The sequence below is a fragment of the Chelon labrosus genome (genome assembly GCF_963514085.1).
Source record: "Chelon labrosus genome assembly, chromosome: 18".
In the NCBI taxonomy this organism is placed as follows: Eukaryota; Metazoa; Chordata; class Actinopteri; order Mugiliformes; family Mugilidae; genus Chelon; species Chelon labrosus.
Window position 1 is genome coordinate 4,148,770 of NC_140351.1, and position 71,779 is coordinate 4,220,548.

The window sequence follows — 71,779 nt, forward strand, 5'->3', positions numbered from 1 at the left end:
TAAAGTTCTTCCACACAGCAGACATGTTTATTCTTCTTCTTCTCTGACTTCTGGCAGCTTTGAGGCTAGCCAACTTCCATTAAAACAGAAGAAGAAGAAGACTTACAGGAGCACAGTTTTGGTTTATGGCAAAGCTAAAATAGATAACTACAAAAGATGAGGGTTGGCTGAAGCCTGGCTCATTTAGAAAATAAGTATATATAGTATAATATAGCACAGATATGGTAATTTAAAAAAAACAAAACAATAACAGCTGGGTTAGTTTCAAAACCAGGATTTAGTTTAAAACTGATTCAATTTTACTACAGTTACAATAACAAACGGTCAGAGTTTCAAAGTCCGAGCTAGAATGGTGATCCGTGACCCGTCCATCCACCCCGACCTCCTCACTATACAGATTTTGTGGCCCTGTTCATTTCATACCATTGCTATGCTAACCACAGGGAGATAACACGTAAATAGCTGTTTGTACAAGTTATGTATGGGGTTGTTTATTAAGGGAGGACAGTTATCAGAGGATAACATGTGCAGCTGATGTTGTTTTACACTGTCTAGTGCTGCAGATGCTGCTTTAGCCGGTGTACACACTACTAGATGCTTTGCTTATATAAACAGTTGGTCCAGTCCCATTTGTAAATCACTAGACAACACATCCAGCCACTTCTGCTGCTGCTAAAACCTCCATCATGACAAGACGAGAAGCTAAAAATACCGTATCGAGCTCTACCGGACCAAAGCAATCTGCTGGAGAGGAGATGATGTCTGTCCACAGCTTAACTCCATCACACCATAAAAACTACATCAGCTTTTAAGTTCAGGTGGGAGGCTTAATCATCGCTTTGATCCAACTCCGCCACCTGGGATCATCCATTATTGTCCAAAAAGGATACGGAAGCTAATCACCACCACCACCACAAGCCAACAAAGCACATTGGCGGATACTGCCGCGGCGGAGACAATGAAAAGTGGGTTTTCATTTCCAGGATGTTGTTGCTAGTTTTTGCAGGCGAAAGCCAATAAGTACGTAAAGGTCAACTTGATAAGTAGACCATCAGTCATATTACACGTGAGGAGGGGAGAATGCTGCGAAGGCAACCTTTGAGGCAAACAACCTGAAATAACTTAAGATTTCCTCACGTATAAAGTTTAACGTTGATCCCCGTGAGTACATCTGATATAAAAACCTGATCCGCACGTGGAAAACAGCCCCAAACCCGGCACAGGGAACCAATTCCTGGTCGTGGACAAGTAATTTCTAAAGGTAGTCGCGTGTTGTCGCCTTCCCTCTGGGTTCACTGACCTCACATCTTCAAGGTTAGGTGGAGAAGGGAGGGAGGGGGGTGATCGTTGCTAATTAGCTTCCTTATGCACTTCCAAGATTTGAGAGAAAACACAGAAGTAGCCTTCCTAATTACCTACAGGTTATTTGTCTTGGCAGGTTCCTAGCAGCTGACTACCTGCCAAACAAGAAGGAAAAGGGGAAAAATATATATATATATAACACTCAGACAGGGAACAGTGTTTGTATAAAACGTGTGATGTTGCTCCACAAAACGTGCAAAATTTACTTTCAATTCACCGCCGGCTGCGACAAATCCACTGACCTGCTCTGCGAGGACGTGTGTTTGCACAGGCCGCTGCAAATTATGGTGATGTGAAGTTTATTTAAGGATAAACAAGGGAAACCGGACTCGTAGAGTTTCTCGTAGACGTTCCGCCGGCTCGTGCAAACTGGAGAAGAGGTCTGCAAGTCCAGGTGCTCTTGTTTCTGGTGTTTTTTCGGTTTGGCGCCTATCAAACACCATGTGGAAAACTACACTTTAAAGCTGCTTTGCTCCCCCTCATAGATATAGTATAGGCAGGGGTTGACTCCTGGGATTAAAGGAGTCATGAGCAGCTTTAAATAAATTCGGCTTGCAGGAAAGTCACAACTTCACCTGAGAATATTCTGAATTTTAACATTTTTTTTTTAACATTGAGTGCCCATCCCTGACTCCCTCGACAAAAATCTAAATTTCCAGCCAGTAAACTCTGCAGTAAACGTGAAATATACGCCGAAATAAAGACAAAAATATATTAATTCTCGCAAAACCTTAAATCACACTTTGCACATTACGCACGAGTATGGAAACCATGACTTGTTAGATATCTCAACGCAGTTTGGTTTTGCATTTTCTCCCCCGCGTACAGGGTGAAGCGTCCTCCTGTCTGCTGTGGGTGTTGGGTGTCATTCGCAGTGTAACACAATATGTATCTGGCGCCTGCGTTCAGAGATAATAAAATACGTCTATTGTGTCCTTGGCCCCTGAATCTCTAGTTTCAAAAATCGACTAAAAACTCGGTTTAACTTTTATTTTATTTCTGGCTCGGTGGAGACTGGAAGCTGCTGCTGCTGCTGCTGCTGATGTGGATGGTGCCTCCAGGTATGAACGGTGTCCACCTGTCGGGAGCGTGGGCTCACCTGGAGCAACACCGTGACAGCCGACATGATATTATTACATTTAATTTAAACTTTAAACTAATTACTTAACGCTGGAAAGTGAAATAAAACACTCTACCTTGTTTGGTTGCCAGATATCGCGTTGTTTAAGCTTTTCCCTATAAACTCCTGCTCAGTCTGCCGCTTTTCCAGCAACATAAACAAACATTAGTTGATAAAATAAAAATGTTTTGAGCTCCGCGTTTGTTGAAAAAGAACATGCTCCTCAATTTCCATACGCAAACATTCAGTCAAATTCACTTACCGACGCTGTCCGGGTGGAAACGACTCGTTCCTGAAGTCTACGACACCTCCACCAAACACAAACTCCTGTTTTATCCCGTGGACGCACACAAGGACGCACACACACAAACACACGCGGGCGGCTGCTGTAAACTACTGTCAATTAAACTGCACCTACAATGGCAGGTTCCGGTCAGGTTTTCAAAATAAAAGGAAAGTAAAAGCTTGAAGAAGCACATTAGAGAACACTTTAAACCTTTTTAACACGTTACTGTGAATGGTTTTGTGGCTTCAGCTGACATATTTATAAAACCAAGTTTGTGGCATCCATTGATAAAGATTAAAAGCTAAGATTCAACTGAAACTTATTGTTTATTACTTTAACTTTACACAAATAACTGAGGCCCTGTTCAGACCTTGCATGAACATCCTTCTTGGGAAATGCCATCACAAGTGGCCAGGTTTAGGTTCATGCCCCATCGACCGTGCTGCTTTTGTCCTCCTCAAGTCAGTCCATAGATAGTAGACCACATTTAGATAGATAGACAGATAGATAGATAGATAGATGGATGGATAGATAGATAAACAAATAAATTCAGCCAGGTCAGATAAGATAATACAAAGGTTAACGTGTGTCTCCGGCCTGCTCTTCAGATCTGACATCAATTTTCCTGTATGCAAATAAACCCTGGCGTCATTTAGGGTGCAGTAGAAAAGTTTACCAGCTGCTGTCTCTAATGGATCTCTACCGCTGTTTCAGAACCAAGAACAGAGCTGTTTTGTGTGCACATCGTGACTTTGGCTTCACATGTTACCTGCACAAAGCATAAAAGGTTATAACTCCAACCCTGGAAGCTTCCACGTGCACCATAATCTCTGGAAATAAAAACTGAATTAGTGATTAGACAGTGTTAATTTCTTCCGCTGTGTTTTAGCAGAAGATAAATCTGCAGATCCTGGTCTGTGATGTCTCATCTGCTCTAAGTCAGTATTTTCCTTCACATTTTCACAACTTTGAGACATCTTATGTTACTCCTAAAGACAAAAAAATATAATTTAATATAGCATGTGAGTACGACTCCCAGTCAATTGCTGTACAACTGCTAAAATAGTTCCACCTTCGCGAATAACAGACTTTTATTTTGAAGGTGGCCTCTCGCTCATGCTGATCTCGGTATTCTGGTTGAAATCTGCGGTCTGGCTTGACTCTCCTGTTTCCTGTTGAAGGAACTGAGTCCAGCCTGTGCAGCTACACTGTTGTTCGCATGTGGTCAAACAAACCTCAGGATGTTTCTGCTGAACCTCGTCTACATTCGTCTAGCGTTTCAGTTTGAACGTGTTGTCACCGGTGTCCTTCCCTTCCTCCTCATTTATCAGTTATGCATCCTCTAAACTGACAGTCATCTCTCTATGGACAGACACACATTCAGACTGTTTTCCCTGCAGTGACTTATGGGGTCAACCTCAGTGCAGTGGACAATCAATTCCCAGTCTAACTCTAATGGCGGAGTCAACCGACCGCATATTCATCCGTCCATTAAGCAGCAGCCCAGATAAACACTGAGTTCCACCACGGCCCGAGCCGCTCCCATCTCCGAGGCTCTGCCCAATAACAGGATTGTAAAATGCAAAATGCAAGAGGTGAACAGGGCGGGCCTATCGCCATCAAAAGAGAGGATACATTATTTAGAGGCCTTGGAGTTTTTTCTATCAGATGCGAGCCCTGTCTGACTCTGCTCTTTGTTCACTTTGCCTCCTTTGAATGAGTCTCAGAAGGTTTGGAGGCACGTCGCTAAGGGAAACGAGCTAATGGCAAACAAATGATCCCTGGGCCCCGGTCAGAATAGCCGATGAGTCTGGAGTGAACATGAAACTCACCGGCAGCCATATGGAAAACACAAGAGGAGGCGTTAACAGGGAGCAGTTGCATGATGATATTCTAAGTTATTCTGCATTGTGGTTGCAAATGTATTCTCAATTGTGCATTAACCATGAGAGATAAAGGGTTCTTTGTTTGTAGAAGTGGTTCCTCATGCACAATGCTTGCGACCAAATACCTTTCACAGAGCTGATGGTTATGCTGCGTTCCATAAATGCCAGTAGCTACGATATGAAGGCTGTAAATCAGAGTCACAGAAGGCAAACAGGCGGACCACGGACTGCCCTGTGACCTTCTGATGATTTCGTACTGTTCTCAAACAGAGCGGCAACACATATATCAGCGAACCGGTCTACCCTCTCAGAAAATACGTCTCATATTTTTGTCTCATTAGATGCCTATAGAGTCGTAAATTTGCACCGTATCAGCCCAAGATACCGGTCCCTGATCGGTCACAGATTGTTGCGCGATGTGACGAGAACCAGCGTCAGGAAACAATACCCAACTCAAACAATGATGTGAATGATATTGGCCGTCTTGTGTTATGAAACGAAATGAGGAACTGGTAGAGGAGGACTCAAACGCACAAGCCAAGACATAGGTGGTGGATTGAAAGTCTTTACTGGACAAAACAGGCAAAGACAAAGTCCAACAAAATAGCGAAGTAGACATGAAACAGGCTGGTATGTTTCTGACACGGAGGACAAAGATACAACGGGGACAATGAGGCACGGGCGATACACCAAGGGAGGGGGCTAACAATCAGGGGCAGCAACCACAAAGGGGACAGGAAGTGAAGACAGTAGAGTTTAGTAACCTTCAACGTAAAAAAAACAAGAGGTTTACCGTGTTAACCATGGCCAGGTGCTGCAAAGCTGGATGGACCTGTCTGTAGGTCCAGTGTCCTTTATCCAGGTATTCCTCCCACCGTCCAAAGACATGCTGGTTAGGTTCATTGGTGATTCTAAATTGGCCGTAGGTCTCTAGATAGACTGGCCTCCTGTCCAGGGTGTACCCCACCTCTCGCCCCAATGACAGCTGGGATCCAGCCCCCCTTCGACCCTCCAGAGGACAAGCAGTTAGAGAAGATGAATGAGAGAATGAATGAAGTGTGTATCTGTAGACTGCAAAGAGCTACAGGAAGCAGAAACAACAAACACTGTCTTCACAAAACAAAAACAGGACGTCAGTCTATCTAGAGACCTACGACCAGTTTAGAATCACCACTGAACCTAACCAGCATGTCTTTGGACGGTGGGAGGAAGCTGCAGTACCTGTAGAGAACCCACGCAGACACAGGGAGAACATGTAAACTCCACACAGAAAGGACCCAATCATGATGGATTAGAACCCAGAACCTTCTTGCTAACCACCACACCACTGTGCCGCCCCATTGAGGGACAAATTATTGGGAATTTCAACAGAGAATAAGTTGTTCTGCTTTGTGGAAATGCTTCAGTGAAATCATATTCGGCATAAAAATCCATTTGTGATACTCATTTCACTCCGGTCCGGTCCTTTCATCCTGGGACGTCTTTATCCCAGCTGCAGGTTTACAGTAGGCGCTGAATCAGTTCTTATAAAACATCATCACAGAAAGTCAAAGAAGATTCCATTAACTTTTCTTTCATCCATGACATTTGTATATGCACCATATTAGATTCTTGGAGTAAGATGAAGGACAGTTTCAATAATTTCCCTTTCTTAACGCTGGAGAAAAGCGTATCATCAGATCCATATTGCTGCTCTGACTCTAGCCCCTGCTCTCTAAGTGGGACCAGGTTCTTCAGCTCTCCGGGGGCTGGTTTGATAGCGACTCCATTTGGCACCGAGTCCATGAGAAACATCTGTGTCTCCAACAGGTCTTTGAGGTTGTGATGTTGCGCACATGAGTTTGGCATCTGCCAAACAAGCGAGGAAGGCGACCACGAGGTTCTCAGTCCTAAACGGAGACAGACTGAGTGAAAGCCATCTGAGAGACATCGCCATCATGTGCAGTCGTGTCAAAGCTAAGAGTTTAGTTGCCACTGCAGACAAACCATTTTTATTACATCCAGGAATTGGATGTATGGTCCACAAACGGATACACAGAACAATGATTCCTTCTATTCTTAGAGCCCCCAACCAGCGGCAGAGTTAAAAATATGTTTTTCCTGAGGGTGTCTCTAGAGGAAATACCACCAGGTCATAAAGTCAGACCTCGCAGCATGAATGTTCAACAGGATACACGAAGATGTACCAATACTGTCAGGAGGTTACACAGAATGATGCATCGTTTCGTCTTGTACAAGAGGAAAAGGAAGTGTCCAAAGAATGAGGAGTTCATCTTCTGTGGAGCGCATACACCCATCAGCCACAACATTAAGACCACTGACAGGAGAAGTGAATAACATTTAAACCATCTTGTGACAGTTCAGTGTTCTGCTGGGAAACTTTTGGACCTGGCATTCATTGGTGTGGATGTTACTTAGACATGTAGCACCCACCTAGACCAGACCAGGCACCCCCACCCCATAGCAATGACACTCCTTGATGGCAGCAGCCATCCTAAACAAGATGCAGCCACAAAACGCTTTAGGAACAACTAAAAAAAAACATGAAGCAGCACAACAGCACAAGGTGTTGACCTGGCCTCCAAATTCACTAGATCCCAAACTGATCAAGTATCTGTGGGATGATCCACAGAGGCCCCTCCGCTCAAAGACCTCCTCCACTAGCAACATTCTGTTGCCAGACACCACAGGACACCCTCAGAAGGCCCATGTCCATTCTCTGATGAGTCTCAACACACAATATTAGGAAGGTGGTCACAATGTTATGCCTGATCGGTGTACATATGGACTTGCTAATAAACCAATAAATTTAACTAAAACTCATCAGAGTAGAACTGTATTAAAATAATCTTTATAGTTCGTTTCAACGGTTGTACAAACAACCGCCCAGTCTGTTCTGTTCCCACCCTTGCACATCATTCAGTGATATGTAATGTCTTTGTTGCACATACTGAAACATCAGTAGGCTTTAGAGGAATATAGGCGCGCTGGGTTTGCGTGGGTCCGTCTCATTGCTGCATGCCAAATGAGGGTGCATTCTTGGGGCATTTAACTGTGCCGCTCTGCCCCCCCACGTCAGCTAGTATAAGCCCCGGTAATGAGGTCAGACTAGCAGCGTACTCTGGCAGCTCCGGATACACTAACAAGATCTCTTTTGTTTTATCTCTGCACAGATTGGACTGGACTCTTGATGCCATTCACTTTATGACCAAGCATTTTTTTTCCCCATGGGTTTTAATTTCACTCTGCGTTATCGACCGCGAGCTGCAGCTTTTAGTTTCTGTTGCTGGGAGAGATACGCCGTGCGTGCCAGCAAGCGCTCATAACTGTAATCTGAGAGAAACTGATACGAGAGAATAAAAGTTAATGATGGGCTACAGTGGCATGAGGTCAGGAAATAACCTGCGTGGAAATAAAACTAAGAACCTGCCTGCTAGAAAAAACTGCAGACTTCTTATCAATGTGACACTTAAAAGTTAGAGAATCCTCCCCCGCTGCTATCTACATGTTGTGGTTTAATTATAGTGGAGGATATCTAAATAGGATGTAGATCAAGGCCAGAGAGGTGCAGTAATGAGTGTAATTCTAGAAGCTTTCAAACATCAACTGAGTACCAAGATTTGAACTTCAGCTCAGTTTTCTTTGTTTTAAAAGAATAAAGTTCTATTTTCAGAGCGTCACATCCCACGGCAGTCGTATAACTTTCTCTCACTCTGGCCTACAACGACCCTGAGAGAATAACCTTTGGATGTTTGCAGCGTAGTGTGACCCTGAAGCTACGCTACGCAACAGATGAACTTTGCCTTAGTTTGACGTTAGTCTTAAACTTCAACCAGTTTTCTTTAAATACTCTGATCATCTACAGCCACAGTTTTCAAACTGAGCTCTGATAGCGTCACAATTTCATGAATGAAAAGTCTGGAACGTCTGGGAAATGTAAATGTTCAGATGACTTATCTGTGTGCAATAAAATGACTGGATCTAGAGGTTTTATTTAAATACAGGTCCAGACTTGGCAGGAACTGTCGCGAGAAGCTGAAGTTAAAGACAATTTTGGATCTCGATGCTTTACACTGGATTAAGAGGTCGGTGTTTATGTGTAGTTTAGTTTTAATTAAGTTGTAAGAGCCAATATTTCATGGAATTCTAATATTATGAGGACATTTTGTTGTTGCCTGTTCCTCTTTCGGCTGAGTGGTAAAGTGGTAAACCTGTTAAAATGTTTTTTTTTTTTTTACATACATACATATTGGTTTTTGATGTTCAATACCAACAGCAACCACTAGATGTCAGCTCTTCAATTAGTTTAGCAGCTTTGGATGTAAAGACAGCTTTACTTTACTGTCATGTAAATTACATTTTGAGTGCAGCAAATCCAGAACACTTACCTGGCAGGGGAGTTATTAAAGAAGGTGGTTTGCTCAGGGTGAAACTCAGCCATAAAACCGCTCAGTGCAATGACTGAGACCTGTGAACTTGAGTAGTAGTTAGAATAGATAGATAGATAGATAGATAGATAGATAGATAGATGACTTAATTAAAGGATAATTACCGTTTTTTTACAACCTGGACCTTATTTCTGGCATAAAATACGCATATAATCACCCATATAACCATATAACTGGTGTCATTTGGAGTCATGTATATCCATACAGTGGGAGTGACTGGGGCGCCAAAACAACAGGATAATAACAGGTAACTCTGGACTCAACGGGGAATAGCACTAGTGTATCATAACAAAATATTGGTGAAATGAACGAGTTTCGCTGCGTTTCGGTGACCCAGTCACTCCCACTATATGGATATACGCAGATCTAAATATCCTCCGAACGACTCCAAATGACACCAAAGTTATATGGATGAGTAAACAATTGTATTTTATGCCAGAAATAAGGTCCAGGTTGTAAAAAACAGTAGTTCCCCTTTAATCCCTTTGGAAGGTTCCCGCAGGGAAACTGACAAGAAAGGCAGCTTTGGGACGGTAAGGTCATGACTATGTCCATGGCTGAGGTGCTTGAGCAAGCATCTTACCCCTTAACAGACGGTTTAGACTTCTGCGTTAAATTGACAGCCTCTTACACTGTGATTGCAAGAGCCTGGTCCGCTTGGTAATAGCATGTTTTTGCTTTAGCATTTCAGACTGCTTCTCCATCTCCACAATTTTCAAATAGATTGTTTTGGATCAATACAGATGGAACACTTCGAGGAAAGGTCGGAGATACAAACATTTGTACGAATCATCTTCTGCGAAATTTCGGCAAAAGTTTCAGCAAAGAATGTCTAATAAGGGGAGAAGTTCCACTCTCAGTGAACTTCCGGCTTCTGAACTGTTCGTTACAATGGGACTTAATAGAGAGTGGCGAGGCTCTCCATAGACGGGCTCTGGTTTCAGTCTCTATTGTTGAAAGTGAAGCCGGAAGTAGAAACAAAAATTAACCTGACTGGCAAAAAAGACACAGCGCCGACTAGTGTTTGGGTGGAGTTGTTACAGATCGAGCCAGACTGACGAGTGCACAAGTATAAATGGCTCACACCGGCGTAGGCTATGTACGTAGGTTACAGCGTCTACGTCCTGCAGTACTATAAAAAAGCCTTAAGTACCCAGGTAGAAGCCCACAGCTCCAGGTGTTTATACTGCTGTGTGGATGAACAGGGGCTCCGAGGTGTGCAATAAATTGTGCAAACAATATCAAACCTTTTAGGGGAAAAAATGACCTGAATGTAAGACGGTGAAGCAAGCCCTCCAGACTTCCACAGAACATGGCTTCATGCTGATTACACTGTATTCACAGGCACTAATCTACAAAAATGTCACTGACAGCTAGCCAAACGCTGTGGTTGGAGAAACAGTTTCTGGATAATACAAAAATAGTGATATCACTGTAGAAATGTTGGAGTTTAAGCAACCACGTGATTCATAAGAAAGCAGGTATACAAGTAAACATACATTTTTAGCACTTCATGCATGTTTTTCTCAGACTGTCGTCCTCCTTTACTGCAGCAGAAATGAAAAGCAGGCGTGAAAACTGTGAGTTCTGTCCCAACTGTGTGTCAGAGCGTGTTTTTCTTTCCAGGTCGTGTTTCCCTAAGGTTACCGAGACCTGGGATGAGGCAATGAGACGTCCACATCTGTAACGGATTATTGAGACGTAACAACAAATTACATGGGACGGTTTGGACGCTAGCCAGAGAGCACGATGCAGCGTGGAGTCATTTTAAAAAACGAGGTCGTGGTTCATGGATAATCACAGACTTCAGAGGAGGGATTGTGGCACAAAACTTGTTCATTGCTTTTCTTTTTTCTTTTACAGTTAATACAGTTTGAAAAGTGTATTAGTCATATCCACAATGAAGCACAGTCGACAAAAAAACACAGAATTTCATTAGAAGTCTGGAAAAAGAGTGCTGCGTTTTGTCTTTATGCAACATTTTTGTGGCTAATTCGATGCAGCTGGATTTACTTTCAGTCTGATCTAATAGGATCTGGTGCATGGCATTAATTAAACGTGCCATTTCTGCATCATACACTGACTTTCAGACGTTGTAACCCTGGAGACATGCCGCGGTCTATCAGCATCTCTACAACCACGCCTTATATCCCTCCCGCTCAAAGTCACATGGAAAAATTAACAATATTTGGGAAAAAGCATGTGCCCCTGGGCCCTGAAGAAGGAATGATGACAAGCGTATAAATAATGCAGCAGCTCAGCGGGCTGCGCAGATTAAAGAGGGAACAGAAAACAATCTTCTTGTTGCTTACAAGTCAAACTAGCGTTGATTGAAGGCTTTGCACGCAAGAAACAGAGGACAACACGGGATGACGAGATGAGGGGGGAGGAAAGAGAGGAAAAAGATGGACGTCTGAGCTGACGATCAAAACAACGGGTACACGTGCATCGTCTGGTGTTTCTGTAATTATCGGGAAACCAACCTCGTGATTGCACAAAGAGTCCAAAGGGAAGCTTTGTTTTTCTCTTTTGATCCCTAAAGGTAAGTTAAATGTTTAATTTCAGGGTTTAGATTTTTATATAATCAGGTCACATGGCTCGATTGCATCCAGATTTGGTTCGAAAAACTCAAAACATCTTTGATTGACTGCGACTGAGGTCGGGTTGGGTCTGTTCCCCTCAAACACTTGCAGATTTTTGTACCAACTACCCATGGAGAATGGACAAAGGACAATCATAATCCCACCTACCCCTCAACTGCATCGGCATTAAAGGTCTGACAGACATGCTGATTTCTGATTTGATAGTACTTTGGACACGTTAAGTATTGTTTGTGTTTAACTGCCGCATCTCAAAAAGGATTCACGTTGTCGGCAGGATTCAAACCTGCGCGGGGAGACCCCAATGGATTTCTAGTCCATCGCCTTAACCACTCGGCCACGACAACTGTTGTTCATTTGTTCTGATCAGGATTTTTCTCAGCATTGGGAGCCACCATGCTCCGGGAGATGCGGGTGAACGGCACCCCTCCACCGCATTTCCAAAACTACCATAGTCATCAGGACCAACCAGAAGAGATAGCAGCTCAAGAAGGGTCTGGTTTGACCTCTCCCTCCGATTAAGCAAGGTTCTGAAGATCTAATAGACATGCATAGATATTCAGCATTGGCATGAAGAGGTCAGAAGGATCAGTGAGAGGAACAAAGGGATCAACCCAAGACTTCTCCAATTGTGTACAAGGTGCCAATATCAAACTTGCCAGTAATGTTCCTGACACCCTTCTCAAAGAGACTGATTGGTGAGCTACTACTATTTCACCTGACGACCGTGGTACTTCTGGAAATGAGCCATTCTTAATATCTTTGGACACTGAATCCTTGGTAATTTGTTGTACGACGAATGTGTATTTTGTGTTTGCTGAGCACTAATTGCTAGCTACTACAACTAGACTTTAGCACTGTATGCTAGCATTCCGAACAAAACTCAGCTGCGTTGGCCAGGAATCGAACCCGGGTCAACTGCTTGGAAGGCAGCTATGCTCACCACTATACCACCAACGCTATGTCTTATGATGGTTCTAGGGCCAAACCAGCATATTACAACGTGCTGAGACCACATGCCTTCAGTTCTGATGTTGGGCAAAGGGTCTATGCACATCCAACAGATCTTGAGAACCTTATTTAGCCCCAGGGGGAGGTGAGCTCTGTACAGACCTGGAGAAGTCTTGGGTTGATGTTGTCTGGTCCGTTGGCCTTGCTGATCTGGGTCCAGGTTGGTTTAGTTGCTGTCTCACCTGGCTGTTCACGATGACCGTGGTAGAGGAGGGGTAGCCGAGGTGTGAATCGGGATGTTAGAGGAGGTGGGGGGAGGATTGGCCTCTGTGGGTGAGTCCCTTTGTTCCTTCCACAGTAAGACACTAAACTTATTGCACTTGTTGTGAATAAAAATGATAGCTCTCTGCATAACAGAGAGACAGTCCGGCCTGTGAGGTGTCAGATGTGATAGTCAATGATCCTGCTGTCAAAGCATTGATTGACACCTTTTATTTAAATGTATAAAACTGTAAACACCTGTTGAGAAGCACAGCAGCCAACCTATTTGAAATACTGATAAAAAAGCAGCTTACGTTAGTTTCTTTCTGGATGTATTTCGTGCATGTGTTTGTGTCTCAGTTGCTCTGTTTGTCTCCTCGGCCTGTGTCTCTTTGTCTCAGCAGACAGCGGCCCACAGAAACCCAACCTCTCTGGCTCCACAGCTGCTCCGTCACTGTCAGATCTTGTCAGCGGCTCAGCGGCCGCCCAGCCTCTCGGCCACCGGCTCCGTCTGTTGCAATGCCAGATCCAGGGTGGTCCGTACCGCCGCCGCACTCATCCCGCCCTCGCCTTTCTCTTGTTGCCAGGGGGATCGTGCAGATTTAAGAGCACTACCTCATCCCCTCATCGCTGTCCTCTTCTCACCCCTGTCTGTCGCCACTCATGTCTCATGTCCGGAGAGGAGGCAGTTCATAAAGAGCTGAAGTTTTCTGGCTTTGATAAATGTCAGCCTTAAAACCGAGAAGCAGACACACAGCAACAATTCACACTGTGCAAATAACAAGTCCAAATGCGACAACTGCAAGTCCAAGCTTTAACTGCACACCTCACTTGCTTTAAATGCAATTTTGCATGTGCATTATGGTTTTTAGACTGCCCTCTGCTGTGCACATGACCAGTGGCAAGAATATGTTCTTTTGTTTCTTTCCTTCTTTTTGGTGTATATGAGCAGGTGCATAGCATACAACTCACTCATTACCCACCTGCATTGAAATAATCCATCATTGTTTTCATATTATTCCACATGTCATATATTATTAGACTAATACTGCTGCTTGCACTTCCTTGCACTTTATCGAACCCACTGCCAGTGCTCTCTATTCTGGATTCACTGAGTCAGAGGATACTGAGCAATTATTTTATCATTAATGCTAGAGTAGTTGCCTTTACATCAGAGGGAGGTGAACAAACAAATGAGGCAGGCAAGTTTTCTGATCCTTGGTCACATGTTACTGGGCGTTGACCCTTGACGCCTCTCATTGAAATACTGCAAACACTCTGTCGAATTCCTCAGTATAGCGTTCACAGCGGCTTAACAACAGCTGGATGTCTTGAGTCAGCTGCAGCTGAGACACGGATTGAGCAACAGTGAGGAGACAGAGAGCTGACTAAAAAATATCAAGCTTTTGTCAACAGGAATGCAACATTTCTGTGGTGCTCTCGGACATGTTGATCAAGCTGCTGTCTCACCTGGATGGTCATGATGACTGTGTTAGTTTTGGAAATACGATTGAGGGGTCGGTGGGATGATGATTGTCTTTTATTCTAAATAAAAAAACCTCTGCGTTGGTCGGGAAGCGAACCCGGGTCAACTGCTTGGAAGGCAGCTATGCTCACCATTATACCACCAACGCGTTGCACACAGGTCTTTTTTTGTGGCCAAACCATCAAATTACAACATGCTGAGCCCACATGCCATGGTAGTTTTGGAAAGGCAGTAGAGGGGTTCTGTTCACCTTCATCTCCCAGATCATGGTAGCTCCCACTGCTGAGAAAAATCCTGATCAGAAGCACTGAAAAACAGTTGTCGTGGCCGAGTGGTTAAGGCGATGGACTAGAAATCCATTGGGGTCTCCCCGCGCAGGTTCGAATCCTGCCGACAACGTGTGCCACTTTTGAGCTGCAGCAGTCAAAAGCATCCTCAAACAGTTGTATGAAAAAACAATACTTAACATGTCCAAAGTACTATCAAATCAGTAAATGACTACAGGCCTGACCTTCTGATCTGATGTTAGAGGAAGTGGGGGGAGGTCCTTTTGTTTCCCAATGCCAATGCCGCTCCTCCCTCACCCCACACTCCTCTCATATTGTACTACAGTAACATTTCTCTCAATGTTGTTCTTACACAACAACAACAAGTATTAAAAAAGTAATGTGCCACAGAAGCTCTGTGCAGCAAAGGTGTGAATGGGGACATTAGAGGACATGGGGGGTGAGTTTTGCCTTTGTTGGTGAGTCCCTTTGGTACTTTTCACTGATCGTTCTAACCTTTTCATGTCAGTAATATTCCTCTCTCACTCCCACATCCCTGTCAATGCTGCTGAAAGTGTTAGGAAGAGACTGATGTAGATAAGAAGATATAGGTGTAAAAGAGACAAGAGATATTGATGACTGTAGTTCCTTACTTGGGTCTCCTGATGGTATGTGGGTCTTGATAAACACTTAATCTGATAGCAGAGTAAGCTAAAGTTGAGATGCCAGGGATCGAACCCGGGGCCTCATACATGCAAAGCATGCGCTCTACCACTGAGCTACATCCCCGCGTTTGAGAGGGTTTCTGTGCGTTGTGAGGCCATTTTTCCGAGGACAAGTTTGAGCTTTCAAAGGATTGTTACTCTAGGTGTAATTTGCTGAAAAACTCCACTACGCAAAGCGTTGGTGGTATAGTGGTGAGCATAGCTGCCTTCCAAGCAGTTGACCCGGGTTCGATTCCCGGCCAACGCAGTGGAGTTTTGTTTGGAATGCTAGCATACAGTGCTAAAGTCTAGTACCAGTAGCTAGCAATTAGTGCTCAGCAAACACAGAATACACATTTCGGCCAAAGGTATTAAGAATGGCTCATTTCCAAAATGACCATGGTCATCAGGATCAGTCAGGTGAAACAGTAGCAGTTCACCAACCAATCTCTTTGAGAAGGGTGTGGGTCAGAAGCATTACTGGCATGAAACAGTCAGAATGACCAGTGAAGATCTGATAAGACATGCATAGACCCTTGGCCAAAGATCAGAAGCTCAGGTCTGTGGTCTTTCTGTGAAAGGTGATGAGAACGGCACAGTGAACACCGGTGCAAGCAAGTACACATCTTGTACACACCTTGAGCAGTCTTGTGTGGATCTTGTCTGGTCCTTTGGCCATGCTGATCTGGGCCCTTGTTGGTTTAGCTGCTGTCTTACCTGGCTCTTCATGATGACCATGGAAGTTTTGGAAATACGGAGGAGGGGTAGCCAAGGTGTGAATGGGGACCTTAGAGGAGATGGGGGGGAGGGGGGATTGGCCTCTGTGGGTGAGTCCCTTTGTTCCTCTCACTGATCCTTCTGACCTCTTCATGCCAATGCTAAATATCTATGCATCATCCTCATCTCCAAGAGCATGCTGGCTCCCACTGCTGAGAAAAATCCTGATCAGAAACAAAAAAAGAAAGTTGTCGTGGCCGAGTGGTTAAGGCGATGGACTAGAAATCCATTGGGGTCTCCCCGCGCAGGTTCGAATCCTGCCGACAACGTGTAGCTCTTTTGAGCTGCGGCAGTCAAAAGCTTTCTCAGATGGTTGTATGAAAAACAATACTTAACATGTCCAAAGTAGTATCAAATCATTATGTTACCACAGCAAACTGTGGGCAAACTGTCTGTGCATGTTTATCAGATCTTCACTAACCTTTTCACCTTTTCATGCCAGTAATGCTCCTGACTCACCCCCACAGCCCCCCCAGTCCTGTTGAAAGTGTCAGGAAGAGATTGCTTGTTGACTGTCTCACCTGACTGATCCTGATGACCATGATAGTTTTAGAAATGCAGGGGAGGGTTGGTGTTCACCTTCATCTCATCTGAGTGTACTTTTCTGACGTGAGGTCATGTTTTTTGGTTGTCCTCCCAGTCCAAATCATTTTTGCAACATCAACTCAAGTGTGGCTGTTCATGAGGACCACGGTCGTTTTGGAAATGCGGTTGAGGGGGAGGTGGAATGATGTCCTTTGTTCCAAATAAAATTCCACTGCGTTGGCCGGGAATCGAACCCGGGTCAACTGCTTGGAAGGCAGCTATGCTCACCACTATACCACCAACGCCATGCACAACAGGCATGTTGGGGCCAAACCAGCAAATAACAACGTGCTGAGACCACATGCCTGAGGTTTTGATCTTGGGCAAAGGGTCTGTGCACGTCCATCAGATCTTGAGAACCTTGTTTAGTCCCAGGGAGATGTCAAAACAGACCCCTGTTGCCAGGAGCTCTATACACACCTGGAGAAGTCTTGGGTTGATCTTATTTGGTCCTTTGGATTTGCTGATCTGGGTCGTGGTTGGTTTAGCTGCTGTCTCACCTGGCTGTTCATGATGACAGTCGTGGAGGAGGGGTAGCCAAGGTGTGAATGGGGATGTCAGAGGAGGTGGGGGGGAGGTTTGGATCTGTGAGTGAGTCCCTTTGTCCCTTTGTCAGATCCTTCTGACCTCTTCATGCCAGTGCCACTCCTATTCACCCCACATTTCTCTCATATTGTACTACAGTAACAATAAGCTAAAGTTGGAGATGCCGGGGATTGAACCCGGGGCCTCATACATGCAAAGCATGCGCTCTACCACTGAGCTACATCCCCATATTCGAGAAGGTTTTTGTGCGTTGTGAGGCCATTTTTCGGAGGACAAGTTTGAGCTTTCAAAGGATTGTTACTCCAGGTGTATATTTGCAGAAAAAACCCACTGTTCAAAGCGTTGGTGGTATAGTGGTGAGCATAGCTGCCTTCCAAGCAGTTGACCCGGGTTCGATTCCCGGCCAACGCAGTGGAGTTTTGTTTGGAATGCTAGCATACAGTGCTAAAGTCTGGTACCAGTAGCTAGCAATTAGTGCTCAACAAACACAGAATACGCATTCGTTGTATAACAAATTATCAAGCATTCAGTGTCCAAAGCTATTAAGAATGGCTCATTTCCAAAATTACCACGGTCATCAGGATCAGTCAGGTGAAACAGTAGCAGTTCACCAACCAATCTCTTTGAGAAGGGTGTGGGTCAGGAGCATTACTGGCATGAAACGGTCAAAATGATCAGTGAAGATCTGATAAGACATGCATAGACCCTTGGCCAAAGATCAAAAGCTCAAGTCTGTGGTCTTTCTGTGAAAGGTGATGAGAATGGCACAGTGAACACCGGTGCAAGCAAGTACACACCTTGTACACACCTTGAGCAGTCTTGGGTAGATCTTGTCTGGTCCTTTGGCCTTGCTGATCTGGGTCCTTGTTGGTTTAGCTGCTGTCTTACCTGGCTCTTCATGATGACCATGGAAGTTTTGGAAATACGGAGGAGGGGTAGCCAAGGTGTGAATGGGGACCTTAGAGGAGATGGGGGGGAGGGGGGATTGGCCTCTGTGGGTGAGTCCCTTTGTTCCTCTCACTGATCCTTCTGACCTCTTCATGCCAATGCTAAATATCTATGCATCATCCTCATCTCCAAGAGCATGCTGGCTCCCACTGCTGAGAAAAATCCTGATCAGAAGCAGAGAAAAACAGTTGTCGTGGCCGAGTGGTTAAGGCGATGGACTAGAAATCCATTGGGGTCTCCCCGCGCAGGTTCGAATCCTGCCGACAACGTGTACCACTTTTGAGCTGCGGCAGTCAAGAGCATCCTCAAACAGTTATATGAAAAAACAATACTTAACATGTCCAAAGTACTATCAAATCAGTAAATGACTACAGGCCTGACCTTCTGATCTGATGTTAGAGGAAGTGGGGGGAGGTCCTTTTGTTTCCCAATGCCAATGCCGCTCCTCCCTCACCCCACACTCCTCTCATATTGTACTACAGTAACATTTCTCTCAATGTTGTTCTTGCACAACAACAACAAGTATTAAAAAAGTAATGTGCCACAGAAGCTCTGTGCAGCAAAGGTGTGAATGGGGACATTAGAGGACATGGGGGGTGAGTTTTGCCTTTGTTGGTGAGTCCCTTTGGTACTTTTCACTGATCGTTCTAACCTTTTCATGTCAGTAATATTCCTCTCTCACTCCCACATCCCTGTCAATGCTGCTGAAAGTGTTAGGAAGAGACTGATGTAGATAAGAAGATATAGGTGTAAAAGAGACAAGAGATATTGATGACTGTAGTTCCTTACTTGGGTCTCCTGATGGTATGTGGGTCTTGATAAACACTTAATCTGATAGCAGAGTAAGCTAAAGTTGAGATGCCGGGGATCGAACCCGGGGCCTCATACATGCAAAGCATGCGCTCTACCACTGAGCTACATCCCCGCGTTTGAGAGGGTTTCTGTGCGTTGTGAGGCCATTTTTCCGAGGACAAGTTTGAGCTTTCAAAGGATTGTTACTCTAGGTGTAATTTGCTGAAAAACTCCACTACGCAAAGCGTTGGTGGTATAGTGGTGAGCATAGCTGCCTTCCAAGCAGTTGACCCGGGTTCGATTCCCGGCCAACGCAGTGGAGTTTTGTTTGGAATGCTAGCATACAGTGCTAAAGTCTAGTACCAGTAGCTAGCAATTAGTGCTCAGCAAACACAGAATACACATTTCGGCCAAAGGTATTAAGAATGGCTCATTTCCAAAATGACCATGGTCATCAGGATCAGTCAGGTGAAACAGTAGCAGTTCACCAACCAATCTCTTTGAGAAGGGTGTGGGTCAGAAGCATTACTGGCATGAAACAGTCAGAATGACCAGTGAAGATCTGATAAGACATGCATAGACCCTTGGCCAAAGATCAGAAGCTCAGGTCTGTGGTCTTTCTGTGAAAGGTGATGAGAACGGCACAGTGAACACCGGTGCAAGCAAGTACACACCTTGTACACACCTTGAGCAGTCTTGTGTGGATCTTGTCTGGTCCTTTGGCCATGCTGATCTGGGCCCTTGTTGGTTTAGCTGCTGTCTTACCTGGCTCTTCATGATGACCATGGAGGTTTTGGAAATACGGAGGAGGGGTAGCCAAGGTGTGAATGGGGACGTTAGAGGAGATGGGGGGAGGGGGGTTTGGCCTCTGTGGGTGAGTCCCTTTGTTCCTCTCACTGATCCTTCTGACCTCTTCATGCCAATGCTAAATATCTATGCATCATCCTCATCTCCAAGAGCATGCTGGCTCCCACTGCTGAGAAAAATCCTGATCAGAAACAAAAAAAGAAAGTTGTCGTGGCCGAGTGGTTAAGGCGATGGACTAGAAATCCATTGGGGTCTCCCCGCGCAGGTTCGAATCCTGCCGACAACGTGTAGCTCTTTTGAGCTGCGGCAGTCAAAAGCTTTCTCAGATGGTTGTATGAAAAACAATACTTAACATGTCCAAAGTAGTATCAAATCATTATGTTACCACAGCAAACTGTGGGCAAACTGTCTGTGCATGTTTATCAGATCTTCACTAACCTTTTCACCTTTTCATGCCAGTAATGCTCCTGACTCACCCCCACAGCCCCCCCAGTCCTGTTGAAAGTGTCAGGAAGAGATTGGTTGTTGACTGTCTCACCTGACTGATCCTGATGACCATGATAGTTTTAGAAATGCAGGGGAGGGTTGGTGTTCACCTTCATCTCATCTGAGTGTACTTTTCTGACGTGAGGTCATGTTTTTTAGTTGTCCTCCCAGTCCAAATCATTTTTGCAACATCAACTCAAGTGTGGCTGTTCATGAGGACCACGGTCGTTTTGGAAATGCGGTTGAGGGGGAGGTGGAATGATGTCCTTTGTTCCAAATAAAATTCCACTGCGTTGGCCGGGAATCGAACCCGGGTCAACTGCTTGGAAGGCAGCTATGCTCACCACTATACCACCAACGCCATGCACAACAGGCATGTTGGGGCCAAACCAGCAAATAACAACGTGCTGAGACCACATGCCTGAGGTTTTGATCTTGGGCAAAGGGTCTGTGCACGTCCATCAGATCTTGAGAACCTTGTTTAGTCCCAGGGAGATGTCAAAACAGACCCCTGTTGCCAGGAGCTCTATACACACCTGGAGAAGTCTTGGGTTGATCTTATTTGGTCCTTTGGATTTGCTGATCTGGGTCGTGGTTGGTTTAGCTGCTGTCTCACCTGGCTGTTCATGATGACAGTCGTGGAGGAGGGGTAGCCAAGGTGTGAATGGGGATGTCAGAGGAGGTGGGGGGGAGGTTTGGATCTGTGAGTGAGTCCCTTTGTCCCTTTGTCAGATCCTTCTGACCTCTTCATGCCAGTGCCACTCCTATTCACCCCACATTTCTCTCATATTGTACTACAGTAACAATAAGCTAAAGTTGGAGATGCCGGGGATTGAACCCGGGGCCTCATACATGCAAAGCATGCGCTCTACCACTGAGCTACATCCCCATATTCGAGAGGGTTTTTGTGCGTTGTGAGGCCATTTTTCCGAGGACAAGTTTGAGCTTTCAAAGGATTGTTACTCCAGGTGTATATTTGCAGAAAAAACCCATTGTTCAAAGCGTTGGTGGTATAGTGGTGAGCATAGCTGCCTTCCAAGCAGTTGACCCGGGTTCGATTCCCGGCCAACGCAGTGGAGTTTTGTTTGGAATGCTAGCATACAGTGCTAAAGTCTGGTACCAGTAGCTAGCAATTAGTGCTCAGCAAACACAGAATACGCATTCGTTGTATAACAAATTATCAAGCATTCAGTGTCCAAAGCTATTAAGAATGGCTCATTTCCAAAATTACCACGGTCATCAGGATCAGTCAGGTGAAACAGTAGCAGTTCACCAACCAATCTCTTTGAGAAGGGTGTGGGTCAGGAGCATTACTGGCATGAAACGGTCAAAATGATCAGTGAAGATCTGATAAGACATGCATAGACCCTTGGCCAAAGATCAAAAGCTCAAGTCTGTGGTCTTTCTGTGAAAGGTGATGAGAATGGCACAGTGAACACCGGTGCAAGCAAGTACACACCTTGTACACACCTTGAGCAGTCTTGGGTAGATCTTGTCTGGTCCTTCGGCCTTGCTGATCTGGGTCCTTGTTGGTTTAGCTGCTGTCTTACCTGGCTCTTCATGATGACCATGGAAGTTTTGGAAATACGGAGGAGGGGTAGCCAAGGTGTGAATGGGGACCTTAGAGGAGATGGGGGGGAGGGGGGATTGGCCTCTGTGGGTGAGTCCCTTTGTTCCTCTCACTGATCCTTCTGACCTCTTCATGCCAATGCTAAATATCTATGCATCATCCTCATCTCCAAGAGCATGCTGGCTCCCACTGCTGAGAAAAATCCTGATCAGAAGCAGAGAAAAACAGTTGTCGTGGCCGAGTGGTTAAGGCGATGGACTAAAAATCCATTGGGGTCTCCCCGCGCAGGTTCGAATCCTGCCGACAACGTGTACCACTTTTGAGCTGCGGCAGTCAAGAGCATCCTCAAACAGTTGTATGAAAAAACAATACTTAACATGTCCAAAGTACTATCAAATCAGTAAATGACTACAGGCCTGACCTTCTGATCTGATGTTAGAGGAAGTGGGGGGAGGTCCTTTTGTTTCCCAATGCCAATGCCGCTCCTCCCTCACCCCACACTCCTCTCATATTGTACTACAGTAACATTTCTCTCAATGTTGTTCTTGCACAACAACAACAAGTATTAAAAAAGTAATGTGCCACAGAAGCTCTGTGCAGCAAAGGTGTGAATGGGGACATTAGAGGACATGGGGGGTGAGTTTTGCCTTTGTTGGTGAGTCCCTTTGGTACTTTTCACTGATCGTTCTAACCTTTTCATGTCAGTAATATTCCTCTCTCACTCCCACATCCCTGTCAATGCTGCTGAAAGTGTTAGGAAGAGACTGATGTAGATAAGAAGATATAGGTGTAAAAGAGACAAGAGATATTGATGACTGTAGTTCCTTACTTGGGTCTCCTGATGGTATGTGGGTCTTGATAAACACTTAATCTGATAGCAGAGTAAGCTAAAGTTGAGATGCCGGGGATCGAACCCGGGGCCTCATACATGCAAAGCATGCGCTCTACCACTGAGCTACATCCCCGCGTTTGAGAGGGTTTCTGTGCGTTGTGAGGCCATTTTTCCGAGGACAAGTTTGAGCTTTCAAAGGATTGTTACTCTAGGTGTAATTTGCTGAAAAACTACACTACGCAAAGCGTTGGTGGTATAGTGGTGAGCATAGCTGCCTTCCAAGCAGTTGACCCGGGTTCGATTCCCGGCCAACGCAGTGGAGTTTTGTTTGGAATGCTAGTACCAGCAGCTAGCAATTAGTGCTCAGCAAACACAGAATACACATTTCGGCCAAAGGTATTAAGAATGGCTCATTTCCAAAATGACCATGGTCATCAGGATCAGTCAGGTGAAACAGTAGCAGTTCACCAACCAATCTCTTTGAGAAGGGTGTGGGTCAGGAGCATTACTGGCATGAAACAGTCAAAATGACCAGTGAAGATCTGATAAGACATGCATAGACCCTTGGCCAAAGATCAGAAGCTCAGGTCTGTGGTCTTTCTGTGAAAGGTGATGAGAATGGCACAGTGAACACCGGTGCAAACAAGTACACACCTTGTACACACCTTGAGCAGTCTTGTGTGGATCTTGTCTGGTCCTTTGGCCATGCTGATCTGGGTCCTTGTTGGTTTAGCTGCTGTCTTACCTGGCTCTTCATGATGACCATGGAAGTTTTGGAAATACGGAGGAGGGGTAGCCAAGGTGTGAATGGGGACGTTAGAGGAGATGGGGGGAGGGGGGTTTGGCCTCTGTGGGTGAGTCCCTTTGTTCCTCTCACTGATCCTTCTGACCTCTTCATGCCAATGCTAAATATCTATGCATCATCCTCATCTCCAAGAGCATGCTGGCTCCCACTGCTGAGAAAAATCCTGATCAGAAACAAAAAAAGAAAGTTGTCGTGGCTGAGTGGTTAAGGCGATGGACTAGAAATCCATTGGGGTCTCCCTGCGCAGGTTCGAAATCTTGCCGACAACGTGTAGCTCTTTTGAGCTGCGGCAGTCAAAAGCTTTCTCAGATGGTTGTATGAAAAACAATACTTAACATGTCCAAAGTAGTATCAAATCATTATGTTACCACAGCAAACTGTCTATGCATGTTTTTCAGATCTTCACTAATCATTTTCACCTTTTCATGCCAGTAATGCTCCTGACTCACCCCCACAGCCCTCCAGTCCTGTTGAAAGTGTTAGGAAGAGATTGGTTGGTGAGCTTCTACTGTCTCACCTGACTGATCCTGATGACCATGATAGTTTTGGAAATGCAGGGGAGGGTTGGTGTTCACCTTCATCTCATCTGAGTGTACTTTTCTGACGTGAGGTCATGTTTTTTAGTTGTCCTCCCAGTCCAAATCATTTTTGCAACATCAACTCAAGTGTGGCTGTTCATGAGGACCACGGTCGTTTTGGAAATGCGGTTGAGGGGGAGGTGGGATGATGTCCTTTGTTCCAAATAAAATTCCACTGCGTTGGCCGGGAATCGAACCCAGGTCAACTGCTTGGAAGGCAGCTATGCTCACCACTATACCACCAACGCCATGCACAACAGGCATGTTGGGGCCAAACCAGCAAATAACAACGTGCTGAGACCACATGCCTGAGGTTTTGATCTTGGGCAAAGGGTCTGTGCACGTCCATCAGATCTTGAGAACCTTGTTTAGTCCCAGGGAGATGTCAAAACAGACCCCTGTTGCCAGGAGCTCTATACACACCTGGAGAAGTCTTGGGTTGATCTTATTTGGTCCTTTGGATTTGCTGATCTGGGTCGTGGTTGGTTTAGCTGCTGTCTCACCTGGCTGTTCATGATGACAGTCATGGAGGAGGGGTAGCCAAGGTGTGAATGGGGACCTTAGAGGAGATGGGGGGGAGGGGGGATTGGCCTCTGTGGGTGAGTCCCTTTGTTCCTCTCACTGATCCTTCTGACCTCTTCATGCCAATGCTAAATATCTATGCATCATCCTCATCTCCAAGAGCATGCTGGCTCCCACTGCTGAGAAAAATCCTGATCAGAAGCAGAGAAAAACAGTTGTCGTGGCCGAGTGGTTAAGGCGATGGACTAGAAATCCATTGGGGTCTCCCCGCGCAGGTTCGAATCCTGCCGACAACGTGTACCACTTTTGAGCTGCGGCAGTCAAGAGCATCCTCAAACAGTTGTGTGAAAAAACAATACTTAACATGTCCAAAGTACTATCAAATCAGTAAATGACTACAGGCCTGACCTTCTGATCTGATGTTAGAGGAAGTGGGGGGGGTCCTTTTGTTTCCCAATGCCAATGCCGCTCCTCCCTTACCCCACACTCCTCTCATATTGTACTACAGTAACATTTCTCTCAATGTTGTTCTTGCACAACAACAACAAGTATTAAAAAAGTAATGTGCCACAGAAGCTCTGTGCAGCAAAGGTGTGAATGGGGACATTAGAGGACATGGGGGGTGAGTTTTGCCTTTGTTGGTGAGTCCCTTTGGTACTTTTCACTGATCGTTCTAACCTTTTCATGTCAGTAATATTCCTCTCTCACTCCCACATCCCTGTCAATGCTGCTGAAAGTGTTAGGAAGAGACTGATGTAGATAAGAAGATATAGGTGTAAAAGAGACAAGAGATATTGATGACTGTAGTTCCTTACTTGGGTCTCCTGATGGTATGTGGGTCTTCATAAATACTTAATCTGATAGCAGAGTAAGCTAAAGTTGGAGATGCCGGGGATTGAACCCGGGGCCTCATACATGCAAAGCATGCGCTCTACCACTGAGCTACATCCCCTGTGAGAGGCAGTGAGAATGCTACAATGAACACAAGTGAAAGCAAGTACACACCTTGACACATTCGGTGGAGGGGTCCCGTTTACCTTCATCTCATCTGAGTGTACTTTGTAGTGTGTTTTGTAGTCTGTCCTCCCACACCAAATAATTTTTGCAACATCAATTCAAGTGCAGCTGGCCATGAGGACCGTGGTAGTTTTGGAAATGCGGTTGTGGGGTATCCTCTCAAAGTAGTGTGTCACTCTGATGGTGTAAAACTCAAACCTCAGAAAGCGCACAACACACACAGTGGATCGTGGTTGCAATGTTTTCCATTCGTTATACAAAGAATACCTGGTAATTTGTTGTACAACACATGTGTATTCTGTGTTTGCTAAGCACTAGTTGCGAACCACTACGCTATTTATAGGTGTGGATGATGATTGTGACTAATCCGAACAAAATTTCTCTGCGTTGGCCGGGAATCGAACCCGGGTCAACTGCTTGGAAGGCAGCTATGCTCACCACTATACCACCAACGCTTTGTACAAGGGAACATTACAGCAGATTACACAATCCTCTCAAAGTAGTGTGTCACAGAGACAGAGGGGCCGGGTTCAATCCCTCGAATCTCCAGTTGATCTTGTGTTCACAGTTGTTTTGTGGAGTGATATGCTAATTGTAGAGATAATAGAAATGTTCCTCACAGCTGGTGAGAAAATATGCAAATGTTCTTAAACAGTTTATCTGGACTTTATATTCCTTAAGAAACTAGCACTGATCAGGCAACCAGATAGATAGATAGATAGATAGATAGATAGATAGATAGACAACTTTATTGATCCCTTTGGGAGGTCCCCGTAGCCTTAATTCTACGTCTTTCTTTCATACTAAAGACTAAAGAGCCCTGTGATAGACTGGAGACCTGTCCAGGGTGCAGTGGCGGTTCTACGCCCCGGGTGAGACCCCCTCACTTTTAGTTATGACTGGTTAAACTATGTTTGACACGAAATAGAGTTGTGAAAAAGTGGCAAATGCTCATTAGAAACTACCTACAGATATGAAAATTCGGTTGGCTAATTACAGGACCTAGCGTTTTGGAAATAAATAATAACTGAACTTGTAACAGTTTTGTTGCAAAGCACAATCTTACGGTGAAATTAGATCTGGTGTCTGTTAAGACGAATTACTGTTGTATAAGCATTGCAAGCATCATAGCAAAAAGGCTAACAAACGTATACCAACAATTAACATTTGCCCTTCATTCATGACATGGATACTGTAAACACACAGAGAGAACATAGCATACCTTTATCTTTTCTTTTTTTTCCTAAATTGGGCACCTGATGTCTTTGACCTTCTTCTGTCCATCTCTGCGTTTATTTGACACTCGACAATCAACAGATTTCCATCCCCCAACGCTGTCACTCACGACCAGAAGTCGAGACTAAACCAATTCACCTTGGTGACCACATAAACGTTTTGTATTCCCTATTTTTATTTGGCCATTTCACACAATTCATAAATAAAAAAAAACATGCAGAATTTATAGGCCTGTATTTATAATATTATGAATGAAATGTGCGTTATATGGAAGAAAGTCAAGGTGTGACTGACTTTAGCCCTTTTATACAGTGCCTCCCCCCCCCCTCGTTGGTTCAATTTGGGAGAGACCCAGAGGTGAACCGTCTCCCGCGCTCCCCTCCCCTTTCCCTTTCTCACACACAGCTTGCAGTAGTTTCCTAGTTTCCTTTTAGATCTCCTAAGTGTTTGCCATATTGTTAAAAGTTAAGACATGGGACTACAAACATTTGCTCACACGATAATTAATCTAATAAAATAAATGCAGGAAATAATTGTGGTTGTAGATTACCACAGTGCCCCCTTGTGGCTACTCGAGGAAATTATTATATAAGTTGGAATTTCCAGGGAAACCACGTCTCTGGTTTGTTTGGAACTCTTATTTTAATAAAGCAGAGGGAGTGGCGGCCTGTACAGTAATCTGGACTGTCTTTCCTCATTGCTGCCTTAGATACTATACAATTATAGTAAGGAAATGTCTATAAACAAAGAAAAGTCACGTCTTGTTTTTAATTGGAGGACATTGTGAACTACCTGTCTTGCTTTGAAAGACAAATAATTGCACGAAATGCAACAGTGTTTTTCATTAGGATTAACAGTAGGCCGATCCCTGTACAAACTGGACTAGCCGGAGGAGTCTTTGCAATAGTTTTCTCTGATCTTGTTCTGAACACAGAATAAGAAAGTCTTTTGCATGAATTTGAATTCCTAAGAGGTTTCACTTTGGATGAAATCTTGAGCTGCTTTCCTGGTATGGGTCACTTTGAAAGTTGCTGGGACAACATTGTCTCCTTGCTTTTTGTAAATAGTGGTCCAGTGTATATTATGTTAAATGAAATAATGAAAGGACACACTGCAGCACCTCTCCTTAATACTTAGGGGATCGGACCTGCTCTTATGATACACTGCCTGGCCAAAAAATTCCCGGGAAGACGATGGTTCTCCACTATCCTTCCAGTTTTTAATAATGCGTTGGACAGTTCTTAACCCAGTTTAAGTAGTTTCTATAATCTCCTTCGATGTTTTCTCTGCTTGATGCATGCCAATGATTTGACCCTTCTTAAACAGACTAACATCTTTTCCACGACCACAGGATGTGTCTTTAGACATGGTTGTTGACGAAATGAGAAGCTACTCATTGCATCAGTTGGGGTTAAATAATTTGTTGTCAGCTGAAAGATAATCACCCATGCAGTAAATATCCAATAGGAGACTCCTACCTATTTGCTTAGTTAAATGCAGGTGGAGACTTCCTTTTTTTTTGGCCAGGCAGTGTGGCTGCCACTTTTTAATTTCACTAATTTATGCAGATTGCTATGCAAAAAATACAATTCATGCATCTTTGTTGTTTTGTGCACACAGGGTCTTCGTGTACCATACTGCTTATACGCCACACTGTTTATGCCATGTGCACTTACTGCCTATTGCACTTCTGGTTAGATGCTAAACTGCATTTCATTGCTCTGTACCTGTAAATGTGTAATGAAAATAAAGTGGAATCTAATCTAATCTAATTTCAAATGTCTAATTGGGGCACTTAATCCAGCTATGTTTTCTCTAGCCTATGTGTAGTGACTATGCAGTGGAATAAGGTCTACTTGACTGTATTTTGATCTTAACATAATATATATTTACTTCTGTCTCTATATCTAATTGATGATTTGAATTTCGTTTCTAATTATTCTGTGTGTTTTTTCTGTTCTCATGTCTGTGTGTACAAGCACTTTGGTCAACTGTATTGTTTTTATATAGTGCTTTATAAAATAAAGATTGATTGACTGCTGAATAAAAACACTCAGACTCTAGATTTAAATCAAAATGTGATCCATTTTTATAAAGAGTACGTGAAAGGCTTTTGCATCTACATGACAACTTTTGGCTGCAACTATTGCTGAAATCAGAGCAGCCTGAGAGGTTGGCAGTTTAAATATGACAAAGAAACTAATTGCATGAGGTCTGTATACTGCAGAAGGCCCAGCAATGACAAGGTCAAAAAAAAACAGCACACAAAAAACCTTATACACCTCATACTGAATTCCTTCATATCTGATTTGTTCAGTGACCTTGCAGCAGCACTGTTCTCTTAAGGGTTTATATTTCTTTTATTTTTTAAGTGCTGATAGTAAGAGAGACTTAATGGTCTAAGCTGCTGTTATTACTGCGCATACGAGCGTTCAAATGCTTGTATCTATTGTCGCCAGCAGGGGGCAGCATTTCTTTGCCACATTCACTGCAAACCAGCTTTCAGATCAGTGTCTGAGGCAACCCCCCTCCACCCACCACCATCACCATTACCACAGCTATGCTCACCGCCCACTCTTGTGACGCTTTTAGAAAGAGGAAGAGTGGGCCCCGGCTGCAGATAGACAGAAACACTTCACGCATTTCCACCACTCGGGTTTCCCTGATGCAAAAACAGTAGTAGATACTGCCCATGACAAATAAACGTGAACAAATAAAAAAAAAAAAAAGTAATGCAAGCGGAGAGCTTCGCTGAATTCATGTCTCATCGGTGTGATCTGGCTGCAGGCTGGGAAATCCAGAGAAACCCACATGAAAGAAAGGCACTTTGGGTTTTTTACTGTTAAAATACAGTAGAATCTCTGGAGGGAGAAGAGCTGACAGCCAGGTAGTTTTTAATGTAGAGATTAGCTGATAAAAGAAAACCTGTGGCATTTTCAGGCCATACTGCAATACGTGGAGAACTGTAAGATAGATCATCAGAAGAGTTAAGTCAATCTGCAGCTGAACTTTTGAGGGGAGGGGCCTCTGTGGATCATTCCACAGATACTTGATCAGTTTGGGATCTAGTGAATTTGGAGGCCAGGTCAACACCTTGTGCTGTTCTTCAATGCTTTTTTGAGTTGTTCCTAAAGCATTTTTTTGTGGCTGCTGCCATCAAGGAGTGTCATTGCTATGGGGTGGGGGTGCCTGGTCTGGTCCAGGTGGGTGCTACATGTCTAAGTAACATCCACACCAATGAATGCCAGGTCCAGAAGTTTCCCAGCAGAACATTGAATCGTCACAAGATGGTTTAAATGTGATTTACTTCTCCTGTCAGTGGCTTTAATGTTGTGGCGGATCGGTGTATATTGTTGTATAGGATCCACTTTTAATTGGTCTCTAGACAGTGAAACCTACGCAACATGTTAAAAATTGCAGTTTTTAGGGAATCGTCTCCACAACTGTTAAACGGTTTGCTACTAAAATAAAGTACAAACACAAAAATATTGTTGTGTTTTACAATAATTTGATTTGCTCTCATGATAAATCCACAGCACTGTTAGCATGTAGCTCGAAACATTTAATTATGACATAAGTATGAAACTTTGCTTAAAGTAAAGTACACAGTTGTACAGCTAAATTGCACGGCGGCCCAGCGGAGGGTTTAGTCCTGTGGGTCAGCCTGACCCGGCGCCTAGCACCCATGCTTCCTGACGCTTACACAGAAATGTAACCCGCCGAGAAAGCGCGACCTCATTTTAGAAAAGGAAAGTAGAGGCAAGTCAGCAGACTGAATGTGAAACACACTGACATGGTGAAGTTTTGCATTTCATTCCCTTTTACAGGAAATCTCCCCGAATAACTATTAATTAGTATCTGAGGTAGTAGCAGTCAAACACACACACACAAAGACACCGTGGGATTTTCATTTTCTTGCATTTATTTCATAATGACTGAGACATTTTAAACTCTGGGTAATTTCTGTGCTCAGTACTAAAGAAAAAAGAAGTTGATCAGTTGCTTTCCAGCGGGCCTCATCTCACAGGATGTACGGGACACACATAAAACAACACACACACATTCCACCAAAGCTTTGCATAGCATGGTGTGGCTAATAACATTCCACAGGAATTAACAGGAGGAAGTCCTTCAAGAACTACAGATCATATGTATGTATTTACATAGCGTACATGTTGGGTGATAAAATAACTTCTATCTGACATGGGAGAAAAGAAATCAGCATACATTCATCGCTGTGAATAAAGTAAGCACAAATGCCCCACAAGGAAGTGTGGACACTTCTATACATAATGGATAATGTGTATATACTCTCATCTAACCACTGTCCCGCAGTGCTAATCCTCGTTTCAGGCCAAACCAGTTCCACTCGTACCCACTCGTCTTGACTTTGACTTCCTCTTTGAGCCGAGACATCCGCAGATGTTCCGCGAATCTCGGCTTGAATGAAAGCAAGCCACAGTTCAGCCACACGCATGGGTGGTTTCGTGGTTAGCCGTTAGCCGTACTCTGAGGTGGGGGGTCCCGTCACCAGCTTAGAGTAACCCGACAAGGCGCCGAGGTCAATGTACAGCGAGCCCTTCCTCCTGACGTGGCCAGAGTCTTCGGAGTAAAGAGAGGATTCTGCAGAGAAAAAGAGAACGTTAAATTAAGACGTGCATTTTTATCTTAACCATAAAGGAGAAGCAGAAGTTAGCATCTAGTTCCTTACCCTGCGTGGTGTCGTGGTGCTGACTCTGCTGACGTAGCATGGTGTGCGTGGCCTCCTCCAGGGCTGAATCGAGGCTCCAGCAGCGGGGCTGGTCCTCCCGGGGCGGGTTGATGGCCTCGTCCTTCAGGAGCTCAGACGCCGAGCTCCGCACAGCCGGGTTCCTCTCCAGGGCTCGCTCCAGGAAGGAGCGCATGGCCTGGCTGCAGTCCTCCGCTATGTCCTCCAGAGGCGGGGCCTGCTTGTGGATCTGTCGGGACGCAGACGAGAAGACGGGAAAATAAATGAACACGATCGTTTCTTGCAGATGATGCAAAAAAAAACAACCGGTCAGCTGGAGCTCCTCCAGCAGACACGAGCCAGGTTTTTTGAAACGTCAACGTGTGCAGCAACTTGCAAAACACGTTTGGTTGTGACAAATAAAAAAAGGAACAACAGCAGCAGAGCTAAGTTCATACGAGTGCAAAATTACTTCTCCATGACATCAGTTTCACGTGGAAGTGAGTAAGTGTCTGTAAAAGAAAGAGCAACGAACCCATGCAATGGAACGCTTTTAAAAGAAACAGAGGCGTTGACTGAATAAATGTGCCATAGGTCACGCTCCGCTAACAGCCTCCTTATCTCCTGGCGATCTAGACCGTGAAGGCTTTTCATTAAGGTCATGGAAAGGTTCTTCACTTTTTTTTTTCTTTGTAAATACGCCGCGATAAAGACACAAGATACCGTCTCCCCTGAGGCACGCAAGTGTGGTAATAACATCTGCTCCGTGTGGGATTGAAAATTTGATTTGATATTAACAGCCACGTTGAGGAAAATGGAAATGTGGGCTAAAGTGGTTGAGTTTGAAAGTGATTACGTGCCAACTCTGGCCAGAAAGCATCACTTTATAAATGCAAGAATTCATTTGGGGTCTAGTTTGTTTTCCGATCAATTTGTTTAGCTGAGTTTTATCCTCCGCCACATCCTGAAGCAAACAGCGCGCCTTGTGCTTTTGCTGCTGAATCTGTCCACCTGCTAGATCCTGACTGAGTTTGCGTGACATTCGGTGGCGTGCAGGTAGTACATAAAGTGAGTCGAGAGAAAAGAATGAGGCCAGAACTGTAAAGATTGCAGACGCTAAACTACTCAGCTGCAGAGTCAGAGCCTAACTCACTTTGCTTTTAAGTTTAATTAGTCGCAGCTGATCAGAAATATTTTCTCACAGAAGTACAAATACCATTAAATTCGCATGTACTTTGGTCGACGGTCATAAACCACGGCGCTGTTTCCAGAGAAGTCTGCACGAAAATCCAAACAAAAATTTACAAATGTCAACTTTCTGGTGTCGTTGATGCACCATGGACATTTAAATCAACTTTCCTGACAATTATTAACCATAGTCTGCACATATCCTGCCTTAACCAAAGCTCTGTACTCTATAAATATCCTGCAGCAGTATCTGTACATATGCTGCTGTCCATAGTCATTGTGTACACTGGAACAGGGTCTGATCAATTTCTGTTCCGTGCATATGCACATACTCTGCACGTTATGGCATGGTAACTTGTATATACTTTGTATTTTGTATCTTGTTCTGTTTTTTTTGCTCCTTAAAATGTCTGTACTTGCACGTTAAGCTGCTCACTTGTGCCTTAAATTGGCCCCTGGGGAAAAATAAAGGTTTCTGAATCTGAATCTGAATCTGAATCTTACTGCTTCTGCTTCCGGTTGGATGCCACCTGCGTTGAATTTAAATCTAAATCGAACCCAAGTGCTTAAACTTAAAAAAGTTGGAAGTAGGATTCAGTCTTTGGAGACCAGTTGTCTTTGCAATCCATCCACTTTTCGTAAAGTTACTTCAATATGCACCACATCTGTAGTACTCACAATGTAGAGGTACGACGGATAGGCGGTGCGTGGGTATCTCCTGACCCAGGGAGGGCTACCAGTCTGCATGTGAATGATGGTGGTGCCCAGGCTGTAGATGTCTGTCTTGGTGTCGTGCCCCCGACACAGAATCAGCTCTGGACTCATGTACATCTGATGGAAATGGAGACAAACGCAGCGTGAATGACGTATAAAGTGGGGCTGCAGGTTATAGTGGCAGAGCAATGTGTGGAAAAGGTTCCTCTTTCCTTGGTGCTGCATGCAAAGTCTGTGTATCAGTGAGCCACGACAAACAGGAAGTGTCCCTTGCAGTAAAAGGGGCTTTCTGTCTGCAACAAACAAGCTAACCTTTAGGCCCACGCTGTGTGTCTGTGTATGTGTGTGTATGTGTCAAGGTAAGGGCAGTGCAGAAGTGTGTTGGCCTTTGGGGTGGTAAGAGTAAACAGACTAATATGGTTCACCTATTTTACTCTGGAAATTCCACCCCGCTCTCCCGTGTCAATGCTAGTGTGTGCAGCCCAGCGTATTTCACAGGCCCTGCCTCTCTTTTTATTACCACTGGGTGTCTGCCCTGGGACTTTCCACAAGCCAAGCCACGAGAGGCCCCCGGCTTGCATGCACAACAAGCCATATAGACTGACAACAACAAGCTCCAAATCATGGGAAAGCGAAGGGAGATGCGCGAGGGGAGTGTGAGAAATTTCTTGGATTAATTCAGAAATTTCCTAAGTGCTGATTAAGACTGAGAGCCCTGAGCCTGAGCAAACTATTATTAGCGGACGTGAGGTCGGGGAGTGCACTGGCTGCTCTGCGCCGTCAATCAAGACGGACAAGTGCTGACATGTCTTAGGACTAATTTGTTTAAATATCTGGAGAAGTCGGGACGAGTCACGAAGACTGCAGCACCAGCAAGAGAAACGCGAGAGTGTCGGTTAGAGTAAGCAGCTGCACGAAAAAGAAAAACACCTGCATTGATTGGAGATATGCTCTCTCTTGCGAGGCTGAGCGAGCTCTCGGGTTTCTTTTCTCACCTCTGTTCCTCTCAGGTCTCTGGGAATGTACACATCTTCCGTCATCTGCACCGTGAGGCCGAAGTCCACAAGCACGGCCTTGTCTGACATCAGGACGATGTTGCTGGCTGAGGAGAGATTAAAAAAATATTCAGGGTGTCAGAGCTGCTGATGTGTAAAGTATTTGCAGCGTTCATGCTTCGCCGCGCAGGTTGGCCTTTGAGGTAATGAGTGTTTAGTCTCAAACATCCTGTGTTTCTATTGATTCGTACGGCGAAAAACAAAAACAGGCCAGTCAAGCCTTCAAATGAGTCACCGGCTTTTAGAAAAAGGCATTTCAGAGATAATTTGAGGGCAGGACTTTTGTGAAAGAGATCATCCTCGTCCTTAAAACCCCATCGAGGTATAATTAGATCATTTAATGTGAGGCAGGAAACGCTAAGCACCACAGTGGCGTGTTAGAGGCCCAGGGTGGCCGCCGCCGTAAGTCACTTGCCTCTCCGGACCCTACATTTAACCCTGACAGGGCACGAGTAGCTGCCTGGAATTTCCAGACGGCAAACAGCCTTCGGGGCCTTGAGGCTGACGGACGGCTTTAGGGAATGCTTTCATCCCTGCAGCGGGTCAACTGACGAAACCGTGAAACTGCCTCACATCAAACCTCATCTGAGCCCCTCCCACTGCAACCACGCCGCCGTTGGTGTGATCTAAGTCATTATCTGGTGGATTTGTGTCAGCCTGACCTAGCTACCTTTGAAGAATTCCTGAAAGAGCACTTGTCAGACTCATTAAAATACTCAGATTTCAGTGGTTTGTGGTTGTTTGGGCTGATTCACTTTTTTTTCCTGCTCGACATTAATTCACGAGAACTATATCCGCCCGTGGCGCGACTCTGACGCAAAAGCGGCACAGGCAGATTTCAATCACTTCCTGAACATTTGTAGTAACTGTGTGCAGCACGTCTGTCAACAACAAACTTTTTTTTTTTTTTTTGTCTCTCCTCTCTTGCGCTTACGTTTGATGTCGTGGTGGATCACGTTGTGCGAGTGCAGGTACTCCAGGCCCCGCAGGACCTGCTTGGTGACCCAGATGATCTCGAACTCCCTCATGGGCCCGCAGCTGTCCAGCTTCTCCAGGACCGAGCCGCCCTCGCCCGCCTCCATGAACAGGTGGACGCTCTGGTCCCAGAGCAGGGCGCCGTAGAGCTCGGCGATGTTCTCGTGGCGGAAGCGCGCCTGGAACTCCACGTCGGCGGCTTTAAAATGCTCCATTGGGATCTGGGACGGAGAATGTTAGATGTAAATGTGGGCACCGTCACAAATGGCTTGATCTATAAGGTTTCTCCATTGTCCTAATAACAGTGTGTACAATACACTATGTCAACATGGTGGTAACAGAGCACATAGGAAGCTACGTCTTCCTCTTTTGTCAATATTTTCCAAGTACCACAGAATCAACACACGTGCAACCCCCGCCACCTGTGTAGCAAAGAATTCAAATTGTCGCAAACATCCCAAGGAGATGTAAGACACGGTTAAATTTCCATTCTTGCATTAACCTCTTCTTCTTGTTTTGCATCAAGAGCACTGTTCCTCTTTTACTTTTTTGTAAAAAAAAAACAAAAAAAAACATAGGAAATGTCACGGAGGCCTGAGCACATTTCTGCACAAACACGAGCAGAGGAGGAGTTGCACTCTGAACAAACAGTACTCGGCAGGACAAATATTTGGCAGCGAAGGCAAGAGTTTCGAGCAGTCAAGAAGGGGCTGGATTCCAGTCAGTCGGCGCTCAGCGAGACTCACCAGTTTGCAGGCCATTCTCTTCCTGGTGGTGGTGTCCTGAGCCAAGTGGACTTTCCCAAATGAGCCTTTGGGCACGAGGCCAGAGCCGTGGTTCTTGTAGGTCAGTTTCCACTGAAACAGGAGCACGTCTATGTTGATCTGGTAGCGGCCTTTCTTAACAGCCATGGCCTTCTGCAAAGAAAGAGTTCAAGTTATTTATTTTATTTCTTTTTTGAGGTACATTTTTTTTTAAAACATTCATTCATTTTGTCCAGGAGACAGAAACAGATTCTCACTTTATTCAGGAGGACTCCCATCTCCTCGGACAGGTGCTGCAGGCCTGACGTCTGCATGCTGGACAGGAGGTTGACAAAAGACAGGAGGTCCGTCACCGTCCCATACCGGACACCGCCGGCCTTATCGGCGTAGTCCTTCTGCTCAATCCCCAAGCCCACCAGCTCCCCGGCCTCCTCATTCTCATCCATCTCCTCCTGGGAGAAACCGTCCTCCTCAAACGACAAGCCTCCTTCTTCTTCTTCTTCCTCCTCCTCTTCCTCAAGCTGATAAAGAGTCTCTGCGGCGTTGATAATGTCCTCTACATTCATGTGAGCCAACAGCAGTTCAATTCCGGTGTCATACTTGTAATCCATGTTGACGCTTGCCTGGTCCTGCTCGGTCTAAAATCAAACATCAGAAGGGTCAGGTTGTGATCTGGCTTTTTTTTTTTTTCTGCAAGTGAACAGTCATGAAAGAGTGCATCCGGACGGAGCACAGGATATAGAGTGACACTACTCTGAAGAAACGCTTTGATTCAGCTGGCTGAGCATGCTGCTGCCTGGGAGGGGCTTACGAGGTCTGTTTTCCAAGCAAAAGAAGGGAGTTTTGAGTAAAGCTGGGAAGCCCCCAGGAAAGATTCTGCTCATTTAGCAGATACAGAGCAACAATTGCTGATCAAGGTATGAGTGTAGAACAAATAAAACAAAAACTCATTTACAGTCACGTCTGGGCTGGCGTCCAGATTGTAAACACACATTGCGCATGCAAATCATTAACACATGCAATATTTACTTTTATTTTTATTCTTTTTTTTTTTTTTTTAAAAAGACAGAAGAATTTCTCTGTCCACCAAAAAACATTAAACTATAACAAAACAACAGCTTTTTATTAATAACATCTTAAAAAAAGCGAATTAAAATTAGCTATTACTAGAAAAAGTAACAATTCGTATGATATATATTAAAATATATCTGCAAAATACTTAATTTAAAAAATAGCAGATTTACAGTTTATTATAATAACCTAAAATTAGACAAAGTAATTAAAAAAAAACACACGCAGTACTTGCCGTAATTTGTGAACGGAGAAGAAGATTAAATCGCCCGTCGTGTCTCCATTGCGCGTCTGCGGTGTCCGGCGTTGACTGACTGACGAGACGCAGCGTCGGCTCCGTTTAGAGGGAAGTAAACACGGGAAGTGTGTGCGGCGTTCAGGAGCCGACGTGCGCGTAGGCGGGCGGAGTGTACTTCAATGTCAGGTGGCAGCGGTTTGTCTCCGCGTAGGTTTCGTTTTCCTTTTCCCCCTCCTGTTGCCTGGCATGAGATTTGAAAGAAGAAAAAAAAAAAAAAAGAAAGAAAAAAGAAACGAGGTCACCACCTTCCGCGAGAGTGTTGTCGGGTGTTTTCCTGTGGGGGGATATTTTGCAAAAAACAAAAAAACAAACATAAACCGTCGTTGAATACGGCAAAAGAAAACATTAAAATTAACATTGTAGCTATAACTCTAATATCTACCGAGAACACATATAAAATAAAGCCAATCATGCTAATATTTATAAATCACTGCGTATTTATTTATTTTTATTCATTTATTTATTTGCCTGTCCTTTTTGGCGCCTTTCGGTTGCCGTACATCTAAGACAGGCGCATGCGCCCTTTGGCTTCTCTCCAAACAGCAATGGCGTCCTCCTTCGCCGTGTGCAGGTTACATATGAGGGGCAGGGCCGGCCTTGTGAACTGCTTACAGAGGGTCGACACGTTTCTAAATAGAAGTATTGGGACAAGCGTCGCTGCTGCCCAAGCTGAGGCAACTCGGAAACACGAAAATGGTCAGTAGAGATGCTAAACAAGTTAGCTTACAGGCTAACCGCTGTCAGCTGAGTGGCTGTCATTCCAAACTCCATTGAGGAAACGCTGTGTTTTGGGTCGACTTGGATAAAATCCAATATAGGGAAAGTATTTCACAAAACATGATATATGTAATTAATCATTAGGGGTTTACGTAAAATTCGGCCTTTTTTTTATTTAGTTACCAGTCATAGTTTAATGCAGTCTTCTTTAAAAGCCATTCTTATGTGGTTTCAGTAAATAATATATTTTAAAACACTGTGCAACTGCATTAACTGAAGAGTAGTTTGTGAGAATTTAGCAGTGCCACATTTTGTAAAATGTCCAGCTTTTATATGAAGTTTGGAGAGTATTGTTTGAGCTGGAGGTAAGTTTGTCTGGCAACAACATTACTCTAACCACATGGGGAGGAATAATAATAATAATAATAATAATAATAATAATAATAAATAAATGTCTAATAGAGGGATTTTGCTTTTTCTGTGTTATCAGTTGAAAAGGATGGATGCAAGTCTTTGCACGCTCTCCAGGTGGAGAGACAAGAGCAGGCAGAGAGATCTGTTCTCATCAGCTGTCAATCAAGAACCAACGAGAAAAGGTTCCTTAAGTATTTATCCGCACACGGAGGCATAGAGAATTACTTCTTTTATGAAAGTTATGTAAGTGAAAGCTCAAGTTTCTCTGACGTGTAGGCACTGTTTCAGACAGACCTCCCCTGCTAGGATTTTAGTTAAATGACGAAAATTGTTTGTGCTGTTCTCCAGGGCATGTATGCAGTAGTGGAGTTCGCCAACCGGGAAAGCATCGCCTCTTTACTTGAAGCGGCTGTCATCCCCAGCATCAGCCACGAATCCTCGGTGCCTTTTAAGTCAAGACTGCTGTCACTGAGAAACCTCGGCTCGACGGCGGACTCGTCAAACCAGCAGCCGGGGCAAATGTGCCAACCTCAAACCACCATTCCCATCAATCAGCTCATACAGAAGCTGTCCATGGAGGAGAGTGTAAGTGTGACGTGAAGAAATAATTCCATAAATGATATGATATGATGGTGTTTACCGTGTCCTGTCTCTTCGTTCCCCCTCAGATAGACCATCAGATAACCGCCCTGCTAGAAGCCTATCAGCTCACAGAGGAGAACAGCAGGCTGCGCTTCCTCGTCTGCTCTCTGGTCAAGGACATCACCGCCGCTTACTTCCCAGAATGCAACATCAAACCCTTTGGCTCGTCGGTGAACGGCTTCGGAAAGCTTGGCTGTGACCTGGACATGTTTCTGGACCTGGACGACATCAGAGGGCGGAACGTGAAGCTGGTAATAATGAGGGTTTTTGTGGTTTACTCTGCGTCTTCAGGCCTCAGCAGCTTACATACTTTTCTTACATGCTTTGTGCAATGGTAAGCAGTCAGTTTGCAAGTTCGGATAACTCGCATCAAACACAAGGCATGTACACCGATCAGCCACAACATTAAAACCACTGACAGGAGAAGTAAATAACATTAAAACCATCTTGTGATAATTCAGTGTTCTGCTGGGAAACTTCTGGACCTGGCATTCATTGGTGTGGATGTTACTTAGCCATGTAGCACCCACCTAGACCAGACCAGGCACCCCCACCCCATAGCAATGACACTCCTTGATGGCAGCAGACATCCCCAGCAGGATGCAGCCACAAAAACACTTTAGGAACAACTAAAAAAAAAAACATGAAGAACAGCACAAGGTGTTGAGCTGGCCTCCAAATTCACTAGATCCCAAACTGATCAAGTATCTGTGGGATGATCCACAGAGGCCCCTCAGAAGGCCCATGTCCATTCTCTGATGTTTTGGAGACCTGCACAATATTAGGAAGGTGGTCATAATGTTTTGGCTGATTGGTGTTGATTACATGTGCATTTAAAGGGAACATTATGCAGCCTGATCCAGAATTCACTGCAGTGAGAAACTGTAAATTATGACGTGGCTCAGGATTATTTAAATGACTTTAATCCGTCTGTTCTCAGCCTAAATCAGGCCTGTCCCTGGAGTACCAGATGAAGCAGGCCAACTCAGAGCGGGCCGTCACCCAGAGCATCCTGTCCGTCATCGGGGAGTGCGTGGACCAGTTTGGGCCCGGGTGCGTCGGGCTGCAGAAGATTCTCAACGCCCGAATCCCTCTGGTCCGTTTCGCCCACCAGCCCTCTGGCTTTCAGTGTGACCTCACGGCCAACAACAGGTACTCCTCCGAGTTCACACGCTTGTAATCCATCATATTCTGTTTTTTTTTTTTTTTTGCAGTTTTTTTTAGTTGGAAACGGGTCAGTTTCATACAGTCATATGGTCACGAATTGAAGTGTGAGCTTTGCTCTTCACAGAAACTCTCTACTGTTATGTTGTCCTGAAGACTGTTTTGGTCTTGTTGATGTTGGCGTTGCAAAAGCCCCAAACAGAAACCAATCTCTGGCAGGAAGCGTCGCCACGGTTCAGTTCAATGCTTGCTACTGTGAAACTGAACCGGAGGGCTGAAGTGGGGGCTTGTTTGCGTTTCACTTCTTCCTTTCCGTCTTTAAAGATACGCCAGACTGTGGCGACACAAGACACGTTCACACACACACACACACACCTGCTAACGTACAGAAAACCACTCTGCAGTTTCTAAGGAAATGGTGTTTAGCCACCCGCCGTGGGTGGATGCGAGGGGGGGACTTTTCTCAAATCGTGCTCCGACATCTTCGAGGCGCAGCACTTTCCTGCCTGAGGTGTGTGTGTGTGTTAAAGAAAAAGGAAAGCTGAAGCAGGCCGAGCGTGGCTGAGTCAGTCGCAGAGACGAGCTGAAGGTTGCTCTCCAGTGGCGGTTTCTGGTTGCTGTGACTTAAGTTTCACTGGCCCCACCGATGTTCAGCACAGCGCATTAGTTAATATTCTGAACATGTGAGCCTTGGATGAACTTGATTTTGACTTAACATCTTGAAAATTCAATGTTTGAGGTAAATTTCAAGCCGTTTTTAACCGGACATGTAGAGAAATATTTTTACTAAGCTAAGATTAATTTGTTTTAAGTGGTTTCAGATATTTAAAATGCAAAATAAAATATTTCCCTTTGAAGTCTCCCCATATATTAAGCCCAAAAAACTGCCTCTATCTATACTGAATGACAATTTGCAAAATACTGTACATATATTTGCTTATTCCACAGTCATATTTATATTTCTATTACATTCCAATGTGACTTTTCTACTGTTTTACTGTTTGCATCTTGCAGAGCTAAAAACAAAATCTCATTGCACCGCACAACCCGTGTCCTGCAATGACAATAAAGCCCGTTCTCTTCTATTCTCTGTTCTATTAAAACGTGCAGCACACCGGTAGTCAACTCTGCGTGTCGCCCACAGGGTGGCGATGAAGAGCACGGAGCTGCTCTACCTCTACGGAGTCCTGGACCCCCGGGTGCGTAGCCTGGTGTTCGCCGTGCGCTGCTGGGCCCGAGCTCACGCCGTCACCAGCAGCATTCCCGGGGCCTGGATCACCAACTTCTCCCTCACCGTCATGGTGCTGTTCTTCCTGCAGAGGAGGAGCCCTCCCATCATCCCCACGCTGGACCACCTCCGTGACCTTGCAGGTACCAGCCAGCGCTCGCCGTACGCATAATCTGTTTCACATTTTAGTTATTAATCCTAGAGGTATTCATTTTTCCTACGTCCTCTAAAGGCATTCAGTTTGGAAGATGTGTAGCATTCCTCGACGCACAAGTTCCTCATATCTCGTTCCTTTCTTTTGCGTCACGTCTGTAAAAGGCAGACCAGGAAAAACAGCTTCTGTTTCCGATGTTTAGCAATGTGCAGTTAGGTCCATATATGGACTTCTGTCTGTGAAACATGTTTTTGGTTGTAGCTCCAACACCTTTCGTCCAATTAAAATGCCGTCAAATTAAAAAATTAAAGCCGAGTCTGCACTTTGAACCCTATGGAGAAAACCGTACACAGTGACTCCTGAAAGAATTTGCATCCCTGGGAAGTTTTTACATTTCTGCTTAAAATCTACTTAAAACATCAGCAGATTTTTCACAACTCAAAGTCCTGAAAGCAGACAAAGAGAACTCGGTTACACGAATGAAACAGAAATATTACACTTAGGTATTTGTTTACTCAGTGGAAAATGAGCCAATATTACATATATGTGAGGTGCAAAAGGAAGTTCAGAATCAGGAACACAAGTGGTTCTGCAAAAGAGCGGTTAAAGAAGAACGGCCGGGTCAAAGTCCTGACCTTAACCCAATAGAGAAATGTTGTGGAAGGACGTGAAGCAAGCAGTTGATGTGAGGAAACCCACCAACATCTCAGAACTGAAGCCGTTCTCAGTGTTTCCCATATAATGATAATACTGTGGCGGCCCGCCAGGGTCTAATTTACTCCGCCATGATCTCATATTTTTGCACGTCTCAAACAATGTTGTGCTTGCTTTTCCTATTGCTCCTGAAAGCATCTCTCCCTCCTCTCCGATCTAAAGCCCCTTTCACACCAGTCGCTCACCTGCTCTGTACTGATTTAACCTGACGGAGAAAACTTTTTAAGACCTGATGTTTGTGCTCTTGATTTTTAGATCATGGAGATTTAGAATTATTTAAAGAGAGTTGGTCAAAACCCGAAGGAAACGACTCCAGACGTAACTAGCTAAATTTTATACGCGCCAGCTAGCATTTATTCCGATACTTTATTTAATCTTGCATATGTAACGCCCATATAATGCCACATCTCAGCAGCCTCTTGTTTCGTTGACGTGTAGATGAAACTTGTGGGGAAACACTTGGTTTTGTTCTGATGAACGGGCTAAAATTCCTCTGAGCTGCTGTCGACGATGACGACAACTGATCAGCAGTTACCCGAAAAGTTTAGTTGCCGCACACGGAAGCCACAGCAGATACCGAACGCAAGGGTTCACTTACTTTTGCACCTCACAGATACGAACACACGATTCACTTTGTTGAATAAATAAATGCACAAGCAATATATTTCTTTTTAATTAGTTTCATCGGGCTCTCTTTATCTGCTTTCAGGACTCGTGTGATAATCCGCTGACATTTTGAGTAATTTTCAGCGTCAGTGCATGGTAGAAGTTTACTAATGCTTCTCTGGAATGAATATCCAGAACAACATTACAGTCAAGGACGTCTGGCGGTTTTTCCCCCGTAGACTCAGCCGCACTAGTAAATTAAATTGTAGATCTGATAAAGCTCAAATGTCAACAGAATGTGCTGAATGACTCAACAACATGTTTTAATATTAAGGAAGTCGGGCTCATAGTGGAAGGTACTCCAGGGCTGTCTGTCAGTCCCTGCTTGCTGAGTCAGACTAAAGCTCACGCAGGACAGGAGGTGTGAGGTACGTTTAATAAATTAAAACCAGGAACCCCCGAAAATGTCGAGTTTTTGTCATAAAAGAGAACGAAAGTTATATCACGTTTAAGATCAATCAAATAACTGAGAGCTACGGCTACAAGAGGGAAATATTGAGCTTCGCTATTCATCTCAATGATTTACTCAGTTAATCTATATGTTATTAGATATGAAAGTTTGGCAGAAAACAGTAAATCTATTCAAACTAAAGGTCTGGAATGGCCGAGTCGGTTTCCACAGAAATATTTCAGCTCTATAATTTATGATGAGGAAGGAGGAAGTGTTTTGGATTTTAAATGGAGCGCTTTCTGTTCACCACCTCGCACCGTCGCCAGTTTTATTATTTTTTCCTGCTTCTCTTTCGTCCCCAGCTCTAGATTTGGAACTGCTCCCCTGTTTGATATACACCGATCAGGCATAACATTATGACCACCTTCCTAATATTGTCTAAGCCTCCAAAACAGTGGCGACTAATCAGAGAATGGACATGGACCTTCTGAGGGTGTCCTGTGGTGTCTGGGAACACAATGTTGTTAGTGGGAGGGCCTTGAGGGGAGGGGCCTCTGTGGATCATCCCACAGATTCTTGATCAGTTTGGGATCTAGTGAATTTGGAGGCCAGGTCAACACCTCGTGCTGTTTTAGTTGCTCCTAAAGCGTTTTTGTGGCTGCAACCTGCTGGGGATGGCTGCCTCCATCAAGGAGGAGGTGGGAGGAGGTGCTATGAGGTGGGTGGGTGGGTGGGTGGGGGGTCCTGGCCTGGTCTGCGTGGGTACTACATGTCTAAGTAACGTGCCAGGTCCATAAGTTTCCCAGCAGAACACTGAATAGTCACAAAATGGTTTAAATGTTATTTATTACTTCTGGCAATGGTTTTAATGTTGTGGCTGATCGGTTTATGTTTGTCATGATATCTTAAGTAAGTACCATTTCCTAAGTGCTATGTGTGTCCTTCAGCTACACTAAGACATGTTTTACTTAATAAATATACTTAATCTATTACCATTTACGTGTGTTATGAACGTGCATCTGGTCTAAAGTAACTACCAACACACCAGTCTGCTTCTGAGTCCACCTCGACTCCTCCACCTCCCTCCCTCCCTCTGTCACCTTGGCCGCCTGATAATTGCCTTCCAAAAGCAATCTGCCCCCTCCTCTTCCTCCTCGGTCCCGTTTAGCGCAGACTCTATCACCCGGAGTGCTTACTGCACAATAAAAGGCCCATCACTCTGGGAAGGTCAATGATCCTGCCTCCTCCTGACACACGCGAGCATACAGGCAGCTATTTAAACAACGGTATAACACACAGACACACCGGCCTCCAGCTCGTGAAGGAGAGCGGTAACAAGGACATAGCTGGAGACGTAAACCAGTGTCTCTGCTGTTTCCTCCCCGCGAACGCACCACACGCCATCCGTCTTTGTCTTGTTTACGGCCGTCATAGGCGTCTTAAGGGCAGTCGTTTACCTTGTACTCCCCCTCTGCTCTCGCCTCCCCCCACAAGGTCCCGCGGACAAGTGCGCGATTGAGGGGAACGACTGCACGATTGTGAGCGACTTCAGCAAGATCAAGCTCCAGAAGAACACGGAGACGCTGGGTGAGCGTAGAATAAGGTGTTCGGTTTGACAAGTTTGTGTTCACGGCCTCTCGGTCTAACTCGACTCTTCCTTCTTTGTTTCAGAGCAACTGCTGTGTGCGTTCTTTGACTTCTATTCCACTTTTCCATTCAGCAAGATGTCCATAAATATTAGAAAGGTATGTATGAACATCAACAATGACAGTAGGAGGCCCACAGCTCACAGTTATCCTGTGAAAATTAACCTAAATGTAAATTTAAGTATTTAAAACCTCCTTTTGAGCAACCTTCTACGTTAAGTTAGACATATTCATCCAGTATATAAGCAATATTATTAGAGCACAACTACTTATATTAAACCATAGACTGTATATAAATATGGACAACGTGTCACCACTTCCTTCCAACGGCCAAACTGATGCTATTTCCCTGGAGATATGGGCGGTGCCATCTTGCAACTTTGGAGCCAGATGTTTTTATTTAATCAATACTACGCTCTGCTCTACCTCCACCAGTTAAAAGGAAATGTTGGATTATAAACTGTACTTGTTTTTCAAAAATTGTTTTTACAACTCTCACGGTACCATTGGGACCACGTTACGGAGTGGTTGGCATGGCAACTAGTAGTCGCCTATACAAAAAAATTGACATTTGGACATGTGCATCGACAATATATTAACCACCTAAAATGACAGAAACCATCCTTGAAAAAAAATTATTTGACGTTTATTTTAGTGTTTTCTTTTGGTCTAAGTCCCGCCCACTAACACGGTGGGGGTGGAGCTTATGAGCTATACTGCAGCCAGCCACCAGGGGGAGCTCTACTTGCTGTGGCTTTACTTTTGAGGAGCTGTTCTGCTGTCCATCTTTATACAGTCTATGGTGAAAAAATATTTCCGATTCGATATGAAACAAACTCCAGTAGGAGGAATTAGTCTTGAAAATATAGACCGGGTAGATATATTTTGGGTTGGCTTAATTAACGGCATTTTAAAATAACAGTTTAAATATCATCTCTTTTGTGTAAAGGAGAAAAACAAAACCAGTGACATAATTATGAAAACTGAAAATAAGGAAATACATTTCTTTATTGTATGCAAAAAAATGTCAGTACAGCAATGTGACATTAAAGTATGTTACAGATGATTTAGAAGCTCACTCATTGCCAAGTTGGATTTGTACTCAATGCAAAGTATCCTGCAAAACCCAACGTGAGTCCTGTAAAACTTAACTATTAATTCAAAACTACACTTTGGTTTGGTTTTATAGTTGAGCTTCATAATTTACCAATTGATATTCTCTCTGCGTCACAGAACGTGTGCCGTTTCCATTCTCTCATAATTCTGATGACAAAGCGGCTGCATATATTTAGCGCTAAAATATATTTCATCGAGTCTCATTTTAGTGAACGAAGCCGCGTTTCCTCTTTCGGTTTCTCACACAGAGTGAGAATTCATGCAGTCACTCTCGATGTTTGTTCCTAAAAAAGGAGATGACTGCTGAGAGTCTTTCCTTCGCTCGACAAACCAATATAAGGAACGTAACAGGAGGGGAAAAAAACAAGCAGCAATGTAGCCCTGATCTGGTGTAACCTCTGAGCCTTCAGATTCAGATTTAGATTCAGAACTTTATTTGTCCCCGGGGGGCAATTTAAGGCACAAGTGAGCCGAATGACGTGAAAGTACAGATCTTTAAGGTACAAAAAATAGAACAATAAAAAGTATATACAAAAAGAGAAAAATAAAACTATACTCTGACATGACTGTAAGAGTAAAGTGAATGAAGTGCACATGTAAACAGGAATTACAGGGAATATATAGTCAAACTAGCCTCCTGTTGGATAATTACTGCATGGGTAATTATCTTTCAGCTGACAACAGGTTATTTAACCCCAACTGATGCAATGAGTAGCTTCTCATTTCTTCAACAACCATGTCTAAAGACACATCCTGTGGTCGTGGAAAAGATGTTAGTCTGTTTGAGAAGGGTCAAATCATTGGCATGCATCAAGAAGAGAAAACATCTAAGGAGATTGTAGAAACTACTAAAACTGGGTTAAGAACTGTCCAACGCATTATTAAAAACTGGAAGGATAGTGGAGAACCATCAGGGTAAGAAGAGAGGCAGATGAAGTGATGCACCCATCATGCCTAGTGTCTACTGTACAAGCCTGTGGGGGCAGTGCTATGATCTGGGGTTGCTGCAGTTGCTCAGGTTTAGGTTCAAGCAACATTATGTGTCCAAAGAATGAGGTCAGCTGACTACCTGAATATACTGAATGACCAGGTTATTCCATCAATGGATCATATTCCAAGATGACAATGTCAGGATTCACGGGGCTCAGATTGTGAAAGAGTGGTTCAGGGAGCATGAGACATCATGTTCACACATGGGTTGGCCACCACAGAGTCCAGACCTTAACCCCACTGAGAATCTTTGGGATGTGCTGGAGAAGGCTTTGTGCAGTGGTCAGACTCTCCCATCATCAATACAAGATCTTGATGAGAAATTAATGCAACACTGGATGGAAATAAATCTGGTGACATTGTAGAAGCTTATCGAAACAATGTCACAGGGAATGTGTGCTGTAATCAAAGCTAAAGGAGGTCCAATGATAGTACAATAGAAACACGGCTGCAGTAGGTATGGCGTATCAGCTGTTCACTAACTAAGGGGATCTTATTGTTTATGGTTTATTTTAATCCGTCCAAATCCTTAGACCATCTTGCTACTTGACCTTGAAAATTAAACCTTTGCCGTGCGTCACTGAGAAACCAGAGCTAAGATTTATTACCCTTTCAAAAGGAGCTCCAGCGCTCGAGGAAAAGCCACTTCAGTCTACTTTCAACTTTTCCACCCATCTGAGCTCCAGCAGGGAAATCTGTTGGTGATAAGGCGGCGTTTGCCGGGTGGCGTCTTCCCACACACGCACAGATGACAGCTGTCCTCGTCTTATGTGATTGATGCCGACCCCACGGGGGCCTGGCGCCCTCGAGCTGGGATCCCAATTAGCATCTCTGTCATGCTAAGTGTAAACAAATGCATTTTCGTTCTGCTCAGACCCGTGTTTATCCTACGTCTAACGACACTGAAAGAGCATCCACAGTTTAAGTCTCACTGCATCTCAAACCTAACATCAGTGGGAGTATTCAGGTCTAATAATTCTTCTATACTTGTGCAGGGTTGTCAATTAACCTACCGCTTACAATGTTCAACGCTGAATAATATCCTGCTTAATACCTAATAGTCTCCCGGTGAAATTCTGTTGATAAAGTAGGTTTTTCATGCTTTGGTGGCTCGGCGTATGAGCTGCAGGGGACTTTGAGTTTAATGAATCGATACCTGTGGGAAAGCCAGACCTTCCAGCTTAATATATGAGACTAATATGAAGTTTGACACAGCAGAGGAAGCTTACCGGCAGACTGTGGCCTTGACCCATGCCTATAGGCTTTCACCGGCGGAGCAACTGCCATAAATCTGCTTTACTGTACCGCATTTCTCCGGTTCGCTCCGCTCCCCCTGACTGATTGCTTCACGTCGCCATCTTCCGTCCCTCCTGCCTTCCCTATATGCCTCCAGCTCCTTTACTGTCAGGCGTTTGGCGGCATATACAGCATGCAAAGGACCAGTGGAAGATTCTTGACATTTCTCTGACCCACATTTGGGCTGCGAGAAGCAAGATCACACCCAATATGCTTCTTTTCATGTGTTTTCATATTAAGTCCCTTTGCAAATTTATTTTTTCCTGCTTCAAGTCAAAATGTAAGAGCGATGTCCATGTTTGTTCCCTTGCCATCTGCTATCCTGCAGAGCGGTGTCCCGTTCAGATATGCATGCCCCACATACAGAAGCAAAGACCTTAAAGCATGACCAACAAGATAGATGGACCGTAACATGCAGGCCGCCGCTGCCGCTCTCGAATGTGTTTTCAACTGCCAGCATTGTCCCTCCCCTCTCCCCAGGGCAAAGAGCAGAACAAGCCGGAGGTGGTCCCGCTGCACATCCAGAACCCCTTCGAAACCTCTCTGAACGTCAGCAAGAATGTCAACGTCAGTCAGCTGGAACGCTTCGTCGCTCTGTGTCAGGAGAGCTCCTGGCTGCTGCAGCAAGCCGAGACCAAAACACCCACTACCACACCTTGGGGACTCGCCACCCTCCTCCTGCCCACGCAGGTCGCAGGGATCAAAAGTCGCAAGAAAAAGAAACGAGTACCACCCACTGACAGGATCAAGAGCTTGATAGAATCCTTGAACAGTAAAAATCAGAAAAAGAAGGAGACAAACTAGTAACTGTAATAAATTTCAGACACCATTTCCCCTGGGGGGCCCACTGGTGTTACTGTCCAATGCTTCACCTGCAAGGTGAGAAGAGATCAGAGCTAGAGAGAGTGCTGCAGAGAGTGGACTGTAGTCCCAAACATGGACACTGGAGGGTGTTACTGAGGCTGCTATGTGCATAAGTTTGGGACCTGAAATGGGAGATAACCGTGTGCTTGACTGTAGACTTCACTACTCTGTTGTAATAAAAGGCGATCCTGTGGAAGTAAACTCGGATCTTAACAGTATGAGTCCACAGATGTCATCTGTTTACGCTCAGCACAAAATAATTATGGATATATATATTTATCATTTTAATGATATAAATATATATCTACTTATTACTTTTATGAAGCAAAAGGCAGCTACATGGTAGCAGAATATTATCGTTATTATCATCAACAGTTTGTAGAAAGTGTAGAAAGACTGGTATGTTTTCTTAATTTCTGAAACAATTAAACATTTTAAAAGTATGTATTCACCAAAGCAACATTTCCTGTTTTATTTGTGATATTTGTGTTGTCTTTGTGTATTCAGTGTGAGGAAGGATTGATGTTTGTGTTGTTATGTGTGTGAAACTCTTCTAGAACAATGAGAGAGAGGGCTTTGTGGCCAGTTAGCCTGGAAAGACTTTAAGCTAATGCCTCTTCATCATCATATGTAAATCAGATTTATGAGCAGCTGAATGGGGGGAAAACACTTTCATGTCATGGTGGTAGAACTCTTGCATAAGCAGCACCAGACATTAGCATCACAATTAATACAACATTTGCCATTTTGTGACAGTTCAGTGTTCTGCTGGGAAACTTCAGGACCTGGCATTCATTGGTGTGGATGTTACTTAGACATGTAGCACCCACCTAGACCAGACCAGGCACCCCCACCCCATAGCAATGACACTCCTTGATGGCAGCAGCCATCCCCAGCAGGATGCAGCCACAAAAACACTTTAGGAACAACTAAAAAAAAAAAACATGAAGAACAGCACAAGGTGTTGACCTGGCCTCCAAATTCACTAGATCCCAAACTCATCAAGTATCTATGGGATGATCCACAGAGGCCCCTCCCCTTAGAGGCCCTCCACTAACAACATTGTGTTGTAGGACACCACAGGACACCCTCAGAAGGCCCATGTCCATTCTCTGATGAGTCACCACAAGGGAGACCTACACAATATTAGGAAGGTGGTCATAATGTTGTGCCTCATCGGTGTTTAATATCACTTTACAAACAAACGCTTGTGTAATGGTGCTAGTGTGTGTGTTATATCCGTATAGAAGGAGACCGGCTTGGTCTGGTCACCATCTTCCCTGGAAACAAAGTCTGTGGTGAAGTCTGTCAAATAGATTGACCTCTCCGAAAAAACAAAGTGGTTGATGTGTCACATAAATATATGAAAAGAGACATATGGCACTTAAACTTCTAAACAGAGCGAAGCCTTTTAATTCCAACTTACAATTCCCGTGTCTGCTTAAATCCTTTGAAGTGTGGTCCAAGCCGGAGCTAGAGGTCATCAACATGCTCATATATTTTTCTTTTAAAGTTACATAACCTGTGTGTGTGATGGAAGAAGAAAAGACCTCGGGGGTGCATGTGTTAAAAGTGCATCCACAGGTTCACATCCTGTCAGAGTGCCCGGGCGTTGTTTGTATACCTGTGAGTCGGGCCCACGGGACGAGGTTTGAGGAGCTGGGAGTGTGCGGACCACAGCTGTTTTTCCGCTCATTGCCTTTGGAGGTCGAGGAGTGTGTGTTGTTGGGGCGGGGGGGTTTGAGAGGATAGACTTTTAACTACCTCTTCCTCCCCTCCTGCCACCCGGCGTCCACCCTTTGCCACGGGGGCCACGGCTCGGACGGGAGGAGAGGAGTGGGGCGTCTTTGAACTTCACTCACTCTCACTCCCTGCCTCCTCTCTTTCTAGCTCACATTTCTCTTTCAAATTCAGAGTGCCTCTCCCTCCCTCTCTATCTCTATCTCGGTCATCTGTTTTCCTGCTCCACACTGAGTGGCAGCGTTCTTTGAGGTTTGTGGAGTTTGTTTATTTCCATGAGTGAGTTTCTGACTGATGGATCTGCTCTGGTGTGGAGCAACACAGCGGTTATGAAACGTTGGTGGTTAGAGGAGCACTGGGTGGGGGGAAATCGACACCTCTGGAGAATTTGATGAAATGCCGCTGCTGGGTGTAGTGGGGTTCATTTTAAAGGAGCTGCATGTCAGCGCTGCGCGTCTTCTTATTTGTGTGCGGTGGTTTCAAGCGTCCCGTCAAGTTCTTTGATGGAAGTCTCTATTTACTGATCTGTCAATGAGGAAATAACATCTGGTGACAGTTCAGTGTTCTGCTGGGAAACTTCTGGACCTGGCATTCATTGGTGTGGATGTTACTTAGACATGTAGCACCCACTTAGACCTGACCAGGCACCCCCACCCCATAGCAACGACACTCCTTGATGGCAGCAACCACCCCCAACAAGATGCAGCCAAAAAAAACATGAAGAACATCACAAGGTGTTGACCTGGCCTCCAAATTCACTAGATCCCAAACTGATCAAGTATCTGTTGGATGATCCACAGAGGCCCCTCCCCTCAAAGGCCCCCCCACTAACAACATCCCATTGCCAGACACCACAGGACACCCTAAGAAGGCCCATACCCGTTCTCTGATGAGTCACCACAAGGGAGACCTGCACAATATTAGGAACGTGGTCATAATGTTACGCCTGATCGGTGTAGATAGAAATTGCGGCCAAAAGGTTGCCACGGGCCATCGTCGAGGTTAATTATATATATTTTTTCTAGTTCATCCCGACAGGATTTTATGTGACCATCTACGAGTGATAGAGCACTTCATTCTGCAAAGGGTCCAAGATTGCGTTTCGGAAAACCTGCCCAGCGGTGACCTTCCTCCGGGGTGTTTGCAGGCAGCACACCGTGGAGTCTGATTTATTAGGAAAACTGGTAAAAAATGTCCAAGATGGATCGGCCCTCTCACAGAGGTTCCAGAGGTTCAGCGAAGCAATGGCGAGAGTTTATGTTGCTGCCTTTTTTTTTTTTCTCTCTTGGCTCTTAATGCGCCTTCAGAGCCTGAAAGAATGTAAAAAGGTGGCTTGAGGGTTTGAAAAACATGGGAGGTATTTGAGGAAATACAGTGAGTGAGGAAGCGGGAGTTGGAAAAACAAGAAAAGAAGAAAAGGCATGCATTTGAGGTCCAATGCCCCCTGAACGTCTCGTACGGCCTCCTTCGCAGGCATTCGAGGGAAAAGAGCTTTTGCTTCAGGGGAACACGGCGTCACTGTGAGGCGTTTGATGCGGAGGGCCTTATCAGTTGGCGCGCTTTCAGAAGTCGCTTTATCGAGCCCTCCGATCGCTGCGCCACGCCTTCCACTTACCTCCACCAACTCCACAAAGACCTGCGAGCCGTGTGGAGAAAGTAATCTCCGAAGCACTTCCCCTTGCAGTTCCACGAATTGTCCCTGACAACGTTGTCATGACGCTGGTTTTTCCGTGGTTGAGGGACAAGATCCTAGCAGACCCTCAAACTACCAGGTTTCCCACTCTGCAGCACAACGGTTGACCCGATAGGACATGGGGAGAGGGAGCAGGGAACAAAGGAATGCACTTGACCTTATCACAGTGTGTATCTATCTCTGCATGCTTTCTACCATGGATATGCAGAGGTGTGTGCTGTTGCTTGCGGAAAGCTTGTTTCCAGGGGCCCCAGCTAAAAGGCAGCACATCCCCCTACAAAGAAAACATGATGTAAACCATTGGCAACTCGCTCGGTAATGTAGGCTATGTCTTTAGGGTGTATGGGAATGCTTTGGACGCACTGTACCCACCAACCAGAACCATTGTTTGAGTGTAGGACGCAAGGACTCTGCTCTAATTGGAGCCTGGCACAGAATTATTGGTGACTCCGCTCTGCACATTCTTTCTCTCGCTGGACAGTAGAAGTGGCCACATCCCTTTCAGCAGCAGCAGAAGCAGTGGCCGGGATCAGTGGCTGCACGCTGTGACGGAAGATGAACCGTCACACCGTACCCAAGCACAGCCACTGCACAGTTTACCATCAGGACACGGGCGGGTTTCCATGGAAACACGGCCCGCTCATCCACAGCGCTCCACCAAGCTCTCCTGGGTGCCTTTGCTCCGTGACTGGAGAATGTGTGTACGGTGCATGTGCTCTGTTTATGCCATCACATTCTCTTTATTGGTTTTTCAAAGCTGGCTGCTTAGTCGGAAAGAGGCTCTTTCAACATACTGTACTAAACTGTATTAGTTTTTCATCCTAATCCTAATTAGGGTTTATTTTATGGGTCTGTAATTTCCTAATCATTTCCCAGCAGATGTCCTGGAAAAAACATAGACCTCATTTTATTATAATTTTATGTTATAGTATCTTTTATAAGCAGTTGTTGGTGTCCTCTAAAGAACTTTTGCGTGTATATGTTAACTCTTTAACACCTCAGCCTCAAAATGTCCATCTGGAATTTTATTTTGCTTATTTTGACAATAAAAATGTCAGAAACTGTCTCTGAACTTTCAATATCTGGCAGTTAGTTATGATTTACTACATGTTATAAGAGTGTAATAACCTTCCAGGAGATGTGCAAGTGAAATTACTGTAAGAACACCATAATGCTGTAAAGAGCATCATCTCGGCTTTCAGAAACCATTGGAATATTTCCAATAGCTGTATAACTGGCAAGGCAACGACATGCTTGTTCAGCTCAACTATGGGCAATTTATTGATTAAGAACACAATAACTATTCAGTAAATTCAATGACGACAATGTGCAGGCGATGCTTTCGTCAAATTGTAGCGTGACAAAGTGGGTGAGTTGCTATCCCGGGTTACACTGTTTTGCGTTACATCTGGTTCCATTTCACACACGGCAACATTTATGGTTAAAGTCAAACATTGCAGTAAACATTGAGTTTTATTGTTGTGTATTAGATGCGATCAGTTCCTCATAAGTTCCTCATAATCATTTTTCTTGTTCGTGTTCACACTGCCAAAGGAAGGTGGACAAATGCGACCCAGACCACCTCCGAATGTGGTCAGAGATTGGATCTCTCCAATGCGTCCTGGGTGTGTTCACACCTGTACTTGTTAGCTTGTTACATACGCTGCAAAAAGCGAGAAGTTTATTTTCGCTCCTAGGGGTGCAAGGACAAGAAAAAAAGTGTTTTGTTCAGGTAATTTATACTTTTCGAGAAACTCAAGTGCCTGAACTCCTGGGAAAGTCCTCATAAGGCCCTCACACGTGCTAAGCATTGTGACAGATGCTGGGGATAGACAACGGGAGGTAGTTTTATTATTATTTTTGGATGTCGATCAGTCGTCCGTCGGATCACTTCGTTCATTCAGCTTGCACCCACACACAGTATACCAATCTCTACCCAGAAGAGATTAGCGGTCACACTGCAAATATGAGCATCTGGGAGCTCACAGAGTGGCCGCTAGCATTTCTGCTTTTCCACATTAACCACGCCCATTTCCACTTTCTGACCAATCACAGAATAGTTGCCGGACATGACATGAGAATAAAGTTCTGCCCGGTTGATGTGTGGAGAACAAGATGTAAGAACTCCCAAACGAGAACAAACTACTCACCTTTGAGCTGGTCACTTGCGAACCGATTCCCCAAGGTGTGAACGAGGCCATTGTTTACATCTTGCATGAAATGTCTGACTCAAAGTACCTTTAGGACTCCTTTAGTCTTTGGTCATCTTCTGTAACCGCTTGTCCCGTGAAGGTTTGCTGGGAGGGGCTCTGTCATTGGGACGAGAGGTGGGGTACACCCTGGACAGGTCTCCAGTCTATCACAGGGCTAACACAGAGAGACACTCACACCTACGGCCAATTTAGAATCACCAATGAACCTAACCAGCATGTCTTTGGACGGTGGGAGGAAGCTGGAGAACCTGGAGAGAACCCACGCAGACACAGGGAGAACATGCAAACTCCACACAGAAAGCTTCAACAGAGACCTTCAAACCTCAACAAATCAGCAGAGCATGGTGGGACCTTGAACTGAGCATCACGACTCTGTCCAGATAGTTTGTCCGTCTGTGTGTGGCCTCTGAAGGAGGACACAGACAAGGTTATTGGAAGGAGAGTGGGAGTGGAGAGGAGATTGAGGGTGCAGGGTTGGGGGTTGTGCAGATAATAACGTTTGGCTCTGTGCTAGGAGGCTGATCACAAAAAAAAAACCCTCTCCCTTCACGTCCTCACCGGCCAGATTTCTCCCCCCTCCCCTTTTTTCTATAAGAGCTTAATCTACACTCTGCACCACAGCCGGCGGAGGCCTTATCAGCTGCTTGAGAGCCTGCACGTCAGCTCCGGCCTTGGCTCCCCTCCGTGGATGGACCTGGCTGGGTGGAAATACACTCAGTTGGGCCCAGTGGCAAGGCCAGTTCAAGTTCAAACTCGGCTTCGAAAGGAGGTTTAAGCATTTGAGGCCATAGAACCAAACATTATTTAGATTGCTGTTACGAGCTTTTTAATTGTTTTATTAGGCACTGCACAAAAAATAGGTTTTATTATTATTTTTATTTAGGTTAGCAGCTAATACCTACAGAACTAAGATCATTCCCCTCAGCTTCATCTGTGCTATGTGCTAATTAGCAAACAGGAAGAATGCCAACATGCTTCACCGAGCAATCATTTCTGAACGTCAACAACAATAATAATAAAGAAAAAAACACTCCACTTTTACATATCAAAGTCTGTTTACAGATGTTGAGGAGCACCGACTGCTTCATGTGTGAGCTATATAAAGCCCCGTGCCTCCAGAGGGAGCAGCATGAAATCAGATAAGACAACAAGATTGAAAATGAGTTAGATAAAAGAACCAGATCTGTCTCGGCTCGCTCGGGGGTGCCGGCTTAATGCTACATTACGCTTTCGTAACAATGTCATAGTGAACTGTAGACTGAACATTAAGAGAGCTAGCGGTATCATTGTGAGCTCAGTATCACGCTGATGTTAGTATTGGCCTTTAAAGTAAAGCATTCGGTCTTCTTTATACTTATTTCTACGTTGCTAATCATCTTGTGATGCCTCAGATTTAGTTCGACACCTCTTGGGTCTTCTCAGATTTGGAGGAACTGGGTTTTATATTTGACATATTTAATGGGGAATTACTGTTTTTACAACCTGGACCATATTTCTGGCATAAAACACGACCATTTACTCGCCCATATAACTTTGGTGTCATTTGGAGTTGTTCAGACGATATTTAGATCCAGTGGAGCGCCGCGTATATCCATATAGTGGGAGTGAATGGGGCACCGAAACGCAGCCTCTAAATAACGCATTATCTGCCGTGAAACTCGTTCAATTCACCAATATTTTGTTATGATACACTAGTGCTATTCCCCACTGAGTCCTGAGTTACCTGTTATCATCATCCCGGGTCTGTAGATTGACCTACTAACCTCTGACCTGTATGATGTCATCTCTGAGCGCCATGCATACCCGCGGAGGTTGGCTTGTTTACCTGTAATTTGCTACTGCTAGTTTTTTTGCTTTCCGATTCTGAGGTTGTGGACGACGACTTTGTTTATGATGATAACAGGTAATTTCGGACTATCATAACAAAATATTGGTGAAATGAGCGAGTTTCGTGGCAGATAATGCGTTATTTAGAAGCTGTGTTTCGGTGCCCCAGTCACTCCCACTATACGTGGAGCTCCGCTGGAGCTAAATATCGTCCAAACAACTCCAAAAGACACCAAAGTTACATGGGTGAGTAAACGATCATATTATATGCCAGAAATAAGGTCCAGGTTGTAAAAAACGGTAATTCCCCTTAAAGATATGGGCAAAAAACTATTATATTTTTGCACTAGCTTGAGCACAGAAAATAAAGCAGAGGTTAAATGTGCAACCTTTACCACCCAACCCTTTTTCAGGTCAGACTCTCTCTCTATATATATATATATGTTTGGGTTCCCTTGGCTTCCATCGTTTCAGACGTAATGGCGTTCATTCCAGGAAATCATAAAGATGCAATTCAGCAGTTCTGTTTTTACAATCAGAAACAAGGGGTTCCTCTTTCTTTCCTTTTTTCTTCTATTATGTTTCCAATCAAAGCTGCAGTATTTCTTTTCGCTCCCCGTGTAAAAGATCGTTTTCCATCACTGTTATTGCTGCCGCAACACATACTACAACCTCCGCACATTTCCCTCTGACGGAAAACATTTAAAAATTCTACTCCTCCACGCACAATTAACTTCAGATGTCCCTTGTAGGTGGCTGGTGGATTCTTGACATACTTTCTTTTTTTTCCGTCTGCCCTCACTGTGTTCCAGTAAGTACAAATTGGAGATCTGTGCATAAGAAGGAGCAACGGAAATGAAATGAGACAGACTGAAAACAAGCCTTGTGCTGCCAGCTCCCCACAGAGAGGGACTTGTTCGAACTCACCATCAGGCTGGTAGGAGGTGGGAACAGGGAGGAATATTAGAGGAAGGGATAACCATCCGGATGCATCGCTTAACTTGATTAAAGGACAGAATGGTTGTTGGAAGCCACATTTAGCGTCATTGAGATCTAGATTAAGTTTTCGGGCAAACTGCTTTAACCATAACACGTGATAAGACTTAATTTTTATGTAGTTTTAGACTCGATCTGCAAAATATAAAGTAATTGACTCAGGGTTGACTATATGAATTGAAACCACTGTTGAATATAATATTTACAATTAAATCAATGTAAATGTGCAGTTTGAGTAATTTCAATGAACTGGCATGCCTACTTCTTATATAAATTGGATAACAAACTAACTCACAAAGATATTAGTTCATAAAAATATTTCAATTTATGGGAAAGAAAGTGAGTTAACACATGTTTCTATTGGCAAAACCTAATCATATAAGTTTAACTGGCAGCTTTTATGCTATTTTATTAGGATTTTTCTAAAAAAATCGTAAAAAAACGTAAAATAATTGATCCAGTTTAATCATTTTAAATATGTAATTTCAAAGAACTGCTATAGCTACTTCTTATTCAGATAAGGTTAGCTACATTTTTAGCAGGACTAGCTGGATTCAGCCGCTGCCTTATAAACCAAATAACAAACTAACTCACCAAGATATGAGTTTATAAAAATATTTTTGTTTCATCCTTCGGAAAGTAAGTCACCGGTGTTGTAATGGTATAGGTTTTAGGGTATAGTTTTATTTCTGGGACTCCACTATTGGTTTTGTATGATTCACAGTGCAAAAATAATAATAATTATTATTCATTTTAAACTGCAACAGATGGACAGGACTTCACTTTATATTGTTTTATACATCTTTCGCAAAACAAAGTATTTGACTCAGGGTAGACTATATGAGGGGAAACCACATAAATGTAAATATGATATTTAAATAATTTCCTTATTCAGTTAAGGTGAGCAATTTTTGACTAATTTGGGTTATTTTTATACTTCATGACTGTTGCTACGGTATATAAATTAGAAAAAACTAACTCACCAAAATATTAGTTCGTAAAAATGTTTAAATTTCATCTAGCTGAAGAAAACCATATGGTTTTAATCAAATCAAATATATTTATTTTCTTTCTGGGACCCTATTATTGGCTTTGCATGATTCACATTGCAAAAATCCCCCTAATTTATCTTATTTCCAGCTCTTTACATGGCCCCTGAGTTCATCCCCTGTCAGAAACAAGCCGTTATATCCCCTGTCTCTTTAAGGCCCTCTCCCTAAAAGCTCACTTTATTTTCATTGGCCGACTTGTGGTAGATTTCTGTGGGGCAGCACCCAGCTTGTTAGACATGCAGTGCCTGGAGTAGACTGCCATGTATTTAAAAAGATCTGTGATGAATTAACGTTAGCTCGTCCCAAAAACAGTTTTTTGGAAACTTCAGAGTAGACTTTAGAGTGTTTAAAGTAGTCAAGACTAATGTTTTGGCCTACAGGGATTACTTTCACTTACATTTACCTATTTGAATATTTGACCTCATTTAGTAAACATACTAATACGGTTTAACAAAAAGTAATGAAAAGCACAATATGTCTCCTTTGACTAGCTTAAACCATAGACAGCATAAAAATGTGCTGAAGTATAGCTACTCAAAAGTGAAGCCAAAGCAATTAGAGCTCCCCCTGGTGGCTGGCTGCAATATAGGTCATAAGCTCCACCCCCTCCATGTTAGAGGGCGTGACTTGGACCAAACTAAAACACTGAAATACCCATCAGACTCTGGCTCCAAACTGGCAAGATGGCGCCGGCTGTATCCCCGGGCAAAAAGCACCAGCTTGGCCAATGCAAAGAAGTGGAGCCGATGGTGTCCATATTTATATACAGTCTATGGTTTAAACGTTTAGCTGTAGCATTTTGCATGTAACGTAGTAAAACACTCGTGTGTGGCAGAACATAGAGTAACATTCACATATTTGTTGGTCAGAGTCAAACAACTGCCGCTTTCCGTCTGCACTGTGTGAAAGTGAGCACAACGATCCCAATAAACATCCATCTCTGGCCATGAAAGCTGGTTTTAATTATAATTAGCTCTCTTATTTTGAAGATTTTGAAGCCGTGTTTTGCCACATTTAACACGCTGATTTTCTGATTTCTTTTTAAATGATACGTTCCCGTGGCGTAAACAAACGTCCCGCCTGGTTTTAAACTACATTTTGATTACAACATTGTGTCTCAGCTTCATCCCCGAGCGCGTTTTTCTGAAGGTGGAGATGCTACGAGGACGGAAACAGGCACTTAACCCGGTGGGCTCGGCTCAGGACAATGTGGATGCGAGGGCGGAAGCCACAAAGGCGGCTCTGTGTTTTAGCCTGAGCTCCGAGTGGCTCCGCTGGCAGCCACACATAGACCGGCATTGTGTCTGTGAATCGTCCACGGGACACGGCATTAAGTCACACCCCCGCGGAGTCACATGAACTCATCCAGATGTGTTGGGTGTGCATCACAAGAGGGAAATCAGCTTTTAACTCCAGGAAAATACAAAAACTAGGGTCGTAGTAGTAGTAGTAGTAGTCATCGTAGCATCACTACCTTTCAGGTGTCTTTGCTGATAAATCTGGGAGAGCAGGTCTCGTGTCACCTCTTGCACTCTTGACATGAAAAGTCTACACCAAGAGGTTGGGTAAATATAGGCCCTGAACCCGACTGTGGAGGTATCCATACTTAGAATCAACCCAAATTCCAACCCAGGAGCCTGCATCTGTCACACATCACAACTCATCGCCTCAAACAGATCCTGATTCCTGCCACGGGATTGGGGTTAGCTGCGAAGTAAAAAAACGAGAGGAAAAGGAACAAACATAAACTCGTCCTCGGGAGTATTATCCTATTTTTGCGGCACATTTCTATTCATCTCTCCTCTCGCCTCCACCTCAGATTTCTTCGAGATCAGGGGGAATAGTGGAAAAGGCAGAGATGAAACGCAGATTGCCGCCTCCGCTCTCACCCCCCCTCCCCTCCCTCCTTCTGCCATCTCCCACCTTCCTCATTGGCTCCAATTAAACTGGCCCTGATTCCTATTGCATAATAAAATCCCAATAAACCCCCAGCCCCCTCCCTCCGATCGGCTTCCTGTGCAGGTTCATGGTGTGGTTAATGAAGCTGCTATCAGCTCACAAGGTCTTATTAGAGCCAGAGGAATGCAGTGAGGCCCGCTGGATCAGAGGCTCCCAGCTCATTAGAAGGCATCTGCAGCAGCCCACTGACACGGGAGAGTGGCTGGCTGATTGGGTGATAGCCTGGCTGGCTCGGCGGTTAACCAGACGGGTTGACCTGAGCTTTTTCGTTTCTTTTTATCCACTTTGTCCTAAATATGCCTTGTTTACCCTTGGTTTCCTTTGGGGATTTATCCAGAGATGGACCACAGTCAGAGGTGCAGCTTGTCAACGGCCTGGCATGCTGTTGCTTGGAGCCACAGGCCAGTGGGGGGGCCCAACCAAATGCATTGACTACAGCAGTGTCAATGAGACCTACGTGTCGTGTGCATGACTCCTTAAATTAAAAAAGTCTAAAAATTCTAAATGAAACAAAGCGATCCCTCTTGAGAGAATAATAATAATAAACACAAGGCCGGTTAACTCAGGTGGTTAGTGCATGGTGCTAATAACGCCAAGATCCAAGGGCTACAGAAGGTTTTATGGGGGAGCTGTGGAGTAGTCACAGGTTTGCATCCCCCTCACACTCACATTCACTGCTAATGTGCATAGCTACAGCATCAGCCCAGACCCTACGTAGAACCTACGTAGACCCTAACGCTGTAGACACAACAGCTGTGATTGGTCCTCTTGGTAGTAGCGTGTTTCTGCTTTAGTATTTCCGGCTGCTTCTCCATCTCCACAATTTTCAAATTGATTGTTTTGGATCGAGGAAAGGTTAACTGAGGAGATTTGGAGATACAAACGTTTGTATGACTCGTCTTCGGCGAAATTTCGGCAAAAGTTTCAGCAAAAGTTTCAGTGGCCATTGTTGAAAGTGAAGCAGGAAGTAGAAACAAAAATTAACCCGACTGGCAAAAAAGACACAGCGCCAACTAGTGTTTGGGTGGTGTTTTTGACGAGTGCACAAGTATAGATGGCTCGCACCGACGTAGGCTACGTACGTAGGCTACGTGCGTCTACATCCCGCAGAGGCGTAAACCACACTTAAGCATCTAACCACCAAACTGTTCCCCAGGCACTGCCCACTGCTTATACACTACTGTGTGCACAAATAGATGGGTCCAATGCAGAATTTTCCCAATGTGGGATCAATACAGTAAACATTACTGTTACGTCAGCTAGGTTAATGGACACTTGATTAACACTGATTTAAGGGGCTGTTTTATTAGTGTACTCACCATGGGACGTCGGTAAAGAGTCACTTGAGATGAGTTTGTCTTCACTGAACTTTATCAGAACTTCACACACTGTGCATCATTGACATTCAGATACTTTGTGGGTATATGCGTGTGTGTGGTTCTGTAACCATTAAAAATAAAGATATTGACATCATACATCTGAACTATTACAACAGCGGCCAGCGGTAACTCAGTTACTGCTATACAGGATATTTTGCATCCCTTACACATTAACACAAATAATATGCACTCTCATATTACTAAATACTTGCAAACAGATGAACGACTGTAATTATCAAACTGTCCCAGCAACAGCAGCATCTGCTGTGAGCAGTTAACTAACGAGCTATTGAACCAATCAGAGCACTAGGTGGGCGGGACTTAACAGGATGAAAGGCAGCTGTGTCTATTAAAACAAATGTATATCCTGGAAATGAAAACCAGAATAATACTAACAACACCAACCATTCTTTACAATTATTATTATTAATGACGATTATTAATAATAACATTAACTATAACGTAACTGAATCAGAATCTGAATACTTTATTAATCCTTCCAGGAAATTGTTTTGTTGTTGTTGCTCCCATAAAATGACGGTTGCTAGGTGACAGAGCAAATACAATAGAATAAAAGTAGTACAAAAATATATAAAAAATAAAAGTAAGATGTATTTAAAGTAACAATATTGCACAAGTATTCACAATGCTGCTAGTCGAAGCCTTAACGACGTGGCAGCTGCTATTGAGAAAGCTTTATTGACTAATCTTGTGACTGTACACATTTAGGTGGAAGGAGCTGATGACTTATGAACGGGAAGAATAAAAACACAACATATTTTCCCGTCATTCCTCTCATGACTCAGCGTCAGTGCAGACATTCCTATCTGCCTTTTTAATGGACAATCATCTGTTTTGACGGCTCTGGGAGCAATGAATTATTCCTTTTACAACCTGAGCTCAGAGAAGCCGCCCCGCGTTAACCAGCAGCTCTACAACAGCATGTTCCTCTTGAAGGTTTACGCCTCAGCAATGAATCACTCTGTGTTTTTACGTGTAAAGTGTTATTGCTGCGAATTTAAAAATCATTTACTCGCAGCAATCAATCTCGTCTCCCTTGCGTGCTCCCTTCGAGCTCTCTGGGACTTTTGTGTCAAGCAACCCTATTAACCAGGATATTATCGATCACATGTGTTTGGCTTATTTTGCATGTCTAATACCTCCCGGCGGCCCGGTAGCCCCTTTGCACGAGGAAGCGTCCCATCATCCGTCTGAAGGGGCCCCTAATATAGACCAACATTGTCTGGCGGGTTCGGAAGAGGCCCGTGCTGGTGCGCTGCATTTCCGCTTCTGCCGGGATGGAGTTCATTATAAGACTCTTAAAACAGCACTGGACGAAGAATGGATGGAAAAAAAAAGGGAAGCTTGGATGAGAAGTGAGGGGAGGGGGATGGATTGAAGCCTGACTGGGGGCCCAGGAGAGACAAGCCTTTCCTCTAACGGGATTCATTATGGTAACACGATAGCCCTGTCTGGGATAATACAGAGGAGAGGAAGAGGCCATGCCGGCGCGAGGCAGAGAGCAGCGTGATGCTTTTTTCCTGGATGGAAGCCGCTCTCCACAAAAAAAAACTAAAAAAAGAAGTAATCCAGCCCCAAATACTTCGTAACAAGAGCTGTGTTGTGGTTCAGAGAAAGCCCCGGAGCTGTTGTGTCAGGGATGGACGGCTCGATTTGAACGAAGATAGGAGGAGTCCTTGGAAAGTGGTTAGTCGGGGCCGGCTGACACTGGAGCGCTCAATTGCTCCGGCACCAAAAAAAAAAAAAAAAAAGCTTTTCTGATTATTTTTCTTCATCATATTCAATCATCCTCAATCTGTGCGTGAACGAGGAGCAAAACGTCATTTCTGAGAAGCTATTTATTCAAAATTTACGACGATAAGAATGTGAATCGAGAGCCGCGTTTTCGTTTGGGTTCATTTTCTCAAACATAATTTTTCGAGCTGAGTGAGTGCAGGGCGTGCCTTCGGAGGTCCGCTGTGTTTAGGTAGCGGGGGTGGGCGGGTTGAGGTGAAGAGACACGGGCCAGAAGCCTCCACGCTCCAACAGCAGGTTTTCATTTCTCCGTCGGTGGGGCAGGTTAACTTAAGCAGACACCAATATGTGAATTTAGTCCGGTTTATTTTCTTTTGATTAAATAGGCATTTGGGGCATGTGCAGCCGGGCCTGAGCCTCTATAATGCCTTTATTCTCCGGGAACTCGCAAGGGGGAGGGAGGGAGGTTGGGAGGGAGGCGAGGAAGGCGAGGTGAGAGAGAGGATCCAGAGAGGCGAGCAGTGCTGCTACACCTCTCTCCTATTCCCTCTGACATCTCCTGCCCTCTTCCCTCTTCCATCGTCTGCACTTCTTCCTCGCGTCTGAAGATCTGGCATGAAATTCCACACATGCCTTTAATTTGGAACGAGGGCGTCTCAGGAGCGAAGTTATCTTACCGCTGTGGAATTTTCCACTCTTGCCTCTGACGTGAGCCCAGAAGCAATTAAACAAAAGGAGGAGTGGGGTGCATTATCGGATTGGGGAAGAAGAGGGGGCTGTAAAAATAAAATCGAAACGCTTGCGCTTGCTTCTGTTCGCTCAGGCCTCTGTTTACCGGCGAAAGTGCAGCGAGCAAGAGCAAGAGAGAGGCGGGATGAAGAGATAATGTTTAGAAGGTGAGACGTGATGGAGGGATGAAGGCTGCAATCCACGTGGTCCGAGGATGGAGAATATTTACGTTAACCCACATGACCCCGGCTTGTTATCTCACTTTCCCTCCCCTCCTCTTAAAAAAAACAAAAAAAACGCAGGCCCATTACCCTGCACACGCCGAGCCGAATCTCCACTGAGTCACGGCTTTTAATAGGCCGACTGAATAATGGCCGCCGTTACGTAAAAAAAAAAAAAAAACGGCTCCTCTTCCGTCTCACTCGTCCTCCTCTGGGGATCCTGCGAGCCATGAGTAACCCAATCACCGGCCGCGTGATGGATCTCACAGATACGTCCGATCCGTGGACTCTCTGCGTTTCCACCGGACCGGCCGGGCCCCGCTCTCGTAGTCACGTCCTCAGATTGGTGTCTGCTGCTCCTTTTGTCTAACTGACGGAGGAAAAAAAAATAAAAAATGGGAAAAAAGGGACCGGGTTATAAAAAGAACACTGACGACGAGGCCTTTGAAGTTTTCTGAGAGAAATCGTGGAGAGGAGTGGGGAAACAGTTGGGTCCCTTCTACTTGAAATAGTAATTATGCTAACGCTTTGATATTTGGAAAAACTGGGTTCGAGCCTCCTATTCTCAGAGAGGGAGAGGGAAAAAACTCATTCTCCTGGATAATAAGCACACATGTTCAGAGAAAAAAGGGCTTTCTTCCTAAAATGACTTCAGAGCTCCTTCACAAAATCTGAGAGAAAACCTCCTTTTTTCAGCTTTTAATTGATATTGAACCTAATGACCGGCTTCTTCTCCTCTTTCTCTGTTGCCGTGCTAAACCAGCTGCACGGCTAAAAAGAGAATTCACTATGAAATGTAGGCTGTGTTCAGGCTCTGCTCTAGTTTCTATGTGTCCAGCTCATAATCCTAGAAAAGCTCAGGAAAACGGGATTCTATCTTGACTGCATATACAATAACACTGACCATCTTGTGGCAGTTCAGTGTTCTGCTGGGAGACTTTTGGACCTGGCATTCCTGTGGATGTCAAAAGTCCAGACCCTAGCGCCGTAGCCTGACGTCCACCTCCCCAGAAATGTAACTGCGCGTCATGACGGACCGCAAGAGCTGTGATTGGTCTGCTTGGTAGTAGTGTGTTTCCGCTTTAGTATTTCTGGCTGCTTCTCCATCTCCGCAATTTTCCAATTGATTGTTTTGGATCAATAAAGATGGAACACATGGAGGAAAGGTTAACCGAGGAGGTTCGGAGATACAAACATTTGTACGACTCGTCTTCGGCGAAATTTCAGCAAAAGTTTCAGTCTCCATTGTTGAAAGAGAAGCAGGAAGTAGAAATAAAAATGAACCCAACTGGTGAAAAAGACACAGCGCAGACTAGTGGGTGGTGTTGTTACAGATTGAGCCAGACCGATGAGTGCACAAGTATAAATGGCTCACACTGGCATAGGCTACGTACGTAGGTTACAGTGTCTATGTCCCGCAGAGGTATAAACTGCGGTAGACCAGACCAAGCACCCCCACCCTATAGCAATGACACTCCTTAATGGCAGCAGCCTTTAGGAACAACTCGAAAAAAACATGAAGGTGTTGACCTGACCTCCAAATTTACTAGATCCCAAACTGATCAAGTATCTTTGGGATGATCCACAGAGGCCCCTCCCCTCAAAGACCCCCCACTGACAATATTCTGTTGTTCTTATTGGTGTGCGGTGGTTTCAAACGTCCCATCAAGTTCTTTGATGGAAGTATTCATTTACTGAACTGTCGATGAGGAAATAACATCTTGTGACAGTTCAGTGTTCTGCTGGGAAACTTTTGTACCTGGCATTCATTGGTGTGGATGTTACTTAGACATGTAGCACCCACCTAGACCAGACCAGGCACCCCCACCCCATAGCAATGACACTCCTTGATGGCCTCAAAGGCCCCCCCACTAACAACATTCTGTTGATCAGACACCACAGGACACCCTCAGAAGGCCCATGTCCATTCTCTGATGAGTCACAACTGTTTTGGAGACCTAACAATATTAGAAAGGTGGTCATAATGTTATGCCTGATCGGTGTACATGGGATCCTCTGGGCGCAGTCTTCTTCTCTGTCATGTGCATGTGGGGAAAATGTATGACTCCTCTGCAATGAGCTATTAGAAGGAAGTGAGGAGACTCTGAGCCCTTTGCACCAGTTTCAGTTACATGAATCCCACCCCTGCTGTCTGGCCAACTCCTGCTCTCCACCCTGTGCTGCAAATGAAAACGCGGGTGTGTGCCAGAGAAAGAGGAAAGGAAGAAAATAGACTTCTCTTTTTGTTTTGTTTCACTGGCTATTTAGGATATCCACAGAAAATAATAAAAACACTCACAGAGCAAAGCTAGTGTTATCATGTGCGATTATGGAGAGCGAGAGCTGGAGATAAATGATGAGGGAGGAAACAGAAGGCAGGACTGGATGAGTTGAGACACTAAAGATAGAGTGTTTTCAGGAAGGAGGTGAGCGTTGGTGCAGAGGGTCGTCTAGGCTCATTGAGAGTCTATGTCCTCTCCCTGAACTCGGACACATGGAGGTGACGCTGCCTCTCAACAGTCAATATTTATTTAGACGTCACTGGAAGAAGCAGTGGGTGGGTGCTATTTGCTGGATGGATGGTGTGAAACCTGTTTTTTTATTTTTTTATTCTTCAAGTGATGAAGAGGTTTAGTGGTGACTGGACATGAACAATCCTTCGTCCTCACGTATCAGCCGTTCAGTTAACTCTGGTTAAAGGAGCTTTATTGCACGTTGTCGTCTATTTTTACATCTACACAGACAATGCAGGAGGTATTTTCATCGTGACCTTAAAGCTTCAGCTTCTAATTTAAGTTGTTCCTTGCATAAAAAATGCATGTTATGTAGCATTGTCATGTCGCAGCTGCAGCTCACATATCTTCTACGTCCCTGCACCCAACCAGAGACTCCAGCTGTATTATTCAGCCCCCGTCTATTTATACTGTCTTCTGAAAACTGATATCTGACATCTGGGACTGAAAGGCCCCTCGATTGTTATTAATTTTCTCGCAGCTTGAAAACATTGCGAGCACAGTGGCACATTTGGGTATTTTGCTGTTAAATGCATCACCTTTGTAAAAGCTGTAAAACCATAAAGTTGCAGGAAATAAAACTTAAATGCAGAACTTGTGATGATTCTCTGTGGCTTACTCTTTCCTCTGCGAGTTTAATAAATGGGTTGATGCAGCTTTAGTTTCTGATCATTATGACCACCTTACTAATATTGTGTACTAGGTCTCCCTTGTGCCTCCAAAACTGTTGAGACTCATCAGAGAATGGACATGGGTCTTCTGTTGTTAGTGGGGGGTCTTTGAGGGGAGGGGCCTCTGTGGATCATCCCACAGATACTTGATCAGTTTGGGATCTAGTGAATTTGGAGGACAGGTCAATACCTTCTGCTGTTCTTCATGTTTTCCATTTGAGTTGTTCCTAAAGTGTTTTTGTGGCTGCAACCTCCTGGGGATGGCTGCTGCCATCAAGGAGTGTCATTGCTATGGGGTGGGGGTGCCTGGTCTGGTCTAGGTGGGTGCTACATGTCTAAGTAACATCCACACCAATGAATGCCAGGTCCAGAAGTTTCCCAGCAGAACGTTGAATTGTCACAAGATGGTCAATGTTATTTACTTATCCTGTCAGTGGTTTTAATGTTGTGGCTGACTGTTATGTTTATGTTTTTATTTGAGAAAATTAGTCAATATTACATATTTGTGAGTTGCAAAAGTATGTGTACCCTTGTTTTCAGTATCCCACTTGTGCAGCAGCAACTAACATTTCCGGTAACTGCTGAACAGTCGTCTACAGCATAGATTCTCAACCGGGGGTCCGCGGACCCCTAGTGTAATTGCAAGGGGTCCGTGAAAATAAAATATCTTTTCAAAAATTTATAGCAATAGCATTATTTTTATTCAAATGTGACTGAGACACAACTGAAAGCTCATATTTGCCTTAAAGAGTGAATAAATGCCATAATGCAATTTAAAATGCAGTTTCTGCTGTTTCTATCAAATTGCACCGCCACCCCCCAGATCGGGTGGGGGTTCCTCAGGGTCGATCGAAAATATGCAGGGGGTCCAGGTTGAGAACCACTGGTCTACAGCGACTTGGAGGAGCTAAAATTTCTCAAAGCATTTTAACTTAGTTATGTAAGATTTAAAGCTACTTCCAACATACCACCAGAACTGATCAGTCTTCTAACCATAAATAAATAAAACCTTTTAGACTATTGTCTTCATCATACAACATTGTAAATCTGTTCTCCTCTCCAAAAATAGTTGGTCTCAACGTTAACGCAGCAGTAAATGAACAAAGTAGTAACCAGGGGTTGAGCAGACCCCCGGAGAAACAGCAGGATTTAGTGGAAGCATGTGGTTTGGGGAGCGAGGGACTTCAACTCCCAAATATCTGCAGGCATTTCTAAAACTAACAGACCTCAAATCAGAAATGTACTCTTCGGGCAACCAGGCCTCGCTGAACCGCGCTCCTCAGCTTGCCATATGGCGCCCGTCCAAAGCTTGGTCCGTGACCCGTTTCGGGGGTTGCTGAAGTTGAAGGGCACGTTCTGACATGAGTGATATGCTGCGAGACATTGCTCCTTGTTAATGGAGGGCGGTGGAAACGTGCCCGGGTTCAGTCCAGACCGGGCCTGCTGGTCGCAGACGCTCGCCACGCTGCTCCACTTGCCCGCCTGCTGGGCCTCGCTGTGCTGGGGAAAGAGGGAGGTGGGCGGGCGGCCAGGAGCCAGGAGCATGTGTGAGCAATCTGTAGTCAGACCAGTGGAGGAGGCTGTGTGTGTGTTCATGTGTGTGTGTGTTTGTGAGCGTTGGGGAGGGGTTGCCATACCTGCTGTGTGTAATCACGTCTTAATCACATCCTTCCAAGTCACTCTCTGCATTTAGTCTCCTACATGTAATCTTCTAGTAGTCAGATGGTGATGAGAGGTTTCGGTTCCTCTTGTCTGCACCGGGGTTAAAAAATCTCATTTGATTCTCTACGTCGGGCACAAAATGTACAAAAGGAGGATTTCTCTCCAGAGCTCCTGTTTGTTTGTTTTCCTAATGCCCAGATTAGTAGAAAGTGCGCCGTTGGGCAAACACGCAAACCGCTGACCCTGATCCATCTGGTTCCTTCCCCACCTCCACCACCACCTCCATCCCTGAGGCCCGTAGAGCCTCTGAGCGTTGACCCATAAAAGTGACCGCCTGACCCTTTGAGATTAACCCCTGACTCCTGCCTTCACTAATGTCTGCCCTTCAACCAACCCCCACGGAGCCACAACAGAGTCCATTCAGACCATAGACTCCCCGGCTGCTCGTTAGACGGGGAGACACTCGGGGCGGTGCGCGGGCCAGACCAAACATTGCACTTCAGAGTTGTACTTTACAGTTTACTTCCAGCACGCATCGTTTGAGACGTGACTCCACTCTGTTTGTCCCAGAGCAGTTTATTAGTATAATTTCCTCTCCACCTCTGGGACAACAAACTCCCTTCATTTCATAACAGCTGATCCAGTTTTTTTTCCTCCCGGATAGGAGGCACCAATTGGTTGTTTGTTGTGGCCGGCTTGCAGAGGGGTCTGTTAGAGGCAGGCACTTTGTTTACGGAAATGCTTTTTTTTTTTCTTCATGGCCTAACTTGGCACTTAGCGTGAACCCCTTCGGTCTGCGTATGAGTGTTTGTGTGGAGGTCTATTCCAAAAAAAGGCGAATTACAGCACCAGCCTCAAAAACAAGGCGCTCCCTCCTCCGACCTACATGGTAGCCTATTAAACTGACATGACAAATGGAACGGCTTTGCTCTATAAACAATCAGCACGTGGGTGTAAACTTAAAAGCTCGCGCCGTAATTATGATGGATGCCTCTGGTGTACTGTATTCCTTCAGAGTTGCTGTCGGGGTAAAAATCTGCGTTTTGATTGAATCAAGCTGCCTCCGAGCCTTGTATTTATAGTGGTGTTATCAGGCTTGTTTTGGAGGCCTATCACAAAGACCCGCTATCGGTTTTTCCCAGGCCGTTATCTCCTGGAATGTGAACGTCCACCAGCAGGGTTCCCACAGAGACGGGACGGGACGCGTCTCCCAGCTTAGAAACGCTGTCCAGAGTCGGCGAGGACGCTGCAGAAATCACAGTTTGCCTGGAAATCAAGAGGTGGCCTTAACGGCTGGATGTGAGATAAAGACAGGAGGAAGAAGGAATTCATCTTTCATGGAGCAGCTTCCTTGTTTCACATCTGGCTCAGTGTCAGATTCTCTTGTCCAATCGGAAATAATTCAAATTCAGAATAAGACAAGAAGAATGTTGATGTCAAACTCATTTTAGTTTGGGGGCCATGTACAGCCCAATTTGACCTCAAGTGAGCTGGACCATAATATTAGCATGATAGCCTATAAATAACAACAACTCCAGATGTTTCCCTTTGTTTTAGTGCAAAGAAGTACAAGAACATTTTGCGAACATTTTATGAACAACCTGAAATGTCTGAAGACAAATAAGCGTAGTACTTACTAAAATAACGCAACCCCTAGTGGACAAATTGGGAACAGCAGATACTTTTATTAAAGTACTTGCAGTTAATGTCTTTTATGTATTAT

The 71,779-nt window shown here is 44.6% G+C and overlaps 2 protein-coding genes across 4 annotated transcripts; one reads left to right on the forward strand and one right to left on the reverse strand.

Annotated features, from left to right (window-relative positions):
- Positions 1-30,773: 30,773 nt before the first annotated feature.
- map3k8 (mitogen-activated protein kinase kinase kinase 8) lies at positions 30,774-37,698 on the reverse strand. The gene is made up of 8 exons (XM_084565595.1): positions 37,582-37,698; positions 36,533-36,913; positions 36,258-36,428; positions 35,471-35,732; positions 34,477-34,583; positions 33,446-33,598; positions 31,583-31,829; positions 30,774-31,494 (listed from the first exon to the last, which is right to left on the reverse strand). The coding sequence occupies exons 2-8, from the start codon at positions 36,884-36,886 to the stop codon at positions 31,370-31,372; spliced, it is 1,419 nt and encodes a 472-aa protein (XP_084421721.1). The 5' UTR covers positions 36,887-36,913; positions 37,582-37,698; the 3' UTR covers positions 30,774-31,369.
- A 425-nt stretch (positions 37,699-38,123) lies between these two features.
- mtpap (mitochondrial poly(A) polymerase) lies at positions 38,124-50,093 on the forward strand. 3 transcript variants are annotated; one of them, XM_084565895.1, is made up of 9 exons: positions 38,124-38,340; positions 38,852-39,018; positions 39,124-39,360; positions 39,444-39,668; positions 40,358-40,569; positions 41,726-41,952; positions 45,229-45,321; positions 45,406-45,479; positions 49,263-50,093. In XM_084565895.1, the coding sequence occupies exons 1-9, from the start codon at positions 38,160-38,162 to the stop codon at positions 49,584-49,586; spliced, it is 1,740 nt and encodes a 579-aa protein (XP_084422021.1). In that variant the 5' UTR covers positions 38,124-38,159; the 3' UTR covers positions 49,587-50,093. The 3 variants fall into 3 exon arrangements, with proteins under 3 accessions (XP_084422021.1, XP_084422022.1, XP_084422023.1); XM_084565896.1 differs by having other exon boundaries at positions 38,201-38,340; positions 38,852-38,957; XM_084565897.1 differs by lacking the exon at positions 38,124-38,340 and adding an exon at positions 38,347-38,726 and having other exon boundaries at positions 38,852-38,957.
- The last annotated feature ends 21,686 nt before the right edge of the window (positions 50,094-71,779 follow it).

What these genes read in the sequence shown, in the direction of transcription:
- map3k8 (XM_084565595.1), bottom strand. Translation starts at nt 36,886, where the DNA reads ATGGATTACAAGTATGACACCGGAATTGAACTGCTGTTGGCTCACATG. An exon ending in GATCCACCACGACATCAAAC is followed by an intron (nt 34,584 to 35,470) that starts GTAAGCGCAAGA and finishes ATCTCTCCTCAG; the next exon opens with CCAGCAACATCGTCCTGATG. An exon ending in ATCCGTCGTACCTCTACATT is followed by an intron (nt 31,830 to 33,445) that starts GTGAGTACTACA and finishes GCGTCCCGACAG; the next exon opens with ATCCACAAGCAGGCCCCGCC.
- mtpap (XM_084565895.1), top strand. Translation starts at nt 38,160, where the DNA reads ATGCGCCCTTTGGCTTCTCTCCAAACAGCAATGGCGTCCTCCTTCGCC. An exon ending in AGCTGTCCATGGAGGAGAGT is followed by an intron (nt 39,361 to 39,443) that starts GTAAGTGTGACG and finishes GTTCCCCCTCAG; the next exon opens with ATAGACCATCAGATAACCGC. An exon ending in CCACCTCCGTGACCTTGCAG is followed by an intron (nt 41,953 to 45,228) that starts GTACCAGCCAGC and finishes TCCCCCCACAAG; the next exon opens with GTCCCGCGGACAAGTGCGCG.